The 72,089-nt window shown below is 35.2% G+C and overlaps 1 protein-coding gene across 3 annotated transcripts; it reads left to right on the forward strand.

Annotated features, from left to right (window-relative positions):
• Positions 1-12,850: 12,850 nt before the first annotated feature.
• Positions 12,851-23,582, forward strand: LOC131150782 (vacuole membrane protein KMS1). 3 transcript variants are annotated; one of them, XM_058101738.1, is made up of 8 exons: positions 12,851-13,285; positions 15,036-15,247; positions 15,521-15,599; positions 18,859-19,158; positions 19,908-20,065; positions 21,670-21,786; positions 22,749-22,928; positions 23,061-23,582. In XM_058101738.1, exons 1-8 carry the CDS (start codon positions 13,273-13,275, stop codon positions 23,250-23,252), a joined length of 1,251 nt encoding a protein of 416 aa, XP_057957721.1. In that variant the 5' UTR covers positions 12,851-13,272; the 3' UTR covers positions 23,253-23,582. The 3 variants fall into 3 exon arrangements, with proteins under 3 accessions (XP_057957721.1, XP_057957722.1, XP_057957723.1); XM_058101739.1 differs by having other exon boundaries at positions 12,857-13,285; positions 23,064-23,582; XM_058101740.1 differs by lacking the exon at positions 12,851-13,285 and adding an exon at positions 13,420-13,521.
• Positions 23,583-72,089: the final 48,507 nt, after the last annotated feature.

Here is a 72,089-nt window from a genome sequence, read left to right on the forward strand (position 1 = left end):
GGTGGTTCCGGATGGTCAAACCGGGTCAAATCCAGCCCGAAATCGAAGAGAGAAGGCTGGAGGTCCATTTTTTAGAGAGAGAGAAAGAAGAATTCCGAATTTTCTCATTGGAATGAAAGAAACCCCTATTTATAGGTAGGCCTTCATCGATGAGACACGTGGGTTTGTCGACGAACCACTAAAGAAACTTCGTTGATGAAAAGATACATTCGTCGACGAAATTCAGAGTTTGAAATTACTCTCCCGGGATTCCTTCGTCGACGAGGAATTAGAGTTCGTCCATGATCTCTAGAAGGACACTCGTTGACGAAGACAGAGTATTCGTAGACGAGGCCTGCTACTTCTTCTTCTAAAATATTTCCTTTTTCCTTATTATCCGTTAATCCATTTCGTTTATTATATTTCCTAATTATTTAATAGTTTTTTAATTTTCAGGTCATTACACTTGCAATGTACTTTTAATAAACACAAATGCTTATTTATGAATATTCACTTAAAAATTGTCACTTATATACCCGAGTAGACTCAAACTTTCAAGATTTTGGGAGGTTAATATGTTATTCTCCTCCCTACTACCTAGAATGACCTTCTTTATATAGACATTTTAATGGTGTAGACTCATGGAGAGATTTATGCTAGAGATAAGACTTGTGTTAGAGTTTTCTTTGAGAAAATAAAGGTTACAAATAGAGCATGTTGATGCGTTGTGTGGTTGCTTTTGTTTAAAGCCGGTTACTTCACATGGACTCATTATATGTTGAATAAAATTGTAATTGTCTATTACATTACTTGAAATGATCCATCCCTTTATCATGTAACTTTCATATTTAGTCTATTGCACTTTGAATGATATCAATCATCCTTTGAACGTAGTTTTGGGGGCTCCAAACATTTCAAAATTTAGCGTTAGCTTCAACATTCATATCATTTGATGCTAATCTTCAATTAGATTATTAGTAATAATTACATGAGTTACTTTTATTTAACTGTTCTTGTGATCGATCAAGTTTGAGTCAGGGTTGAAACTTAACATTTTCAAGACAAGTCAAGTTCGAATATCTTATTTTGCCAATTCAACTCAACTCGAATACGGATCTAATTACAATTAAGAGGAAAAAAAGAACTCGGGAGATCCTCATGGCCTCTAGGATGAGGGTGAATTTTGTCCCCAACAATAATTAGTAACCTACTTGCTTAACATTAATGGTGTTTAATTGTGGGATTGACATCAAGTTGATGAAGGCAAGCACATTATTAGCATCATACAATTATAGTTAGCAATATTTTGTGATGTATTACTTATCGAGGGTCTTTCTAACATTGTATTGCATCACTTTAATGAGTTCAAATATTAATACAATATCTTATAATTGGAGAGTTTAAGATCTTACGTTACGAGATTGCCTCGAACGATTTTTTTCCCCTTATCTTGTGATCCGAAGGACATTCGAATGGTTCAAATTTGGAATTTTCAAATTGAAGGTCTTAGTTTTCGAATAGAAAATGGGTTATCTCCCATTATATAGTTCAAATCTATATAGGCTTCCCATTTTATTTTATTTTTTTAAACTCATGTACATTGTATATGATCAAAATTTCAAAGTAAAGTATATTAATATAAAAACAATATATGAAACTTATTAACTAAAATTTATAAAAATTGAATAAAATAAATATACTGATGGAAATCATACATTGAGACTTTTAAAAAATAATAAAATACATGTATTTATTAACTTTATAAGTATATAATGTAATATTTCAAATAATTTTAATTAGCGTATTTCAATTATATCATATCCTATATTTTTAAAGATTTTTCTTATTTCTTTATTCAGTTTCTTAATAGTATCTCATATCTATGTTGGTATTTTATAGTTAGAAAAAAATTATAATTTTATAAAAAAAACTATGAATACTTATATTTTAATATTTAAAAATTTAATTATGAGAGCATATTAGTATATTATTTTAAAAATATATCTAAAACTTATTAAAATTATAAATATTATTCCCATACAATGCACTTGATGTATTTATTAGTATGTATGTGTGCATTATATATAATTAAGTAATTACAAAATATTTTTAACTTTGATGATATGTTTAAATTTTCCTTCTTGAATTGAAAAACTACAAAAAAAAAGAAAAGAAATCTTACTAAGAATGCATTTGCAAACTCATTTTTTAAAAATTTTTGGCCAAGTTGAATAATTCATAAAAGGATTTTATTTTTTCATAATAGCAATAAAAAAAACATGCTTAATTAAAGCTACACACAATACAAATTAAAATAGCAAGGTACTTATAAATATGTATCTTTCTTACAATCTCTTTGGGTTGATATCAAATGAAATCATTGCCAAAAATAGGATTATATTAATATTTATTTAAAACACATTAGCTTATTTAAGAATGTTTACTTAGAAATAATCACTTCGACTCTCGACATTATTAAGAGTTTGATCAATTCTTACCGTTTGTGACACTTATAATGACCTTCCTCATATTGACATTTTAGTGTGCAGGTTTTTAAAGTGATTTATGCTACGAATAAGACTAGTGAGAAGATTTTCTATAGGAAAATAAAGGTTACAAATAAGGTAGTGTTAGGACTCTATGAGCAACCAGAAAATTAGAACACCAGAAATTTACGTGGTTCGGTCAAGATCGACTTACGTACACGGAGCACACCACAAATTCACTAAAACCGCTGGAAAAATACAACTCTCTTTTTCCTCTCACTCTCTTTCTCCTCTCTTTCTTCTCTCTGCTCTTTGTGTTCTGTGCATCTTACAACTCTCTTCAGCTCCTTTATTTATATGGCTGATAATCAATTACAATTTATTAAAATAAATCAAAAAATTGAGAGGTTACCATCATGGAGATAAATGACACAGCTTGCAAACCGCGTTTCCAACTCAACATCTCCAGCTCCTGGCTCTAGCTACAACAATCTTCCACTTGGAGACGAAGACGCCTTCTCAACTAGTATCATGAATAAATGATGTGCTCAAAATATGTCTTCGGGCATGAAGACCAACTGAAGTTGAACACTACTTCAACTTCTCTATAGTCACCACCTTAGTTAACATATTTTCCGGATTTCTGCTACCTTGAATTTTTTCAAGTGTCAACACACCGTCTTCTATCAGAGATTTGACGAAGTGATAACGCAATCTAATATGCTTAGTTTTGGAATGAAATGCTGAGTTCTTTGCCAGATGTATTGCACTTTGACTATTACTGTAAAAACATTCCTCTCCTACTTTAATCCAAGTTCTGTTAACAAACCCTGAAGCCAAATAATCTCTTTACTGACTTCTATCACTACTACATACTCAGCTTCTGTAGTGGATAGAACAACAATCTTTTGTATCTGTGACATCCAACTAACAACTGTTGTGCCAACAATGAATATATATCCGGTGGTGTTTCTGCGATGATCAATTTCACCTGCAAAATCAGCATCTACAAATCCTTGGATTTTCAAACTGCTTTTGCCGAAACATAGGCACTTATCAATAGTTCCACGTAGATATCTAAAAATCCACTTCACTGCTTCTTAGTGTGTCTTCCTTGGATTTGACATATACCTGCTGATAGTTCCCACTATTTGACCAATATCCGGTCTGGTACCAACCACATCATACATTAGACTTCCAACGGCTAAGGCATATGGTACCTTAGCCATGAAATCTTTTTCTTCATCTGTCTAGAGAGATTGATCCTTAAGAGACGGAAGTGACCTGTCAATGGTGTATTTACTGCCTTGGCATTGCTCATGTTGAACCTCTGTAAAACACAGCTGATGTACTCTGACTGAGATAATTGCAATGTTCCTTGTTGCTTATCTCTAGAGATCTACATCCCAAGAATCTGCTTTGCAGAACCCAAGTCTTTCATATCAAATTCCTCTAACAATTGCAGCTTTAATTTTCTGATTTCACAATTGCAGCTTTAATTTTCTGATTTCTTCTATATCTGATCTTGCAACTAGCATATCATTAACATATAACAGTAGGATAATATAGTTAGTATGATACCTTTTGAAGTAGCAACAATGGTCGGCATTGCACTTTTGAAAATTGTTCCTTTGCATACAACTGTCAAATTTCTTGTACCACTGTCTAGGAGCTTGTTTGAGACCATACAAATTCTTCTTCAATTTGCACATAAGATTCTCTTTACCTTTAACTGAGAAACCTTTTGGCCGTTGCATATAAATTTCCTCATCAAGATCACCGTGAAGAAATGTCGTCTTCACGTCCAACTGTTCAAGATGTAAACCCTCTGAGGCAACAATACTCAAAACAGGTCTGATGGTTATCAGCTTGACAATTGGTGCAAAAATATCAGCATAGTCAATTCCTTCCTTCTGTTCGAAACCTTTGACTACTAAGCGAGCTTTATACATCTTGGATCCATCATGCTCTTCTTTGATCCTGTACACCCATTTGTTGTGAAGAACCTTCTTACTATTGGGCAATTTAGCTAGTTCCCATGTTTTGTTGGAGCTAAGAGACTTCATTTCCTATTTCATTGCAAGCTCCCACTTGCTCAAATCTCCTGCCTAAGATGCTTCAACATAACATTCAGGTTCTCCTCCATCTGTAAGAAGTAAATGATTCACATACCTCCTGTTTGGTACATGTTGTCGAGAAGATCTCCTAAGCTCCAATGCTGGAGTAGGAGGTGGTGGTGCAACAATTTGCTCCACATGTTCCTCTACCTAAGGAATCTTGGTATTCTGCTGAGGATTCTTAGTGTTCAGCTGACGTGTCCTTACACCTTCTAAAACATCATCCATATCTACAAAGATTGTTTTAGACTCTGTAGATTCTGTTATGTGTTTATCTTTGTACATCACATTTTCATCAAAAATCACATCTCTGTTTCTGATCACCTTTTTTGTTTTCATCATCCCAAATGTGATATCCATATTCATCTCCACCATAACTGATGAAAGTGCATTTTACGGGATTTTAGATCTAACTTATTCCTGACATGATCATTGATATGTACATATACAATACAACCAAAAACTTTCAAATGTGAAAGTCTTACCTCTTTGTTACTCCAAACTTCTTCTAGTAGACTATAGTCCAATGGTACTGATGGACTCTTGTTAATCAAATAAGTTGCTGTGTTGATTGCTTCTGCCCAAAACATCTTTGGTAAGCCTAACTGTATACGCATGCTTCTAGATTTTTTTTTCAACGTTCTGTTCATCTACTCGGCTACACCGTTGTGTTGAGGCATACCTGGCACAGTTCTTTCCATTTTGATACCATGCTCATAGCAGAATTTCTTGAACATGGTGTCAACATACTCACCACCATTATCTATTCTCAGCTTCTTGATTTTCAAACTAGTTTTGTTTTCTACCATTGCTTTCCAAATTTTAAAAGCATAAAAAATATGAGATTTATACTTCAGGAAGTAAACCCATACCTTTCGTGAATGATCATCGATAAATGTGACGAAATAATACTTCCCACCTGCGGATGAAATGGTTGTTGGTCCCCATACATCTGAATGGACTAGCTCAAGTCTCTCCTTTTTTGGGGTACTGATGTTTGTCTAGAAACTAACTCTCTTCTGTCTCTCAAAAATGCAATTCTCACATGTGTCAATCTTCTTCGACTATAAATCACTCAACCTACTCTTTGAGTGCATCACCCTGAGTCCCTTCTCACTTAGGTGTCCGAGTCGTTGATGCTATAAGTTGCTATCATCATTTTCTGTAGTAATTATAATAGACATGCATGCATCATGAGTTACATAAAAAGTACCACTTTTTTTACCTCGAGCAATTGTCAATGCACCCTTCAAAATCTTCCATTCATCACCAATGAAAGATTTGTTATATCCTTCATCTTCCAGTTGACCGACTGAGATCAAATTTTTCCTCAAGACTGGAATATACTTGACATCTCTCAGTTTCCATATCGACCCATTCATTTTCATCTTCACTGTCCCCTTACCGGCAATGTCACAAGGTTGATCGTTGCCTACATATACTTTATCGAAATTACCCGATGTATATTCCTCTAGGCAATCTCTACTGCAAGTGGCATGGAATGAAGCTTCAGAGTCTAACACCTAAGACTCTTTTTTGCTCTCCAAAGAGCAGATCAAAAAATCATAATTTTCTAAAGCAACATTGACTTTTGTCTTTGCCTTCGTCTCGTATTCTTTCTTCAGACTTCTGCACTGGTTCTTGTAATGACTAATTTTTCCACAGTTCCAGCACTCAATAATTTTTGTGCCCTGGAAACCTGTGTCCTAAGAACCTATGAGATTTCTAGATTTAGACTGCTTGGGCTTAGATATGCTGCTATTGTTTGATCATCTATGCCTGTTTCCTCTGCCTCACCTTTCCATGTTTAAGGCTGAACTCGAAGTGGAGCCATGATTTGACTGCATTCTGATTTCTTCCGACAAAATCATGTTGATGACCTCATCATATACAAGCTTTGATTTCTCTGCGGAGCTACTGATTGCAGTAACAACACCATTCCAACTTTCGAGAAACTGACTGAGAATTAGTAGGGCACAAATCTCATTATCAAATGTTATTCCGACTGAGAAGAGTTGATTCGAAAAATCGTTGAAATTATTCAAATGCCTGCTAAAACTTTCACCTACAGACATGCTCATAGTAAATAATCTTTTCATAAGATGTACCTTGTTAGTAGTTGACGACTGCTCGTACATATTAGAAAACGCATCCATCAGAGACTTGGTAGATGATAAATGCTTGATATTGAATGCCATAGACTTTATCAACGTCATTCTGATGGCTCTGAGAGCTTTTCGATCAAGCAACTCCCACTCTTCCTCATTCATAGATGTTGGCTTACCTTTCAATGGTAAGTGCAACTTCTTCCCAAACAAATAATCTTTAATCTGCATTTTCCATAAACCGAAATTGTTGCCATTAAACATTTCAATTTTTGAGTTCTTTTCATTCGATATCTCGATTCACTGATCTAGAGATGGAATTGGCTCAAATTAATAGCATGGTTGGATCTAGAACGGTCAAAAACCTTTAAAATGGTTCAAGTCGTTCAAAAAACGGACCTAAAACGACTTCGAAAAGCTTAGTCAAAGATAAGGTCAAATTGGTCAAACCTGGTCAATGCTGATGTGGCAGGAATGTTGACGTGGCATTGGGCTGCTGATGTGTCATTGGGGCCCACTTGTTGACGTGGTAGGTGTCATGCGTTGACTCAGCGCTGACGCGTCGCTACTGATGTCGTCGAGTCTGGAGCAGGTCAGGCCGAATACAGATTATGGGTCGGGTGCAGACTGGGTCTCGAGTTAATCTGGTTTGTGTAAGTCATCGGGTTGGGTCTCCAGGTCAGAGTTAGTTTTTCGGGTCGGGCTGAGGTGGTCTGGGCAAGGAAGACACGTGGCGTGCATGGGGTATGTAAGCGGTAGGTCACTAGCGCGTGACGAGGCGTCCTACTCTGGCGAAGCGCTTGTGTCTCCATCTAAACTCCTTTTGAGCTCTGGTTTGCACCGTTGGCTTCGTCTCGGGGAGGTGAACGTGATGGTGACCTCAAAATTCAATTTCGAGCCACTGGACAGAGCTCTGATTTCAGCGTATAACTCCAATTTGGTATTCTACTCCAACCGGGCTTTGATACCACTTGTTAGGACCCTGTGAGCAACCAGAAAATTAGAGCACTTGAAATTTACGTGGTTCGGTCAAGATCGACCTACGTCCACGGAGCACACCACAAATTGCCTGAAAAATACAACTCTCTTCTTCCTCTCATTCTCTTCCTCCTCTCTTTCTTCTCTCTGCTCTCTGTGCTCTGTGCACCTTACAACTCTCCTAAGCTCCTCTATTTATAGGGCTGATAATCAATTACAATTTATTACAATAAATCAAAAAATTTAGAGGTTACAATCATGGAGATAAATGACGCAGCTTGTATAGCTTGCAAACCGTGTTTCCAACTCAGCATCTCCAGCTCCTGGCTCCAGCTATGTCTCCTGGTTCCAGCTACAACAGGTAGTTCAATAATGGTGCCTATAAGATTAATGCATTAAATGATTACTTTTGTTCAAAGCAGATTCTTTCATATGGACTTATCTTGTGTGCTGGGTAAAATTATAATTGTTCATTACTTGAAAATGTAGATCCTATTGTTTTGTAGTTTTCATATTTAGTTTACCATGCTTTGTAAATGCTAGCCATCATCCTTACAATGTATTTTCAATAAACACAAATGATTATTTACGAATAGCCACTTAAAAATAACCACTTAGATACTGATGTAGAATTAAACCATCAAAATTCTTGGGAGGTTGAGTTATTATTCTTGTCCCTATTACTTTCAATGACCTTCTTTATATAGACATTTTGAAGGTGCAAAATTATAAAGTGATTTACACTTCAATAGGACTTATGGTAGGGTTTTCTATGAGAAAATAAAGGTTACAGATAAAGTATGTTGATGCATTGTAAGCCTAGTTTTGATTAAAGTCGATTCATTCATGTGTTGGATAAATTTATAATTATTTATTGCTTTAACCTTTTATCCTTAATTTTCATATTTAGTTTATTGCAATAGCTATCTTCCTTTCAATGCAGTTTTAATACTATGCTATGTAGGAGAACTCAAACATTTCAAAATTTGATACTCTAAACAATCATCTATTAAGAATAATCTTCAATTAGACCATTATTAAAATAATAAATAAGACTTTTTAGCATGCCAATGACTAATTAATATTCTTTCATTTTTTTTATCATTCACTTCTAGTTATATTTTTAGGATCACTTATGAAAGTGCGGTGGTATGCTCAGATACCACTTGTCAGCTCGGGAGTATATAGAGTCAGAGGGGGGGGTGAATGGACTCTTTCGCGTATTATGAGCTTTCTCTACAAAATAAAATTCTTGATAAGATTCAAACAATTATATCACAATATATCAAGTGTAAATCATGCACAAGACAAATAATAAAGAGTAGAAAGAGAGAAAACTTAGCATCGGTACTTTAACGTGGTTTGACACCAAGCCTACGTCCACGCCTTGAGACCAACTCAAGGATTTCATAATCCTCTAAGGAACTCTTTCACTAGTGGAGAAACCTTACAACTTAGGAACAAATCCCTACCGTGCTCACCAAGAGCCACAAGGATCACCAAGATGCCTTGCAAGTCGGTTCACCAAGAACCTTCACCAAATGGTTCACAATGAACCTTTACAACAAGAAAATGATTTACAAAATGATGCTCCTCAAATGAGCTGATTGCAAATACATCAGGCCCGTTAGTTGTACGCACTGAGGATATTTCAAACAAAAAACTATATATTAAGGATTGCTGGCTGAATAACAACTGGAACTCTGATTTATTAATGGAATTGGTTAGGGCCAACAGAACAAAGGAAATCTTGCATAATGTTCCAGTTGATAAAAGTGGTTAGGATATATTCATTTGGAAGCCTGCCTTTGACGGCAAGTTCTTTACAAAAATGGCATGGGAGGTAGTGAGGAGCAGAAATGATAATTTTGAGTGGAATGACTGGTTTTGACATTCTTTATTGCATAGAAGAATCTCAATGTGTTTATGGAAAACCTGCTTTAGATGCTTAGTAGTAGATGATAGAATTTAGGCCAAATAAATATCGATGGTTTCGGCTTGTGATTGTTGCATGCAGAGAAGTCAGAAAAACATTGATCACATTCTTTCTTTAGGCGAGGTGACTTTAGAGGTTTGGCATCAGGTAAGTGTGGTGTTGGGGATTCCTTTCCAACGATTCTTTCCCTAGAAAAACAGAATTGCAAACTAGTTCCACTATATTCGAAAATCATCTATTAAAGGTATTTTAATCGGTATGATTCCGTGTTTGATTATGTGGTGCCTCTAAAATCGAAGATGCAAAGCAAGAATGGAAGGAGTTTATCAAAGTGCGGATCAGACGTGGAGAAGTGTTCAATATTAGGTTAGTTCTTTAGCTGAGAGTTCTAATTCTTTTCTAAAATTGAAGATATTAGACATTACGGTTTTGAAAGAGTTTCAAATTCAGCATTAAGGAGTTTGCACCACGCTTGAAAAAAATTTTTCATGGGTTAACCAACAAGGTGGATAAAACTTAATTGGGATGAGAGCTGTAGGAGTAATCCAAGTACTTCAGGAGGTGGAGGAATTATTCGAAACTGTCATGGCATGGTGAAAGCGATTTTTTCAAGTTATTTTGGCAATGATACGAACAATAGTGCTGAATTATAAGTAATTATGGAAGAAATTCGTTTATGTAAACAACTTCATTATTTTAATATGATTATTGAAAGTGACTCGCGAATTGTTGTTGATTGGCTTCAGAAAGGTAGATGTACCTTGTGGTATCTTTGAGATTTTTGGGAAGACCTCGTGGCGGAGTTAGAAGGAGTGGACTTCATGGTGATCCATCAATATAGGGAAGGCAATAGGGCAGCTGATTTTCTCGCTAGAGAAGGAGAAATGAGAAACAATGTCATCTATGAACAACAACATCTTTTATCACGTTCTCTGAAAGGTATCCTTTGGATGGATAGATTGGGTCTCACTTTCTTTCGTCATTAGTTCAACCTCTCGATTTTTGTTTGGTAGGTTAGATTTTTTGATTTGATTTGATTTGATTATTTTTGTTTTTGACAGGTCTGTTTAGATTTGTTTCTTATTTAATTTTGTTTAGATTTGTAGTCCTATTTTGGTTGGTTGTTGGTGTTGTTTTTGGGAGGCCTTTAATTTTTTCATTTGTAATCTCCAAATGTTTGTCTTGTAACCACGGTATTCCTCCACCAAAAGTGAGGACATATCAATAAATAAGTGGAGGTGCCACCCTCCTTATTTTTTTTTTTAAAAAAAAAACCTCACACTTAATCTCTCAAGTAATGATTTACACAAGATTAAAAGTAAGAGAGAATTTAAGCACTTGTGAATATGAACTAAAATGTAAAGTGCTTAAGTTTTGTATAAAAAGTTGTTTATCACTAAAATGATCAAAAACCCATGCTAAACAAGTCTAAGAACTTGTATTTATGGCCAAAATACCAAGCTAGCCGTTTAGGTCCTAATACAAATGTTTGACGAGTCTATCCCAATCGTCGATGAGTGACCTTCAGTCGTCGACGAGTAATGCCTTTTAATCAACGAGTCACCTGGGCTGAAAAACATATTTTGGCTATTGGAAAAATTCGTCAACGAGTCCTTGCCATTTGTCGACGATTCAATGCCATTCGTTGACGATTGACCTGGGTAGAAACTCAATAAGGCTATTGGTTTTATTAGTTGACGAATGGACTATATTAGTCGACGATTGCTTTGTTTTTCCATGCCAATATGCCTTTTTATGACTTAGACAAATCTTGGACAAAAGTATATTAAAGATATTTAGTCTAATAAAGGTTAATACTTGTCCAAATGAGTTTCCCCTTGAATATAAGATATCTTGTTTATGAAAACACATTTGAAAGCTTATTTAGATATCTTATATGCTTCCATGTCCTTTATAAAAATATACTTTTGACTTTCTTGAGGCTTTAGGACAAAAAGCTCATTTTAACAAAACTGGGACTAAGTATGTAAGAGTTTAAATACTAAGATGTTTGAAAACTTGTCCCTTATGAAAAACTTATTTGAGTATAAGATATTTTTGACAAACTCTTGTTTTAACTTTGAAAACCATGTATGTTGAGTTTGTGATTTTATGAAATCCTATAAGCTCGTGTGTCCTAGTATGATCATGCATTTTGCTTAACTCTTGCTAAAAAAATCATGCGTGAAACAAAACCGCAAGAGTTACAGAATATATTACCTCAAACACACCTCATTACATAAAATTATACAGTAAGCTTCCTTTGGTTGTGCTTGGGTCCTTTCCGAGTGAGTGTTCATCTGATCTTTCCTACTTGACGTCTACTCGATTCGATTTTTACCTTTGATCCAATACTTCTTGATATGTCACTTGTATCTGTACTTAACATGATCTACAAAGATAGAAAAACACTAGAAACAATATACATGTTAATATCATCAAAACACATTAAACATGATTATGTAGCCACCCAAGCTAACAACTTAACATAATTCACATTTTAAACATCATAAGTTTTTTTATGACTTTTTGACAGCTTATAAATGATTGATTTGATTAATCATAGGAAATCTTTATATGTCGAGACATCAAGTGAATGAAAGAATAAATGCCCATACTAGACCCCATTCCGTTACTTCCAAATTCCATTTATCAAACTATAAATTATTGAACCTAAACTTTTTAATGTATTTTATAGACTAATTTTATAGGAAATTCCTCAAGGATTTGTTTAAATATTCTTCTATACCTTTTTTTTTTTTTATTTTTAAAATTAGTATATTATGGTATATCCCAAAGCTTCAGATTTATGATGTACAAGTGCCTTGGAGGTGGAGGTTTGCTATTGGTTGGGAGCAAAAATGGTATTGTAGTATGAGATTATACTAAATCTACTTTTAATCACTTAAAATTTTTAAAAATTATCTTGATAATTATAATTTTTTTTTATAACAATCAATGTACATCTAATTCTCAAATAAATAGATATTTATTTGATTATAAACTATACGCTCACATTGCATATTTAAAAATTATTCTTATCCAAAAAATGATATCACATTGGAGGAGAATTTATCTGATTCTCAATTTAAAATTTAAAATTTAAAATTTAAAATAATACTCAGTTAGAATAATCAAAATATAAAAACAAAAAATTGAATGATAAAAAGGGCATTTTAGGGTTTATATCTTTAATTTGGAGGCATCTCCAACATGGTCCGTGAGGTCTACTACTAATCACGCCATGTGTTGGAAGCTCTTTTAAAGGCGGGCGCACACAAACGAAATCAACGAAAGTGAACCAACGAATTGGGTCGTCTCGCCTACGCCCTGCCCCTCTGCGAGGCCTGCATATGTGAGCGACGAGAGGGATCTCCGAGGGATACTCGTTCCCTGCATCCTTTGGATCTGAGATTGAATCGTTTCGCTTTGAAACTATTTTTGATATTCTGTTTTTGACATCGAATCTAAGGGCGTTGATTTCTTCGTGTTCGTCTCGTGTGATGTCTTTTTTGTGGAATCATCATCGAATCGCATCATAGAAATCGCATTTCCGCGTTTAGAAGAGAGTTTTTGGACTCGTCGAATGGTGTAATAGCATTCTAATTTTATAGTATGGGAGCGTAACGGGGCGGAGGAAAGCTGGGACTTCGTCTTCACGAGATATTGACATGTCGATCTCAGGCAAGTGCTTCGATTTTTTACTTGGTATTTGTTATTTTTATGTGATGTTTGTGGGATTTGCTTTCTGCAATTTGGAAACCTGATGTTGGATTTAATAGGAAGCCTTTTCTTTAAATTTCAGTGGTTCTGGTTGGTTTTGTAGAATAGAATCTGGGTGGGGGAACTTGGGACGAAAAATTTGACCTTCTGTTTGGTTGCTGAGAAAAGCGGGACAAATAAGCAGGAAAAATCGTGATGTACGTTTTCTCCGATATGGAATTATGAGCTAGTCACAGCTCAACAGTTCTAAGTTGACTTCAGCTATTTTGAGGGTTACTGCGGTCTTGAATAAAAAATTTAAGTATATTAAAAATATTAAATTTGTTCAATTCCCTCCATTTTCTGACCAACCAATCGCACCATACTCAGGTTTACTGAGCTCTTTAAGAGGTTTCATTTCTCCTTGGGCACTTAGGTCCCCAGGAAAAACAAACGCATTAAGAATTTGTGAGAAATAGAATTATTAGATGGCTACTTGATTGGGGGAGTGGATTTTCATGTATTTTCCTTTTCCTGGATAAAGATTAGAGAATGTAGATGGCAAGGGGTTCCAATTGATGAAATGTGCAAGACTACATAATGGATATTGTTTAGCTTAAGGTTTATATCATTCTACAGCTAGAGCCCCTTTATAACATTTAACATGAACACTTCTCTTTGCTTATTAGAAAAAATTCTGACAGTAGGTGAGTGTTTTGTTAGGTTTGGTGTTAAGAGTTGTGGTGTTATGTTTATCCTGAGTGTTAATTGAATAGGGTATTTGCTGAAATTGTGCTTGCAAATATTCTATAACTAGATACTGCTGCTATTGTGTGCTATTCATAAGTTCACCTGTGGATGATGTTTTAAGAGTAGGTAACAATCTAGATGTTAGTGTAGTATTTTCATTGCACTGAAAATTTATATCTATAACACAAAATTAGCATTCCATTGATCCTCATGCTTACAAATATTGTTTATAACTGGAGTCTGTTGTTATGTGTTAATGGTAAGTTCACAAATGGATGAAATTTTAAAAGTATGTAGTTTATTCATTGTACTTTATTGTGGTGGTTTTGACTACTATTTTTATCTATCTATAGTGCAAAATTGACCATTGGGGTGTAGAAGATGTTATGTGGGCTTGTTTGCTTTGCAAGGGTGTGGCAACACTTTGTCAACAAAATCAGTAGATAAAGCAATGCTGTGGCAGTTCCTTGTGAAATTTTAATCATGGAAAATTTATCTCTAATAATTGTTCTAGCCTTCATAGGCGCGTACTTTTCTATGTGAAGGTGGCTAGGAGTTGATTCATCAACTGCTTTCTGATGCCATTTTAATTCTGGTTGGATTTGGTCTTTGATGGGCGAATGTTAGCAAATAAAAAGTAGTTTTTGCGATAGTCTTTTCTGTCATGGCAAAGCCTTTTACAATTTAGATGGCCTGTGGCATAAGAAAGTGAAAGGGACATGTGAGTTTTTATCCGTGATTTTTGCTTTCTTTTGTATTTGAGTGTAGAATATTTTAATGCCAGTCATTTGCATAAGTATTATGCTTTTCTGTATTTTTTTTGTTAAATTATTTTTAATATAGCTTACCTTGATAGCAATGCTTGCGATGCTCTTGCTTTACTTCTAAGTGAAAATGAAAAAAACTGGCATCAAGCCCTTAAGGAAAGATTGTTATGGCTGAATCAAATTTTATCTACTGATGGAATTGATATTTCTTGCAGGACTCCGTGAAAAGCATCAACGGGATCTAGAAAATTTGACATTAACAACACAGCCATTCAGAACTATGAAATTTTTTACTTTGGCTGTTATTCAATATCTTAAGCGATCAATATTATATCTTTTGGCTAAAGGTGGATGGATTTTGCTTTTGAGTACTGTGATAGTCGCTGTTGGAATTTTTTTTATGACCGATGATGGTCCTCATGAAAAGGTATTTTCCTTAATCTCTAGCATGCTTGTGGACAGATGGTGATCTCAGTGTCATGAGTGCATTAATGTGAACAAGTTAAGTTGTTCATCGCCATTTTGCTGAAACCTTTGCATTCATAACATTTTGAATTGATCCTTACCATCAATTTACAATGTTGTGAAAGTTTTTTTGTGATTTGCAATCTTCATTAGTTCATTCTGCTTTTGGTATTAATCTTGTCATTTCTAGTTAGATGGTTCATGTGAATAATGAAAACATTGCTGACATCTGCAGCATTTTGAGGAGATCCTTCAATATTTCCAGTTTGGATTGTGGTGGACAGCTCTCGGTGTTGCATCTTCTATTGGTCTTGGTAAGAAAAATTTAGTTGGATTTTTTTGGGAGTAGAAGAAATTTATTAAGCACAGATAAAAGGAATTACAAAGAGAAGGACAATACATCCACTGACAATCACATCATAAGAAATAAAAAAAAAAAAAAAAAGCTTCCAACCAACAAAGATTTCCGATCATGGTGAAACATCATAAAAGCACATCCATTCAAGGGGCCAGAAGCACAAAGCCACTAGGAAGTAAGGAAAACAATCCTCTTCCACAGCAATTGTTGAGTCATGAGCTGCCCCTTGAAAATTCTCTCATTCCTCTCCTGTCAAATACCTGATAATAGAAAAAAAATGCACTAAATCAAACGAAGTGCATAATTCAGATACTTCATTATTGTGCCTTAGAAAATTTGTTGATGTCTGTTATTTTGACGGTGAAGATACTTTCTGAAATTGCCATATCTGTCATGGTTTTAATCTGGAATTTTTTCTTTAAGAGTCATGATAGGTTAATATTATGCTGATTTTGGATCAAAATAATATTTCCTGCATCAACATGTTAACATAGTTGTTGAACCTAGTCTGACTACTGGAGCTGTTTAAGGAAATTGGTTCGTTGTCATGTTGATCGTTTAACAACTGAAAATTTTCTTAGAAGGTGTTTGTTTGCACTTAGGGGTGTTCATGTCAGTGGCCAATACAGGACTAAATTGGACTAATTATGATAGCTACATTGTTCCATGTTTGGATTTTCCATCTTTAAAGGACAAGCTAATCATTCAAAAGGCCAAAATACTCTCAATAAAACAATGAGCTTTAAAAAATAAAAAAACAAAAAAACAAAGAGCAAACCAGTCCTTTTGGTTACTGAGTTTGCTTAGTCAAGGCTGGCTGGTGGAGGGGGGCAGGCCATGTTTATGGGCCATTGTTTTTTGCTCTTTTATCCTCTATTTGTTCAAACACGTGCTTTACTTTGGGTGTTGAGATGATGAAGAGTTAGATGTCCTGAAGTTTGTTCCTAATTTAAGAAAATCTAGTGGTAAGTTTCTAGTGGCTACTATTGCTTTTTCTTATTTTAAATCTAGTGGCTACTACTGTTGTATTCTTATGTTGAAGGCATATTTTTCATTCAGGATTTGATCAAGCATTACTTTATAGGAAATGAACTATGGAACAATGATTTTGAGTTGTGCCATGTAAATGTTTGCCTTGCACATAATGTGTCTTACCTGTCAAAAAAAAAAGAAAAAAAAAAAAAAACACCTGTAATGTAACCATGAAGACAAACATAAATGTCAGTGCTTGATACAAATGACAGAGAAATCTTGTGCAGCTGCCAATAGTGCTTATGTTGAATTGATAGCATAGAGAAGGCCATCAACCGGGGCACCTTGTTTTAAACAAGACACTCCTTTTCTCGAGCAAAGGATCAAAATCCAGCCAAAAAACCCCCCCCCTCCCCCCCCAAGAAATCACCATTTATTGGAGAGAACTAAACATGATTCATCACATTATGCAAGGGATGATATTTTCCTTCCCAATTCCTTATTTGGGAGGATTGATCTCGTCTATAAACTAGGGTGTTGTCCACATCAGAAGCCTGCTTAAATTCTGAGATAAATGGTGGTCTCAATTTCTTTGCCTTTAAGAATTGTGGCTCTTGTCATATGAGCATTTCTCAAAGCACAGAGAGGGTCCACATTTTTTGGATGTATTTCTCTTACGTGCTTCGTCCATGATTATTGGTATCGAAGGAATGCTTCATGATAAGAAAGTAGTGGTGAAGAACTACAATGAGGGAAGAAAGTGAGAGGAGAGAAAAATAAAAGAAGATATGAGATAAGATAGAAGGCGGGGAAAGGGGGAACTGTAGGAGACAGATACTGGGAAAAAAGAGGTTGGTCCATTGGAATTAATATGAACAAACTCACTCAGTTGCAGTCTAAAGCTCCATATCTAACTGCAGTAAGGCATTTATTATTGTGGTTTTGTTTCCTTTTCCCTTAAAAATGGAATGAGGGAAGAAAATGGGAGTGAGCATAATAAAAGAAGATATAGGATAAAGGCAATAACATTGTGCTTAGTTGTCTGTTTTATGCAGGGGAAGGGGAAACTGGACGAGAAAGTAACAGGGAAAAAAGAGGTAGGAGCTACAAATGCAATAATCAATTGCAGTCTAAACTCCACATCTAATTGCCGAAGGCATTTATATACGCAACCCAAAGTAAACCTAATTCTGGAAGGAAAAATAACTCCCAAATAATCCGAATTCTACTAGGACAAGAAGCTCTAGATTAAAAGAAAAAGGAAACAAAACCATGATAATGAAACCCTGAAAAATAACAACTTATTAACATAAAAAACTCTAAATAGAATTTCCTAAAGCTATTTAATCTTGAGTTAATATCACATATTGAAATCCTATATTAATAAAATTAAAATTACATTGAATTCTCTTTTTCCCATGACTCAAGAAAATGGAAGGACTATGACCACAAACACACATACACATGTATATGTATATGCATTTATATGGATGAAATATTTTCTTGAGGTTCTTACTATCACAGAAAAATGTTTGGTGCATACAAAATTTCCATTCTACTTATTGGAAACATAAATAAATGGAAATTGGTTGGTTCTTTTAAGGTTACATTTGGTTCATGGAATGTTTATAGTTAAGAATAGCAGGGAATGGCATAGGAATGTATAAAAATTGTATAGGAATATAATAATTTAGAAAAATGTTACTCATGCAAAAACCTGTACTATTCCATCCAACATGAAGTAAGATATGAAATGACAATTAGACCTACCTAGGAAAATTTGGGAATAATCATTTGTCTATTTCATGTTACCAATTCTTCAAAAAAATTACATTATCATTTGCTATAAAAAAAAAATGGCAGCCCGGTGCACAAAGCTCCCACGTATGCGGGGTTTTGGGAAGGCATTTCGTTAACTGTCATTGAAGTCCATTATGCTGCCTCCACCTGTGAAGTTTGGCAGAGACTTGGAGATCATAATGTTACATGACATTATTAATCTATTTTGGGAGCTTTATTCATCTCATAAGATATTTTAAATTAATTATCATTTGGAAAGCATGTATTTGTTATCCATCTAGTGCCTAGTGGTAATGTGATTGAATATATACACTGAATACCTGATTTCTGTTTTGCCTTTCTGGTAGTGTTTTAAATTTTATAGAATGTTTATAGAACTTTTCAATTTTTTTTCTTGGGAAATACTCCTATATGCATTCACCATTTGTCATGATGCTTTTCAGGATCTGGTTTGCACACTTTTGTCCTTTATCTGGGCCCTCATATCGCCCTTTTCACAATAAAAGCAATGCAATGTGGACGAATTGATTTAAAAAGTGCTCCATATGATACAATCCAATTGAAAAGAGGTCCATCGTGGCTTGACAAGGATTGTTCTGAATTTGGTCCGCCTTTGTTTCCATCAGCACATGGTTTGCAGGTCCCACTTAGCAGCATATTGCCACAGGTCCAGGTAGAGGCTATCCTGTGGGGTGTTGGGACTGCCCTTGGAGAGCTGCCTCCATATTTTATATCCAGAGCAGGTACTTGTTTTGAAGAAATGCTGATATATTGTGAGGTGCATAAAATTGTGATTCAAAAAATTTTCTAATAGTAGAGACATCTGAAAAGAAATCTTGGATTTTTGGGGACTAATTTTTTTTTTGTGTCAAGATTGCAGTAATTTGTGAAGTAGATTTGTGAGTACTGCAGCTACTGCCATATTAATAAATGTTTATTTTGGTGTCTGAACCTAGTTTGCATCATGGAGTTTATTCATAAGTAGCTTGGTCAACTCACTGATGTTTGACTTTATATATGGAAATCAATCGCAAAAGTTGATGCAGCATCTTGTGGTTTGTGGAAAGTGTTCTTGTTGTGTATCTGAATGCAATGATCTTACTGTATCAGCAACCTTGTGTCCTATCTTCATGTGCTTGTATTGGCTTTTTTTTGAGGGCTGGAAAACTTTTCATTTGGATAATTTTGCAAATGGCAGTTCTATTGGAAATTATGCCATTTGGAATAGAGGACTAGCTTAGAGATTGGGATGCATGGTCAAGAGTGTTTAATGCATTAGAGCTGTTTTAAACTAGTGTTTCTTCTTAAGCAATGCTGGTGAATTCAATTTGTGAATGTTACGCATTTTAGTAGTTATCTTAAACATAAAATAGCTATATTGATGGATTTGATGACTCAGCAGTTTTTTCACTCTCTATTAATGTTATGATTACTATTGTATAATGTTTTCATACATCAAAAGATCTTATGATTCATAAATTACTCCATACAGCGCACATATCTGGTAGCAAAGTAGATGCAATGGAAGAATTGGATGTTTCTTCAAACGAAGATAATGGGATCATAGCTACAAGACTTAAACAAATCAAACGCTGGTTCTTATCCCATGCACAATATTTGAACTTCTTTACAATTTTAGTGCTTGCTTCGGTTAGTATTGATTATTCTTACTCCATTTCTTGCATAACTTAGGCAGGGAGTACTTGTGTCTTTTTTTGGCTATGATTAATATTTGTTGAACGTGACTTCTCCCATGCTTCTTTTGGAGTGAAGAAAAGTTTTAGAGATTTTCTTAGGAGATAATTTATGCTAATTCATCATTACTGGTTTATGGCATGAAAGACAGAAATAGAAGTGCTGCCTAAGCACAAACAGGAGAAAATGGGGCTAAAAAATAGAAAAAGTGAGGAATGTAGGTTAAGCAACAATCTCTATTAGTTTATGACTTACTGGATGTAATGTTGTGCCAAAGTGCATAGTCTGTTCTGTGGTTAAGCAACAATCCCTATTTGTGTGGACTTACAGCCTGAATGGCATGTTGCGCCAATTTTATGGGCTGTGATAGGGAGCATATAACAATTGAGCTTCATGAGGCCTACCTTGAGACAGGGCATGTGTGAAATGCCCCGAGGCATTATTTGAATTACTTGACAAATGCCCCGAGGCATTATTTGAATTACTTGACTTGTCAAAGGTATACACAAATTGTAGCAAGACATGCACTTCAGAAAGAGGTATGCCTTTTGTTCTTTTTGGTTGAGGCTTGAACATTCTGGGTTTGTGAATTTTGAAGTTTGGTTAGTAAATTAGGACTAGCAAAATTAAATGAGACGTATATATGGAAGGATTAATGGACTGATATGAATGAATCTCTAAAACTCCTCACTTCATTAGGGTTAAATTGCCCCCCATTATGCCTTTGCTGAAACGTTTTGTAGAAGCATTGATTGAAAACTATGATAAAACTATCAAGAAACATAAAATTAGCTTGAGATGTAACTTTGTTGTCATATCAACAGTTGCAATGCGGTTACGTTTTTCATCAGAAATTGAGGATGCCAGACAATTCTTTTACTCACAGAAGGCAATTCTGATTGTCCCTTGTTTCTAAGAGAAAAGGGGGAATATAGACCTTCTTGAGAAGTTGTGTGAGATGACTAGGCAGGAAACATATGGGGCTGAATATATCCTTGTATGAAAATTTATGTTGACACAAATTTGGTGGCTGTTGGCCCTTTTTAGGGGAAATTGGGAACTAGAGTAGTTGTTTATTATCATTCTGTTTCTTATTCTTATTAAGTAGTTCCTTTCTATTTTATAATAATATCTTTTAGGACAAAAGATACTAACCTCTCCTGAGGTTTGACAAAAAGATAGGGATCTCTCTTGAGGTTTAAAAAATCTCGTACCTCTCCCGAGGTTTCAAAAATGCCACAGACTTTTCCTGAGATTTACCAAAAAGATATAAACCTCCTTTCAAAAGACTCGTCTTTTTGCAAAATACAAGGGGAGGTTTGTGTCTTTTTGACAAACCTCAAGGGAGGTCCGTGCCTTTTTGTCAAACTTTAGGGAAGGTCAGTGTTTTTTATCAAATCCTTTTAATTTATATTTTTTGGCGCAATTTTTTATCATCCTAATCATATTTTAGTCATTCCATGGTTTAAATTTATTTCTAATGTTTGTTCATGTAGAGGTACAACTTTTTTACCACAGCATTTCCTTTTACTCTGCTGGCTAATTGAAGTGTTTTCTAGGTGCCAAATCCTCTTTTTGACCTTGCTGGCATCATGTGTGGGCAATTTGGTATTCCGTTTTGGAAGTTTTTTATTGCAACATTGCTTGGAAAGGCAATTATCAAGACTCACATACAGGTTTGTGAAGTTCTTATTCTCGTAAATGTTTAGCACATTTTAATAAGTGTGCTTTAATCAAAGTCCTTTTCTAGTTTTTGTGATTTGACCCTGGTTTGGTGCTTGGCATTACCAGGTGCTTTATTTCCTAATTGACAGTGTACAAACGATCAAACTCACCATCAAGGTTCATTTGTTTTGTAGGCTAAGATTTTGCAGGATTTGATTGGCTGAATGTATCATATTTGGAGTGGATTGGCTGTGATATTATGCTATCCTGTGTTTGACTAGATACGAGGGATTGGATTAGACATTGATTTTTCTTCTTTTTTTTTGGTTTGAATTTTTTATGCCTTTTTGTCTATTTAGCCTAAACTGGCCAGTTGAGGGGATAGTCAACAGATAAAATGAGGGACTGGCCAACTCTAGCACATATTGGCTATGAAGCCCTCCCTCCCCCTCAACCTATCTGTACTTTTACAGCATCAAATGTGGGCTGAGAGTGGCTTAGCCAAACCTAGCTCTTAGCCATGATATAGATGCACCCGTAAAGCCTGTTTGGAACATGGAAAATATAAGGGAAAGCAAAATAAAATATATACGAATCCACTTTTTTATATTTGATTATTGATGAAAGTAAGAAGGAAAATAAAATATATTTATAAACCAATGGATAAAATTTTGATTTTACACAAATAACATTTCATTTTTCTTAATTAATCATATTAAGTTCTAATTTTCATTTTTAATACTATTTGATGTAGACATAAAATACAATGGAGAACACATTTCCTTTTTATTTCCTTTCTTTTTCCTTTCCCTTTCCCTAAAGAAAACCCTTGATTCAAACAGGGCCTAAGGAATATAGAGCAAGTAAAGTTTCTGCTGTCTTTGTGAAATAAAAAAAAAAAAACTGACCTCCGGTTCCCTTAAAAGCACTGTATTTACTTGCTTCTGATTAGAGTCTTTCAACTGTCCTGCAGACTGTTTTCATAATATCAGTTTGCAATAATCAACTTCTTGATTGGGTGGAAAATAAATTGATCCGTATACTTGGTCTTATACCTGGTTTGGCTTCTGTCCTGCCCAATCTTATTGCCAAACTGCACACCATCAAAGACAAGTATATGGCTACAACGCCCCCTATGCCCTCAAATGCCAAGGTACTCCCTTGTACATCATTGTAGATGGCTCTATTCTGAAAGACTTAAATTTAAGTTTATTTTTCTGTTGATTTTTCTACTACCGTAACTCGTTTCATTTCCTTGCTTCTCCCACATCCTTCTCTGATAAAGAAGTGGGATTTCTCATTTGCTTCCATCTGGAATACTGTCGTGTGGCTCATGCTCATGAACTTCTTCGTCAAGATTGTGACTGCTGCTGCTCAGAGGTTTCTTAAGAAACAGCAGGAAATGGAGTTAGCTGCATTGACAAACGAACTTGCAGCAACGAAAGGCTCAAACAATGAGTCTGATTCTGTTTCTTGATAAATTTCACAGAACCATTTAATACCCATTTTTTGTTTTGCCTAAATCATCACTTCCTGTTACAAGTAGGACTAATGAAAATTTATCAGCCCTTTTTTACAAGCTGCCGTTGAAGACACCACCCGTAAGTCACTGCATCAGAAGTTCCTGTTATTGCTTGTATAAAGACACACACAGAGGACAGGAGAAGTTGCAGGGTTTATTTATCCAGTGTAACGTTTGGAAAGCATTGTATTGGGTGGTATTTAGTGCCATTATCATTTACTGTTAAAATTGGATTATGGGGATTTTAACTATTCTTTGGCAATGCATGACATTTGCTTAATTCCATCTTTGGCTTTGCGTTCTGATTCTACTGCAGTGATGATGTTGATTGCTATTATCATTTTACTATATGTGTGGTTGCAGAGTTTCATTCATTGAACAAAAGAGATGTAATTAAGCATTTTTTTGTTTTGAAAAAAAAAAAAAACCCTGAGACATGATTCAAAAGACTAATTCCCATTTTAGTCACGTGGATCGTAAAACGGACACGTGGAAATTCGGTGCGTAATTCAAAAGATAAAAATAAAAGTAAGAGACTAATTCTCATTGCCCAATGCGAAGCAGAGAGAGAATTAAAAAAGGGCAAAAATTTAAGACAAAACTATCCCATGCTTACAGCCAACGTTTCTACTTAGATTTTTTCATTCATTTGCATATCCAAGAAATTAAACAAAATGAAATTTAAAACTATGCTGAGTTTTGTTTAAAAGGGAAAAGACATTCCCCTCTTTTATTTGACGAAAAATAAGATCTTTTCTTCAAAAATCCTAAGATCACTTCTAAGATTTCTAAATTCTCAGGCTTTGCTTAGATTTTCAAAACATTAGGTCAATCATTGCACCATAAATCTCTTTTTTTCCTTCTCTCAATACAAAAATGATGTTGCTGCAATATTTTATGATAAACATTATTCTATTCCTTTTCAATTTTTATATGTTATGTTCCTTTTGAACTTTTATATGTTATGTGTTGTGATCTTAATGACTTGATAGAATGATCAAAATCATGTATTCTAAATGATTAAAGTCTTTTAAAATATATTAAATTATTAATCTATTTAATTAATATATTAATATTAAAGAATGCACTAAATTAAATTAAAGAAATTATACATTCACCGGAGGCCGAGGAAGCAAAAGGTATTATACATACTTTTGACTCTTTGATAGATTGAGTCATTAATGTAACCATATAAAGTGGCATGCTCTCTCGAAATGGGAGTAAGCATCAATCCACCGAATAAGAGGCAATAAAAATGATTTAAGATGGCCAATTAAACATAATTGGTCTCTTTCCATTATGTGAACCAGTTTTATTTAGGGCTCATTTAGTGCAAACAAACACCCTCTTAGCCAAACAAAAGAGTTAGTGAAGGAAGAAAAAGATCAAGTAAATTTTCAATAATTGAAACTTGATAATAAGTAATGAAAGGAAAGAAGAGATATTTGCATCAAAGCTTAATTGTTTTGATGGAAATGGTGTTAGGTATATAGCTATGTTTGGTTTAAGGAATGTTTGTTCCTAGAAATATGATAAAATAGAGTATGAATGTTAACAAGAATTGTACAAAGGTATAATAACTCAGGAAAGGATACTTATACAAAAGTTTGTGTTATTCCATTCAAGGGCAGGAATAGACAATCCCATATGGTGAAATTTGAGAATAAATATTTCCTATTTACTCCGTTTCATGAATTCATAATTATTTTAGGATTGCAATATATATATATATATATATATATATATATATATAATGTTACGATTCAGTTCTATTTTTTGTCTATTTCACGAACCAAATGTAATTTAAAGATGACATATAATCAAGTATTTTTTTTAATACACTCAATTAAAGACAGACAAAAATGAAATTAAACAAAAGATATGGGCAAATAAAAAAAGAAGAAAACTACGAAAAAAAAAAAGAAGAAGAAGAAGAAGAAGAAGAAGAAAAAGAAATGAAAGTAAAGGGGAGATGGAGTACATTTTTGTGATAAAATAAAACATGGGTTTTTGATACAATGAATCAAGCATAATTTAATGCAAACCATTGGGTAGGAATCTGCAGAGATTTGAAATAGAAAATGGCTCACAACGTCCTCATTAGAGCCATTCTTTAATTCCTTTCTTTATTAATTAAATGATTTTCATAATATTTATGAACTTTTAATCTTTATTTAAATATCTTAAAAACATTATTAGATAATCAAAAGCCATAGAACGTGCAAGCGAACAGTCTAAGCAACGAATGAAAATTCCTTGTCCACTGATAACTGTTGCACCAAAGATGGAGAAGCATGACAAAAATAGATGGTATGGCCATTGCTGGGACTAGCTAGAATGTCACCGACAGCAGAACAAAAGTAAATCCATCCCATGCAAGAGCAAACGCTGGAAAGGAAACACACGAAAATCACATCCTCAAAGGCATGGATCACACCTTCACTACCCCCCTTAATAGGCTTATTATCTCTAGTGATAAACCCTAATAATTGGTATCCAATCCTGCATTGAATATTCACCTCTATTCAAACACAACCATCCGTCATCTTAGTTTCAATCCATTCTCTTCTTTATTTAAGCCTTTTATTAACTTAAAATATCAGAAAGTTTTCGTAGAGTCTTGCCTACACCACTCTTCTTTCTTATATTTTGTAAGCTTTAACCTTTAAATTAACATTACCTTGTTCAAAAACCAGACCAGAAACTACGTTGGTAGATAAAATTGTCTGCGGGACTGCACGCAAATGAAATTTGTGGTTTGTTTGCACCAACATGACACTCACAATGGTCAAGCTCTTTTACGTGGTAAGCGTGACTGCAATTCGATCTTCTCTCACCTAACAGAGCCTCACAATCCACCACCAAACTTAGTTACTACTTAGATCTGTTGGTCCTCCCTCTTGGATATGTATTGTTCTAACAAAAAGGTTCTAGGTTGTGTAGGAGGCCTAGAATGCTGAAATACATTGGCTCTCATTTTCCTAGGTTGAGAGCCATTATTAAAAAAGGGGGAGGGGAGGGGGTAGGCCAGCTCAATCTCCCCTTGAGATGCCCATCCAAAAGTTAGCGTAGGAAAGAACTTGAGATCAAGCCAACCATCAATAAGAAAATGTTTCAAGTAGGAAAGACAAGTAGAAAGATTTTTCTAAAAAATGACTTCAACCATCTCAAGGGTGGATCACCATTTAGATCATTGAGACGCAATTATTGCTTAGCTTTGGAATGTCTTTAATAGTCTTATTATAGTAACACTCATCGCAAGACTACCAAGAGACATTCAAGGTTCAAGGCACTTGTTGGGTTTGTGGCTGATATTTTGAGTGGAATGCATGCATCGGGAAAGTATTGTGAAGCAAACAAGGGAGAAGTTTGTAGGAAGAAACCTTCGTCGGTTTGCTTAGCGGTTTCAACATTTACGGATAACAGTTGATGGTTTCATTGTAACCGTCAACGAATTTAGATAGTCTACAGAAGGAATGCTCTTGGCTTCAAACTGTCGACGGTTTGGCTGAAATTATCAACGGTTTCATTTGGCACAGGTTGCGAAATTTGAATCGGGAGATGAGTAGATTGGAGGTTTTGGAGGACTTTCCTCTAGGGATTGCTACAAGGATGATTTAGATAGGTTCTAAGATTCTTGTACACTTAGGGTTTGTATTTAATCAATATTTGTAACCCTAATTGTAGGTTTGACATTGATGAGGGTGAAAATTCAGTTGCTGCTCTTGTGGATGTAGGCAAATTGCCAACCCACGCAAATCTTGCGCCTTTGATCATTGCTTTCATTTATTCTCATTATTGAGTGATTACTTGTTTCGTATTGTTCATCATTGAGTGCATGCATTACTTGTTTCCGTGATTGATTTGAGTTTGCGTGAGGTTTCCGCTGCGCATTCACATCAACAATTGGTATTAGAGCTATTGATTCACAATGGCTGGGATATCTTTGGTGAAGTTTGATGTTAACAAGTTCGATGGAATGAGAAATTTTGGGCTTTGGTAGAGAAGGGTGAAGGACTTGCTAGTGTAGCAAGGTATGGTGAAGACCCTATACGAAAATAAGTCGAAAGACATGGATGACATGAGTTGGAAGAAGCTGGAAGCAAAAGCTGTGTCTACTATGTGGCATTGTTTGGACGATGACGTGATGTATCACGTCATGGATAAGGAATCACCGGCAGTGGTTTGGTTGAAACTGGAAAGCCGGTACATGTCTAAGTCATTGACGAACAAGTTGTATCTTAAGAAAAAACTATATTGGCTTAAGATGATAAATCGAGGCTTTAGACCCGATTCAACACATCAACACATTCAATCAGATCATTAGTGATATGAAGTGAGTTGATGTGAAGTTTTGGGGCCGGTGAGAGTGGCATCACGAGGGGAACATGTGTATTTCGTGAGTTTCATCGATGATTACTCACGGAAGATGAGGGTTTACTTCATGCGACACAAGTCAAAGACATTTTCCAAGTTTAAACTGTGGAAAGCTAAGGTGGAAAATCAGACCGGGAGAAAGATCAAGTTTCTTGGGACAGATAATGGAACTGAGTACACAAACTTGAGTTTTAGAGAGTACTGTGAGCAACATGGCATAAGGAGACATTTTATAGTCTGTCGAACAACACAAAAAAATGGTGTGGTGGAAAGGATGAACTGAACCCTAATTGATAGGGCTCGGTGTCTCAAGTTGAATGCTGGGCTCGCTATGAATTGTGGTTAGCATGACTTATTTATTGGTAAATAAATCACCAAGGACATCACAAGATGAGAAAGTTTCTAAGGAGGTGTGGACTGGTAACGAGGTAGACTACTACGGATTGAGATTATTTGGATGTCTAGCCTATGTGCACATTCCTGGTGAGGAGAGATTAAAGCTTGAAGTGAAGTCTAGATGGTGCATCTTTCTCAGATATCCTAAAGATGTGAAAGAGTTCAAACTGTGGGATCTAGTGGCAAACAAGGTGGTGATCAGTAGAGACATGGTTTTTGATGAGAAATCCATGGTGCGGCATACTCCAGAAGAAGAAGAGAAACATGGGCTAGAAAATCGTAGCAGCAATGAGCATGCAATTCAGGTGGAGTTGGAGACTTATGACAAAAATGCTGGGAGTTCTAGCTCAAGAGATCAGCCAGTGGTTCAACTGGAGTCAGAAACTCAGGGTGGAGATGGCGATGTTCAGAACACAGAGAGTTCTAGCTTAAATGACCAGAAGCCGCATCGTAGTATAGTTGTAGACAGACCTAGATGCATCGTCAGGCCACCCCCAGGTACAGTTTTGACAATCTGGTGTCTTATGCACTTATCACTAGCAGTAGGGATCCTACTACCTTTCAAGAGGCAGTGCATGGCTAGGAGAAGGGTAGTTGGATAGTAACTATGGTGGAGGAGATGGAATCATTGCATAAGAACCAGACGTGGGACTTGGTGAAGCTTCTAGCTATGAAGTGGGCGATTGGATGCAAGTGGATATACAGGAAGAAAAAAAATAGTTTCAGAAAATGAAAGAGAGAAGTACAAGGCTCGCTTGGTAGCAAAGGGAAACTCACAGAGGAATGGAGTTGATTATGATGAAATCTTCTCCTCTGTGGTCAGATACACTTCCATTAGGGTAGTGTTGGGACTGTTGGCGCAACATGATATGCATCTAGAGCAGATGAACGTAAAGATGAAGTTCTTCCATGGTGATTCAGAGGAGCTGATTTATATGACACATTCAGAAGGGTTTTTCCAATATGAGTAGGAGCTCTTAGTCTAAAAAACTGAAGAAGCCACTTTATGGATTGAAGCAGTCTTTGAGGCAGTGGTACAAAAGGTTTGACACCTATATGATCCGTATTGGCTACAAGAGGTGTGAGTACAATTGCTGTGTCTATGTGAGGAGTCTTGAGGACTAGTCTCTCATATTTTTGTTGTTGTATGTTAATGATATGCTGATTGTTACTAAAGATATGACTGAGGTAAATCAGTTGAAGACTCTGTTGGGAGCCTCAAATGCCATTATGTGCAATTTCCTTAATGAAAATTTTTTTCAAGATTGGGTACTCTAGTTAAAAGCCATCTATTGTCTGTTCCTTTAGTCAATTTATGGTTTGTTTGGCTAATAAATTTGTTAGATATTGGAAGTTGCATAAGATATTCACTAGCCTAATGGAAATAAGGCAAAGAATCCCTAAGGAAAAATGTTAAGTGTATGAAGGTCAAATCCCTAGAAGTCAAAAACCTAGACCAAAAAGTAGTTGTTGCAACTCTACTACCTCTAGTTATAGTTTCTTGCTCCCTCTCCAAGAAGCTTCCAACGTTGTTAGTGAAGCTCTTGGAGGACACGAAGAAGTACCTAGAAGGACACAAATAGAAGGAGGTTATAAACATAGGTTATGCCAGCACATGCCCAATGTAGTAACCCGATCCCAGAAAATAAAAGAAAAATAAATAAAATAAAAGGGAAATAAATAAAGGAAAGGAAAAATAATAAAAAGGAAGGAAAAGGGTTTGGACAGGACCAAACCGTTGACGGTTTCGTGTGACTTAGAAAAAATGTCGACAGTTTTCCTACAAGGCAAACTACCGAGAGCCTTTAGGGGCCAAACCGTCTATGGTTTTCTACGGGGCTAAGAACCTATAAATAGGCATTAGGTCATTTTTTTTAGAAAATTCACTCCTCTCTCTCTCTCTCTCTCTCTCTCTCTCTCTCTCTCTCTCTCTCTCTCTCATCCAGCACGTGATTTTATCTCACTTCTACACTCACCCAAAGCTACTTTCGTTCTCTGGGTCATCTGTCTCTCATCTCACTAGTTGCCAGATCAGTTTTGGCAGTGCTTTTGTAAAGCTAGGGTTTTCATCTCCCATTCATTTTGGGTCGTTTTCAGAAAAAAAACAAGTAAGAGGAATAAATTGTACCAGTTTTTTATTAATTTTAAATCAGTTAAATTCGAGTATAAGAGCCTGTGTATATATGTATGATTTTCTGAATGGGTTAGGCATTTGAAAATGATGGTTTTTGATTATAATTCATATTTGGGGAAAAATCAATGTGAGTGGGGTATAGTATTTATTTACAGTATATAAAAATATGATATGATATGACATTCAAACCGTGTGGCATGAGAATAACTCTTCATAATAAACTGGTCATGAGTCATTGTGGTATTTAAGTTTGTGTATATGGGTGATTGTGTGGTTATTCATGTAATTCTCAATATAATGTTGGTAGGCAATGAGGAGGTCGTTATATTGCCCACGATATAAATCACAATATAACCTTGGCAGGACTTAAGGAGGTCGTTATATTGTCATTTATATAAATAGGGTAAAACGTGGCAAGACAGGAGGTCGTTTTATTGATTTGCCATGAATAGGTCATTGTGAAAGTGTAGCATGTTTGAAGTGAAGTACGTGCTGAGAACGATGGGGATGGATGCTCAGTATGTAGAGGGAACGATGGGGAGGGATGCCCTGAGAACCATTGAAAGTGAAATGCAGACGTGAAGTACTTGTGTATACTCTGGGGGTGAGTATGCGTATGTGAATTGAATGTGTTGTGAATATTGATGTGTTCTGGTATGATATATGATACGTGTATATGTGGATCTTTAGTGGTATGATTGATGTTGAATGTGTATGAGTACCTGTATGTGAATTAAATTGCATGAATATTTATGGCAAAGTAAAACTCTCTGCCTGAGGGCTTATTGAGTAAGGTGAGTGCCCTGATAAGTATCAGTTGTAGCTACACACAAGTTAAAAAGGGCAAAGTTACAGATGGTATCAGAGCAAAGGGGCGTTACATATATGGGCATGTAATCTCCCCAATCCTTGGGAACTTTTGCTATAAATATTGGTTATGTATATGTGAGTACAGTCTGTTTGTGTCTTGTCAGTTGATGTTGATTAACAAATAGCTATATTTTGTATACACTAAAACTCATTTGCCACACACTGTTATAATGTATTCCATCCTTACTGAGAAGTGTCTCACCTCAGCGAATTATTAATTTTTCAGGTCCTTCAGGTGATCGAGCTTAGCAAGCTCCACGGCAGGGTTTAGTTTTTAGGTAATTATAGGTGGGTTAAGGTATGACGTATTTAAAAGTTGTGTTTAAATTCCTTGTTATGTAATATGAAGTGAATGGATACACTTTTTGGGATGTATAATATAGAACTCTAGTATTTTATTTGAGAATGTTTAATTATTTTCGTTGCGTGTATGTTAAGTGTGGTAACATAGATGTATGGATGGAGCACATAACACCCCGGGCCCCACTTGACGGGTCCGAGGTGTTACAAGTGGTATTAGAGTTTTAGGTTGTTAGGTTGTACATACTCTAGGGCGGATTAATACCCAGAGTATAGTTTCGAGTTTGGATGAGGATAGGAATGGGTAAATTAAGATACTATAGGAATTTTGAGTTGTGTTTCGTAGCTTGGAGGCAAAAATCCCTTGATGGACTTTTGTGACTTTCTGAATTAGTTGACGATTTCAGAAAATCATAGCAAATCCATTGACGATGATGTTTCCGAGCAGAGAGAGACTGGAACTTGAAATTAGAACTTGAAGGTTAGGATGGTTGATTTATGGGGATAAGCCTCTGAAAGAGAATTTTGGTAATTTAGGTGTTGTGATTTGATGATTGAGGTCAAATGGGTGTTTGATGTTTAAAATGAGGATTTAAATGTTAAATTGGTTTATTTTCTTTGTAACTGTACCAGTTATGTTATGATATGGGAATTCTAAACTCGCCTCTATCTTATCTTCAGTATGGATCTCAGAAGTAAAGACGTGGACGCTAGGGAGGATAATGATTTAAGGAATTCCAGTGAGGATGAGATTGAAATCTCCAGACTGTTGCGAGGTTTAGCTCGGTAGGTCAAGGAAGAGATTAGGTGGGACCCCAAGGGACCGAACTGCCCACCTATGAACCAGGGTTGTTCGATTGACCAATTCACTTGCCTAAAACCCTTTACTTTTTCGGGAGGCACTAACCCAATTATGGCTGAAAGTTGGGTGCAGGAGATGAAGAAAATACTGACAGTGCTGAGTTGCATTGAGGAGTAAAAGGTTCTTTTCGTCACCTTCAAGTTGGCAGAAGAGGCCGAGCAGTGGTGGCTAGCGGTGAAGCTATTGGAGAAGAAGCAGGCAGTACCTACGGTTATGACTTGGAGTCATTTCAAAGAGGTCTTCTATGACCGGTACTTCCCCGCCACCACCAGAGATGCGAAGGCGGAGGAATTTTTCAACCTGACTTAGGGGCACCTCACCATTCAGCAGTACGCTACTAGGTTCGTGGAGCTTTCTCGCTTCGCCCCCTTTATGGTCCCAAATGATTACCAGAAGATGAGAAGGTTTGAAAGAGGCCTGAAACAGAGGATCTGCGAGCAGGTGGTAGTCTTGCAAGTACATAAATTCTCAGAGCTGGTGGATAAAGCCACCGTAGTAGAGATAAGCCTACAAAGAGGTGCAGAGATGTCAGAGCAGAGGAAAAACCCCATGCCTCCCAGCTTCCATGTAGATGCCAGATAGGGTCCATGGAGAGGAGATGGAGATACTGTGGGCTCGAGGCCAACTAGGGACGATCGAGGTTACTGAGGTAATTCGTCACACCCCTATTGTGTTTGATGTAATCAGAGGCATTGGGGAGAATGTTAGGGCAAGGGTGTTGTGTGCTATAGGTGCAGTAAGTACAACCATATAGCCCGAGATTGTCGGGGGCCACCGAACAACGCACCCACTTCTGATCAGAACTGGAGGAACAATCCGGTGCCTCGCGGCGGCCCAGCGCATGCCTACACACTTATCCCGAATGAGGCGGATATTTCTAAAGGCGCAGGTAATGTGTTTATGTTTGGGATAAGTGATAGTTTCATTTGATTTTAAGTGATGCAATTGTTCATATGTTAGGGAATATTGAAATGTGTGAAATGTGGTTAATTAATAACTCATAAGTTCGTAAAAAATGATGGGTTAGCAAAATTTTGAGGACAAAATTTTTGTAAAGAGGGGAGAAAGTAGTAACCCAAACCCAGAAAAAAAAAAGAAAAATAAATAAAAGAAAAGGGAAATAAATAAAGGAAAGGAAAAATAAGAAAAATGAAAGAAAAGGATTTGGCCAGGACCAAACCATCGATAGTTTCGCGGGACTCAGAAAAACCGTCGACGGTTTTCCTACAGGGCAAACTATCGAGAGTGTTTAAGGGCCAAAGCGTCAATGGTTTTTTCAAGCACAAAAAAATCGTTGACAGTTTTATGCGGGGCTGAGAAGCTATAAATAGGCATTAGGTCATTTTTCTTTAGAAAATTCACTCCTCTCTCTCTCTCTCTCTCATCCCTCAGGCAATTTTCTTTCACTTATACGCTCACCTAAAGCTACTCTCGTTCTCCGGATCATCTCTCTCTCATCTCACGGGTTGCCGGATCAATTTCGAGGGCGGTTTCGTAAAGTTAGAATTTTCATCTCCCGTTCATTTTGGGTCGTTTTTTTGGAAAAAAAGAAAGTAAGGGGAATAAAGTATACCAGTTTTTTATTAATTTTAAACCAGTTAAATTCGATTATAAGAGCCTGTGTATATATGTATGATTTTCTGAACGAGTTAGGCATTTGAAAATGACGATTTTTGAATTATAATTCATATTTGGGGAAAAACCAATGTGAGTGGGGTATAGTATTTATTTACAGTATATAAAAATATGATATCAAATAACCTTCAAACCATGTGGCATGAGAATAACTCTTCATAATAAACTGGTTGTGAGTCACTGTGGTATCTAAGCTTGTGCATATGGGTGATTGTGTGGTTATTCGTATAATTCACAATATCATGTTGGTAGGCAATAAGGAGGTCGTTATATTGCCTATGATATAAATCACAATATAACCTTGGCAGGACTTGAGGAGGACGTTATATTGTTATTCATATAAATGGGGTAAAATGTGGCAAGGCAGGAGGTTGTTTTACTGATTTGCCATGAATAGGTCATTGTGAAAGTGTAACATGTTTAAAGTGAAGTACGTGCTGAGAACGATGGGGAGGGATGCTCAGTACATAGAGGGAACGATGGGGAGGGATGCCTTGAGAACCACCGAAAATGAAATGCAGAAGTGAAGTATTTGTGTATTGTTTGCTGTGGGCATGCGTACGCGCATAGGAATTGAATGTGTTGTGAATATTGAGGTGTTCCGGTATGATGTATGATATGTGTATATGTGGATCTTCAGTGGTATGATTGATGTTGAATGTGTATGAGTACCTGTATGTGAATTAAATTGCATGGATATTTATGGCAAAGTAAAACTCTCCGCCCGAGGGCTTATTGAGTAAGGTGAGTGCCCTGATAAGTATCAGTTGTAGCCACATCCAACTTAAAAAAGGCAAAGTTACAAACGGTATCAGAGTAAATGGGCGTTACATGTATGAGCGTGTAATCTCCCAAATCCTCGGGAACTTTCGCTATAAATATTGGTTATGTATATGTGAGTACAGTCCGCATGTGTCTTGTCAATTGATGTTGATTAACAAATAGCTATATTTTGTATACACTAAAACTCATTTGCCACACACCGTTATAATTTATTCCATCCTTATGGAGAAGTGTCTCACCCCAACGAATTATTAATTTTTCAGGTCCTTCAGGTGATCGAGCTTAGCAAGCTCCAGGCTAGGGTTTAGTTTTTGGGTAATTATAAGTGGTTGTAAGATATGACGTATTTAAAAGTTATGTTTAAATTCATGGTTACGTAATATGAAGTGAATGGATACACTTTTTGGGATGTATAGTATAAAACTCTAGTATTTTATTTGAGAATGTTTAATTATTTCTGATGTGTGCATGCTAAGTGTGGTATCAGAGACGTTTAGAAGGAGCACATAACACCCCAGGCCCCACTTGGCGGGTCCGGGGTGTTACATCCAAGCCTTAGGAAGGAAAGTAGAATGACGAGAAGAAAGTGATAGAAAAACATTTTCTATCTTTCAACTCTTGCACTAATGCCCATTACTATCTTATGGTTGTTATCTTATTATGGGGCTTCTAAATGTCAATTGGGCAAAAGAAGTTTGTGGCAGTGGTGATTGATTATTTCATTAGCTAGATTGGTGGAGGTAGTGTTGTTAACCTAAATCATGAAGCCACCTACTAGCTTTTCATTTGGACGTTAATGATTTTCCCTTTTGTCCTTTCTTTAGCAACCCTAATATAATGGAAACCCACAAACATTTTGATTACCCCTACAATAAAGAAATTTTGCTTAGAGGAGTTTTGTACATTAAAATTGATAATACCTTAGTAAACTACATACCCATAATTGAATGTGTTAGTTGAGAACAGAGGTAACCGATATAATGATCTTATACAAACTAAAAACCAAACATAAAGATGCAATAAATTGATAAGTAAAGAATAGTTAATGATATTGTGGTCTTATTTGATTCAACCACAATCGAGGATGCACCATTTTAACATAGCCTCTAAAACAAAAGTAGGATTGCTATAGAGATTGGCCTACCATCTTATAAATTTGTATGCATAATCTAAAGAAGATAAAGATGACAACTTTCTTGCCAATATAAAGATATTGGACGAGACAAGGAAGCGTTCAATAATATGTACTATCGTAGATTGCTAGTGAATAAAGGTCAGTAAAAAATTTTCTTGGGTGGGGGCTTAAGCAAAGGAGGGACCTTATGAATATCAAGAATTTGTCTAACCAAAAATGTATTGACTTCAAGAACTATGGAGCAGAGCCATCCCTTATACTTGAAAATTGAAAAAAAAAAAAAAAACCTATTATTGTTACCAATAGTTATAGTTCATGCATATGTGATTAGTGCATGTAGGTAATTTAGGGCATAACTTTCAATTCAATTACATAAATTACAATTGATTAGTTGTTTGATTCCTACTTAAGGAGTTGCAAGGAAGAGAAGAATCAACAATAATGGTAGTCTTTGCACTTAACAAGGACTTTAGTAGACTATGGAAGCTAAATGTCAAATGAAGGAATAGCCTTAGTAGTGCATACTTTGACGAATTGATGACATTGCTAGAATCTTCGAGCAGTATAAACTAGAGCTCAAAATCTCCTAACTCCTAGCCTCTAAACCAAATAAGGAATTATGGGACATCACTATAGGAAATTTCAACTAGCAAGTAGAAATTGCGTGACTCAATGAAAGTTGGGAGTTGTAACCCCAACAACCTAGACATAGGGAAACTACACCCTCAATTGTAGAGAGTGGTCCACTCCAAAGGCATGACTCACACCTCCATGCCCCCTCAATAGGCCTACTTTATATCTCTTGCGATTAATCCTATTAACTCGTAATTTTTCCATGGCATCACCTTTGTTTAATAAAACAATGACCATAAGGAAAAGTAGGTCATCTTGGACCTAATTTTTTCATTCCTTTTTCTTGGGCCCTTATAGATAGCTCAAACCCTTTAACATCAAAGAATACTCGCGTGTCATCTTTGTTTATTCTTCCTTATTCTATTTTTTAGATTCATAAACCCTCAAATCCCCTTGGCTTCGTTTAGCAAGAAACATCAAAATCCATGCTAACACAAACATTTGTACATATTCTATTTGGTTATTTCTTCAATTTCATCCATATATAGTTTTATCAACTTAGAGTGAATGGTGGATAATGAACTTATTGTTGACTTTATGAGTCCTATCTCGTTTTGATTATGACAAATCCAAGTTATCTCACTTGTGCATATAGTGCTTGAATAGATATCTCTTTTAGATGACAAGAAAAGACGAGGTACTTTCAATACCACGAGGAGCCCAAAGATTACGCCACCAAGGTCATGGATTGGAATCAAGAGAAGCAAAGCATGAAGACAATTCATTTTTGTTTGTAATTGCATCTATTTTTGGGTCTATAATAATTAATGCATTCATACATGATGAGAATGACAACTCAACAATGACATTAGACTGAGCTTAGGTCCCCTACACTAAAAAGTCATACTTATACAAATAGGGATATGTCTTTTTAAGGTCAAAATTTAGGTCATACCCTGTTTTTTTAAAGGACCTCGGTTGGTCGACCATAGGGCATTATAAATGCCTCAATCGATCGACTATTCATAACTAGGCTGTTTGCAAAGCCTCGGCCGACTGACCAAAAATGAACACATCTTCCTCAATCGACCGACCACTAGACTTTTCCTTTTCAGTGTACTTGGCCGACCGGCCAAAATGACCTAAAGATAGCCCCGGTCAACCTAACCTTCGTAAGTTTGGAAATCGCTCTTAACACAACAGACCGGCACTGTGCTCAGCCAATCGAGCCTCGAATATTTTTGAAAAACATAGAGAGCTTAGCTAACTGGCATTATGCTCGGCTAATCGAACCCCTAGATGAATTCAAATTCTTTGTGTGAGGTCAGCCGACCGGCGCTGGCACTACTCAACAGAACCTCTCAGGTTCTCAAATTTGTACTATGCTAATTTGGGTTAATTTTTTAATTAAACAATTTCTAAAATTTCCACCGTGTCCCTAATAGTCATAATTCTTAGGAATTCTGTAGCGACCTGCTTAATTTCTATTTTTTTTTACTATGACATTTAATATGCTCTGATACCATACTGGATTAAACCCAACCATCAACCTAAGTAGCGAGAAGTAGAAATCAAATAAACATAACCACATATAATTAGATTCAATACTAGAGTGCTAAATTGTTTCCCTATAATATACATGTACAACTGTATTCCCAAAATACCCTTATCTGGTGAGGGCTATACAAAAATATTCCCAAAAATATACTCACTCTCTACTGACAGGGCAGTATTATGGCCCCTTTATCTGCGAGCCTGGTCTGCTCGCCTACCTGGATCACCTGAAAAATGATTCAACACTAGGGTGAGCCAATGCTCAGTAAGACGAAATATGCTTTTGCTAGTGTGTGGAAAATGAGCTACAATATTATGAAAATCTATTTCTATATAATCATGTATAACTGGATACATAAGTACAGTACAAGTAATGAAATACACCACCCTTTCCATGTTGTTTAACATAACAATATTGTAGGTTACTATTCAAAATACTTCTACTGTACATAAGTATGTTCCCTGTTTCTGTAAAGCTGTACATACGTAATAATAACTGAAAACTTTCCCTATGGATAACTGTGTGTCATGATTTAACCCCTCATGATAGGGTTGTGCGGCCCGTAGGCAAGATTTACCCTGACTGGTCAACCAGGGTAAATCACTATACTCCATCGGTCTGATCTGTCCACCTAAACCCATATCTGATGGGGAGTCTGTCCACATCAAGGGCATAAGTGATCGACCTACTACCACATATTATCTAAATAGGTGGTTGCACTCATAACATAAATATCTGTATCAACGGTACCGTGCTTTGTAACTGCATAGTCCAACAGGGTCTAATACCATATAATATATCTCTATATACCACTATCTGATTTACCATGATTCTGAAATAACTGTAATAACCATGATACTGAATAATTGTAACTATTATACATACGTCATGGTACTGATAACTATATAATCATAACACTGATAACTGCATAATCATAGTACTGAAATTCGTATAATCATGGTACTGAGATTCATATAAGCATGGTACTAGAATTCGTATAACCATGAAACTGAAATTCGTAAAATCATGGTACTGAAATTCGTAAAACATATCTTCGTACTATATTTATATTCTCAAGCCACACCATACTTTAATACATAATATTCATAATTTAATAAACTGTATAATATTTTAAAATTACCCAATGTAGTATATTTCCCTTACCTGACTACTGAAAAGCCCCTATGGTATATTGGCCTAACACCCACAGGGCCTCCTACATAGCACCCTGAAAACAACATTTTTCAGAATAAAATATCAGTATTTCTTTGCCTACATCATTTCCTATAACTGTTAGAAGACCAAAAATGGACTAAAAGGCCTTATCCTGAATTTGGGATAAAATCCAACTTCGTTTCACCAACGATCTGCTCCGGCAGACTTGCAGAGAACTTCGTCAGGAATGTCATGGTGGCTTCAGATCATCGATTCGGCGACTAGCAAGGCCGAAATCGAAGAGAGAAGTGAGAGGGGCTGTAGAAGAGAGAGAGGAGCACTGAAAGTGAATAAAAATCCGAATTTTCATTATTTATAGGGCCAGATTCGTCGATGAGACATGTCACCTCGTCGGCGAGTCTTTCAGTAAATTCATCGATGAACCTTACCCTTCGTCGACGAAATTCAGAGTAGCCTAAATCCTTCTCTTGGTATTTTCTCATCGAGAAGACGTAGCTTCGTCGACGAATTTCCTTATGCACTCATCGACGAACCCTTGTATTCGTCGACGAGTCCTGGAAATTCCTTGAAATTATTATTATTATTATTATTATCTCCAAAATGCGATGTTGTCTACGAACACTCCGCGTTCATCGATGAAGTCTACTGCCTCCTTCTATTCCTGTTTCCATTTTCCTCCCTATTTATTATTAAAATAATATTATTCTTCGGGTCACTACAAATTCTATATACCCCATCATAACTCTTGATAGTAGTGGATCAGCAAAAATTCTCTCTAGAATTTTTTTGTGCTATTATTGCATATACACTTTCAAAACCCAGCATACTCTCTCTCTCTCTCTCTCTCTCTCTCTCTCTCTCTCTCTCTCTCTCTCTCTCTCTCTCTCTCTCTCATTATCCATACAATAATCATTCTAAGAGGAGAGCTTTAACTTCATACGTTTCATTTGCAAAATCATTGCAACTTGAAGGGTGTTTAATTTTCATTCTCGTGGGCTTCTCATTATATCATTTTAAAGCTAATACTCTCTTATACTCATTTGTATTTGAAAAATATTTTAGAGAGTTTGCTTTGAGTGTTTCCATTGTATTTCATACATAAATATTTCTTGGGAAAAACTCTCCATTACTTGTGAATCTTTGCATCCTTATTGCAAGATTCAAAAACTTGTTTTGTACTTCTGATAAATATTTTTGGCAAGCTTAAGCCCTAATATCTCCTCTACTTCATATTTGAAAAACATCTTTTGAGATATTAGCTCAAAGTTTTTGTTAAAGATCTTTTGATAATACTTTAAGAAAATACTTTATCTTGAATCAAAGATCTTACTCTCATATATTTTTATACACACACATTTTTGAGAGTTGACATATAGATTAACAAAATCTCCATTGAGCCTAATTTCACATCATTTGTGAGTGTATTTGTACTTATTGTTGTACATCATCTGCTAAGTATAGAAGCATTCTCTTTGTACACAAAATCTTTATTATTATATTCCCGGCGTGTGGTGGGAAAATGATTGTATTGGCCAGTAACGTGCATTGGACTAGTTCAGAACCGGTTAGGAGAATTATGAGCACCATTTTGTAAGGTATAGTTGTTGGTTGTGGCTCAACCCCGAAATTTGAGCTGTGGTTTTTCTCGCCCCGTAAGGAGAGGTTGTAACGATGTCGCTCCACCCAGTAAGTAAGCAAAGGTAGTGGAATCCTGTAAGGAGGTTTGGCTTGAGGCAGAGACATAGGCACTATTAACCAAACCTCAATAACAAACCTTGTGTCACTCTTCCCTTATACTTTTTATATTCCTGCACTTGCATGCTTATTTTACATGTTGATTATTTCTACTTGTGTATTGAACTGTTTAATTGCATTTGATTGGAATATACTAATACTGGCATATTTGCTTAGATTATTTTGTGCATTCATATAACTACTAGTTTTGTAATTGAATTAGAAAGACTCTAGGTTGGAAAATACTGATCTTGATTTTAATTTGACCTAGAATTTATAAAATTTTCAATTCACCCCCCTTGGAATTATACTAAAAATTACATCCATAACTTTGATCCTCCCCTAAAAGTAACAATTTTAGGGTCATCGATCATAAACATGGCATGTACCCATAACCTTTTTTATTTTGTGTGTGTGTGTGTGTGTGGCATATATACATAAAAGATTGAAAAAGTAAAAATAAAAATTGAAGAGAAAAAGCTAGAAAATGCCCAATAAGAAAATAGTATATGCATAAAGATGCTCACTGACTCTAAATATTTTGAGTGAACAATCTTCTTTTATTATATCCATGTCCTCAAATTTTTTTATTTACTCATTTGGGTAGGGAGGGGTGGATGGTGGTGGTTAAGGAGGGCCTTTTTTGTGTATGTGTGCATGTCCCTTTCTTTAAATTTTTAGTTTCTTGTGCCGTGTTTGGTGAGGCCCTTTGACTTCTCATCTTTCTGGTTTCACTGTTTCAGTGGGCATTTGGTCAAATGAGAATTGAGAAATCAACTACTACCCTCAACCTGAAATCCCCAGTTGACCTCATGCCATCCTGCTGCACTATGCTTTTTGTCTTCTCTTATTTCCATCTACATCTTCTCTGTTAAATCTTTTCCCATCTTTTCTTTTAAAGACAAGGGCATAAAAACTAAAAGGAAGACTTGGGAATTCTTCATTGTGAGAAAAAAATAGTTAAAAGAAAATTGTGTGGTATGAGAGATGTGAATTTTGAAATAGTGGCTTTTGAGAATGGGCTTGGTCAAGGATTCCCCCACTTGTTAGTGGATGCATAATGGGCATATACATACAGATGAACAATTGGAGCTTATCACTACCCAAATCCTATCTTCTTTCATTTAAAAAGTGTTATTCTGATTATTTGGTCTCTGTTTGATTTTGGATTATGTGTCAGTTATTAGTCATGCATGTATATCCTCATTAGTAAGATATTTAACTAGGAGTAATGCAAGTTTAACTAGGAGTTTCGAAAATAATTTTTTTTTCTTTTTTGTCTTGTTTGCGAGTTTGAAATTTGGATCTTAAAATTATATATAATTGTATTTAGTTTCATTCAAATTCACCTAAATTCAAACTTAATGCCTGAAAATTACGCTTACAAATTCATTCTTTCCTTGTACTTATGGGTATGAATTTTAGAATTTAGATTTGTGTTTGTATGGATTTAGACAAAACGTAATATAAATTTTATCAAGTTCTCTTTTGAATTCACACAAATTTAAGTTTAAGGCATGAAGTTCATACTTGACACACTATATTGTATGCTTTAAAAAAAAAAAAAATTATATAAAAATATTAAATTTATACTACAGAGTGAGAGAAAAACATTTTCTATTTTATTACTCTTTTTACCCAATTTTTTTTTTATATTATTATTAAGGGGTAAATTGTATTGATCAAAATGTGTTTATATACAAAGTATACTGGGCATGCCTAGTAGGGGAATCAAACCCCATCACAATTGCATAGCAATGAATCTACAAAATAACAATCCCTCATAATCTATACTCATTTTAATGGTTTAACAACACTATTACATCAGAATAGAGTATAGGTCAAATCTGTCAAAAACAACTCTTAAAATGTGCCTTTGGATTACCACAATCAGCTCCTCGGGAGTAATAGCCTTTCCATCAAACCTTCTCTTGTTCCTAAAGTGTCATAAGAAATAAACTGTAGTGGTAAGATCAACTCGCTTTCCAACTACAGGAAGATCAGTCCCTCTAACCTCTTTGTGGATCCACTTCAGCGCAGATTTCATTATATTCATAGCCCTTCGAATTCCCAACCAACTCCTAGTACGATCCCAAACTTGTGAGGAGAACCTACATTTGAAAAAGAGGTGATCCACATTTTCTTCCTCTTCTATGCAATAAAGACATCTATGGTCCCCATCATCCCAGCATAACTTGTCACTCATTAGTATCTTTCCTTTGATTCCAAGCCAAAGCATAAAAGCATGCTTTGGAGTACATCCATTTTTCCACACTTCTTTGAAACTTTGCCTTCCTTATATCTCCAAAATTCATAGCATTGTGAGGAGGTTTTATGGTCCAAATCCCACCCATTCAATAGACTCACTGCAGCTTCTATTTGATTGTCACATCTCTAAAGTATCTGGTTCTTTATATCAATCATATTCTTAAAAAGTGGGGAGTCCTTATGTTTTGAGGTCGGCTCCCAAAGATTTGAGCCTTTAAAATAATATTTGTGAACCCATTTCGACCATAATGAGTCCTTCTTTGCTTGGATACTCCATAATGCTTTGGTGAGGGGAGTGTTGTTCCACACTTTTAGATCAAAGACACCTAAATCTCCTTTAGACTTTGGGAAACAAACTTCCCTCTAGACCACAAGAGGCTTCTTTTCTTCACCCATTCTTGAAGAGATGTAAGATGAAAGTTTCAGGTTATGACCATTCAAAGTGATGTCCTATAACAAAATGAACTTTTTGGATGTTTAAATATTGAATTGATGCGAATTAATAATGGGGAATGGGGATGGGCAGGGTGTAGGTCCCTTATAGGGTAGGGTAGGCCGTAGGTGTGGATTATATTTTAGGGCAAATATTTGTGGTATTATATTTGGCACAAAGAGCAAACAAGATTGCTCCTTTTCCATATAAAAAAAGAAGAAGATGATGATGAAAGAGGCAAATGGGGGTGTTCCCCATTTTCATTTAAAAGATTAGCCTTTGATTCTCAACTTGTCGGTATATTTTATTGGTTGAGCACTTTCAAATTTCCTTTCTAAACGTGTGCCCTTTTTAATAATCAATATATATATATATATATATATATATATTAGAGAGAGAGGGAGAGAGAGTATATCATATTATATAAGCACATTTACCCTTTTTTTTATTTATAAATTAATGAACTGTTTTGACATGAAAGTGTTTGTCTTAAGTTCATTAATTTATATATATAAAAAATGTGAATGCGCTAGTATAATATGATATACATGGTCTCTCTCTCTCTCTCTCTCTCTCTCTCTCTCTCTCTCTCACACACACACACACACACACACAAATAAAAAATATTTTAAAATAATAAACCAAGAACGTGGGGTATTATTAATAATTTTTATACTATGCATCAATGGAATAAAGAAAAATGTAGGATAATTTCTTAATATATACTTAATTTTTATATCTATGGTATGTAGGAATTTGAATTAATAACTCTTAGGAATTAAAATGCAAGAAAAGCATAATAGATTTAAAGGTGTATGACTTGTTTGATTGCCATCTGGGATCTTTGGACTTGGAGGTAATTAGAAAATTGCTTGCTTTTAACTCAACAAAAGTTGTTAGATAGAGTGGGGGAGAGAATTTGTCTCAAAGAATGAAAAGAGCTAATAATGATAATGAATGAAAATTATTTAGTTTAATTTGTTAACTTGAATGCATTTGGTAGCGTTTGAAACCATAAATTTCAAATCCACCCAACTTCAAATATTAAACTCGAAACGCATTCTTTCAAATGTAGAAGAAGAGTATTTTACCTATATAAAAAAGAAAGTGGTTAGAACCCTTAAAATTGAAAGTTTAAATATACTACAAAAGCCATTGAAACTCGAACAAAGACCCTTTATTCTTCCACCACAAAGACCAAAAAATGATAAATAGGATTTCGCTCCCTCTCTAGCATGATGGCCTATCAATGGGGTTTAATTTTTTGTCTCTATAGAATTATATACAAGAGTGAAAGAGAAAAATAGACTTTTATAGTGCTAGTGTCATACCTCTGTAAATAGTTATTTTTTTTACCAAACACATAATAACTAAGCTTAAGTAATTGAAGTTTTCAAGATAAATAGGAGAAATGAAAATATTCCACGAGTAGTTGACCAACCCCTTTTTCACATGTTCGTAGTTGATCAGTTTGAGTGTTTCATATATTTCCCACTATCCATTTGTGTAATTAGCTGCAGATCAGTCCTATATCATTATCATTTAAGTTTCATGTATTTTCATTTAAACTTTGTTATGAACATGCTTGTTATATTTGAATTGTGTGTATGTGCATCTTTCTTGTATGTTAAATTAATAAAATGATGTGTCGGCATGAAGAGTTTTAGGTGTTACAGCACACATTTGCATAATTTAGAGTACATTTTGAAAAGGAATGTGTATTCCCAAGAGAGGGAAGACGTGAATTGGGATTTGAAAAATTGTTTTTACCCTCTTTAATTAATTCTTTCTTAACTCTTTTTTATTTTAGCAAACACACATACAAAGTTGGTTTACAATCACAAGTTCGGCGAAAACTTGATTTAGTTATAAACCTTTATGAATTACAGTTCTAATTTGATTACTTCTTTCAGCAATTTAATTCAACCAACCAAAATATCCAAGACAAGATTCTTAATATAGAATAATTTCAGCAAAACTTGATTTCTCAATATGAAGCACTATATAAATTTCCAATCACTTTTCCAGAACTCAGAATTTAAACAAACTTTCAATTAATGAGTCTTGGATATTAATCAATCAACGTACTCCCTTATGGTTTCCGCATTAAACATTGATCAATCAACGTATTCCCTTTTGGTTTCCTCATTCCTAAAGTCAAATTAATTTTTACTTTATTTAATATCCAATCCACATAGTTTATATGAGCAGAAAATTAAATATCTAATCACGCAATTTATATGAGTAGAAAATTAAATGAGAATAAGGAAGAGAGTGACACCGTGAGTTTTACGAGGTTTGGCTATCCCCGCCTACGTCCTTGCCTTAGGCAACACACCTAAGGATTCTACTATACCACTCCTTTACGGGTAGGAGCAACCTTTTGCAATTCCTCCTTCAATAGGCTAGAGTTCGCCTCTCCAAACCCACACGCTTGGTCCAACAACGATTCAAAAACCTGAACCGTCTACAATAACAAGAACAAATTTGGTGTACCTTATACTCTCTACAAAAGCTAATTCGTACAACTATATACTTCAATTCAAAATAATAATAGAGAGAATTTGAAGCTTTAGAAGTATATCACCGTGAGCTTTCTTTCTTGATGGAAAAAATTCAGTATACGCTCAGAAATTTGTGAGAGTTTCACAGCACTACTCAGTAGAGAATTTCAGAAAGTATGTGAGCAAGAGAGCTTTTGAGAGTATTGTACGCAAGGAAGCTTTGATTGCTGTGTATTGCTTGGTGTCCTGAATCCTTTGTCTGGTGGGGTATTTATAGATGTTTAGAAAAGAGTATTTTGTGTTCCCCAAGTGACTTGGAGTGTTTCCCAAACTTTCGTAACGTTTAAAATTCAAAAACTCAATTTTGGAAACTTCTTGTTATATTTAAAATTTGAATTTTCGAAAATTCAGTCGACTGGATCACGAAGGGTCGGTCACCTAGATCATTAAAAATACTGAAAATTCAAAGGCAGTAAGGTGTCAGTCGACTGGGTTCTTACAAGTCAGTCGCCTGGGTCCTCTCGGGTTTTCCCAAATTCCTTCTGTCTACTTGTCAGGCACTTGGGCCAACCTTGTCAGTCGCCTAGACAATCAGTTTTTCTGATTTTCAAGTTTTTTTCCAAAATCTGTTTGCTCTTTTGTATTCCCCAAAGTAATTTAAGACTTTTTTAAAATATTTTTTGGGATTTTTCAAAATATGGTCTCTAAGTCAATGATTTTCTTGATAAGCTTCAAATCCATTCATATTTTCATTTGAATGAAGTACTTTACATAGAGACTCTCTTAAGACTTAAACATATTCTAAGCTTGGAGTCTTCATGTTTGTCATTTGCTGAGTCCATCTTGCCTTTGAGTTTCAATTCTCTAAGCTTTCATCAATTTATCTTTGGAATTTATGCTTTCATTTCCTTTCCATGTAGTCTTGCAAGGAGCATCATGACTACTTGAACTTGAGTTAAAAACCTGATTCCTATCATCACTTTCACCAAAACATGTTGAATTACCTTTGATTTGTTACTATCAAAATAAGATTAGTAAGCTATGTTAGGCCAACACATTTGTGTATTGCAAATGACTTAGCATGCTTTATAAAATAAAGTTGGCATGTTTTTCAAAGCATTTTTATGTTTGCATGTCTATATTTCTTATTTTCATGTCATCTAGGAGTGTATAAGAGTGTGTGCATTCTAGAGTCCAAGTTTACATGCAATTTTTTTTATTTTAACAAAGTTCACTGAAGGTGGTCTACTGTACATGAGGTGGCCAAATGATATAAATTGAAAAGTTTTCTAAGACACTTTTAAGATTTTAAGTTTGTTTTTTCAGTGATTTTTATATGATTGAATCGAGTCCTCTGAATCCTATGTTGTGCTAGTTTTATGATTTTTATTCCTAAAAGATCAAATCATTTTCTTTTTTTTATTAGAAAACATAATTTTTAAACACTATTTATGATGTGGCTTTTAAATAAATTCCTTCAATAGCTTTATATATATAAATCAAAATTTCCAAGGAAATTGAATTTTGCTGGTTTTGTGATTTTTATTCCCAAAAAAATGGATAATTTCTTTTCAGAAAAAACTGATTTTAAAATACTATTTATCATGTGACTTTTAAATAGGTTCGTATAATTACTTTTTTCAAAATCAGAGTTTTCAATAAAATTGAATTTTGTTAGTTTTGTGATTTTTATTCCTAAAAAATCAAACTATTTTGTGGGACTGTTTGGAACCACCTATAGAAAAGTATTTTTTTTGAAAAAAAATACTTATCTAGAAGCAGTCTGAATTACTTATTATGAGTATTTTTTTTAGAAAGAATATTTTTATAAAAATACTTATTTGATTTTTGTTTCCTAGAAAAAAAACCAAAATCTTTTTTTAGAAAATTTATTTTTTTTCAAAACACAATATATGAAGCGGCTCTTTAATGGGTTTTTCAAAATCAATTTTTTCTATTTCTATGGATTTTTCTTTCTTTAAAAATCAAAAGTCAAGAGAGCTTTCCTAAAATTTGGTTTTCTAAAATTTAAGGTTTTTATTTAAAAGAATTCCAAATAAAGTTTTTGTCTACTAAAAATATTTTTTTACAACTACATAAAGCACGATTCTTATCAGGGTATTAAGGCAGCCTATGGCTTGAGAAAAGTATAATTTCAGCCTAATTTTTAAAATAGAAAAAATTTTCCATTGTTTGTGTGTTTTTTATTTGTTTTTTTGTGATTGTGTTTGTTTTAATAAAGAAAATGAAAAGATAACTGAGTAGTGGGGTGTGAGGTTTACACCTTAGTATAGATCCCAAGAAATATCCTTAATGGGTTGGTAGATTTTTTGAAAAGATAATAAATTATGCAAATTTGCTATAGACGGTCGACCGCGCTTTATGGGCTAGTCGATTGGGTTTTCCTTACAACATTAACGGTTAATCAGATCTTGTAGGTGATCAATCGCTTCTTATTTCTCCTTCATTTTTGCACACTTTCCAAAGAAATTACTTTTGAAAAAATATTTTCTTGAAGAGGCATATGCACATACAAGCATAATTGCGGTTAGAGTTCATGGAACAGGAGCTAGAAGGGTGCATAATTGGTTAGTTCTCTACTTTAGGGAATTAACTTATTACCTTTCCTATTCACAAACATACTCCCAACTCAAAATTTTTAAAGAATATATATTTTTTTTATCTTCTAGAAAAGTAAATAAAGTGACAACTTCATTTTAAATAAAATAGGTGGGCGAGTAAACTAGTTGATTGGTTTTCCTTGCTCAGCTTCTTTGTTCAAATCTAGTTATCAAAACTACTGGCTAATTGGCTGCTAGGATCCGATGCTGATAACCTCAATTAGGGAGCATTTGTTTGCGCTTACCTTTAAATAGTGGTTGAATTCTTAATTGTTCAAAATTCAGTGACCCGAATTGTTTATGTTAGCTTTGCTATAATCCTAAGAGAGGGGGTAAATTTGTATTTTAAAAAACAATCCCCTAGGTCAGATATCTAGCAGCAGTATTATTTAACCCTAGAGTCAATCTAGTGTAGATAAAATAAATCAATATATTTAGCGAAAATTACACTTCACAAGTAAACTAATAAGCCATGCACAATAAAGCAGTAAAGAGAGATAACGTCAGATATGTTATCGAGGTTTGGCAACAGTGTCTACGTCCCCAACTTGGCTCATAAGCATAAGGATTACACTAGGGCTCACTTCACGGGTGGAGTGACACCATAATACAACTATGTCAATTAATAGGGCTGATCTCAACTTATACAATCATTCCGGGCTAGATTATCACCCCTTCAGGCCACGCCTGAAATACAACAGATTCACAATACAATTTGTGTACAAAGTATATGCTTCTTAAGCAAGAAAATTTGTACCTAGATAGTCAACACACTACAGTATGATAGGATATGTTAAGCTCAATGTAGTCTTAATATCTACTCTCAAATATAATGCAAATACACCAATCAAAATGTGAGAGTGTATATGTTAGGATCTTTGTGTCAAAATAATAATATCAAACATAAGATGTAGCAACAAAGATCTTCAGTACTTATGCAAATGTCTCAAAAATATTTTTTCTCAAAAATAAGTACAAGAGATATTTGAAATCGATTTGTAAAAATTTATTTCACAAAAAAAATGCAATACAAGCTCTTGAGTATTGTAATGATGATGAAAAACTCACAAGCTCTAAGGAGTTTTTCTAAGGAAGACTTATTGATAAAGTCTCCAAGTTAAACTCTAAGTTTAATCTCAAATGAAAATAAATCCCAATCAAGTGGAGCAAAGAGAGTGTAAGCTTAATGAGACAATCACAAGACCACTATTACTAAATGATTTTTGCAATATTAGTGAGTAAGAATGTGAGTAGGAAGCTTGAATATGAGAAATAGGGTTTTTGAAGCTCAGTGAGAATTTGTTAATTGTATTTGTTAATTCGTTGCTAATCCATGCAAATGAGGGGATATATATAGACACCCCAAGAATTTTAACCATTTAGGACCTATCTGGTATTTTTGGAAAAGTTAAAATAGGGTTAATAAAAATTAACCTCTTTTTAACCTCGGTAAAATTCGAGCAACCCGAGAGGACCGATCAACCATTTTTAGGGTTCGGTCGACCGAGTTGCTTAGTTCGGTCGACTAGGGTGTATTTGAACTGAGAATATGGCTGACCAAGCTTGAGGCTATTTCAGAACCTCCGAGGTTCGGTTGACTAGGCTAAGCTCGGTTGACCGAAGTTTGAACGTTCGGTCGATCGGGCCATTTTACAACTTGGAGTTCGATTGACCAGGGCGTTGGGATTTTCCACGTGCCAATTCGGTCAACCAGGGCATTGCAGTTCATTTTATAAATGGTCGACCAACTGGTCAAACCATTGACCCTAGGGAGGTTTGGTTGACCGAAGTGCTTTGTGTGTTGGGGTTCGGTTGACCGAACACACCAACTTTGTGCAATTCAGTCCTATTCTTCTTATGAAATCACCCCTATTTCCATGATAATTAATTCTAAGATTGTAGGGGACTTTTCATGTAATATTTTGGGTCCTATGGTCAGTCTAAGGTCTTTGAACTTATCTACCCTACCATGCATGCAATGCATTAATTATTACATCTCTTTCCTATTTTACTATTACAGACCTAAATTGAACATAATATAAATTACAATGAATGAATCTTCTGGGTCTTTATCCTTTAAGTCTTCATATGCCATCAAATGATCATACTAATATAAACCTGCACACAAGCTTAATAGACATTAAATATCCGAGTATTTTTCATAATCAAAACCGGGTATGACCTGTTAGGTCAACATTCTTGTCCTTTTTTATGATGTCAAATACATCTTGAAAAAGTAGGTACAACCTTAAAAGGCTCCCCCTTTCAATATGCATAATAAGAAGTTTAAAGAGTTAAAGTTCAAACATTTTTCAAAAAGGTACCCAATTACCCAATTTTGCCACTTTCTCTCCTTTTTGGCAATAGCAAAAAGGGCTACTGTAAATATAAGACAAGTATGCAAGGCATTGAGTATGAATCATTTATATGCAAGATATGATTGGGAAAATTTTTGGAAATTTTGGCAGCATGCCATTTAAAATTAGAGCATTTTTCCAAAAATACCTGTATAGAAATGACCTAATTGGGTTTGAAATTAACAATTTATCCACGACTACCAACTCAAACAGTTCAGTATGATCAAGAAGGAAAACATAAATATAACTATTAACATGCCACAGATATGACAGTCATGCATTCCAAAAATACATACAAACTTATAAAGTATAAAGCAATTATAGAATTACAATTTAGAGTCGTATGTTTCTATGTTTAAGTAGCTCCCCCTAAGTTTGTGCATTCTATCAAATTTTTCGGAGGCATCTCTACTATGCATTAAACCTAGCTCACATCTAATATGCATGAACCTATCTTCTCGAAAGGGTTTGGTAAAAATATCATCCCACTACTCATTTGTGCACACAAACTCAAGTGCCACATCCCTTTTCTATACATAATCATGAATGAAATGATGTCTAATCTCAATATGTTTGGTTCGTGAATGTGAGATAGGATTTTTAGATATGTTGATTACACTAGTATTATTACATTTAATTGGAATCGTATCATAGTGCAATCCAAAATCCATAAGTTGTTATTTCATATAGAGTATTTGAGCACAACAAATCCCAGTCATAATATATTCTGCTTCGGCTGTGGATAAGGCAACCGAGTTCTATTTCTTGGAAAATCAAGAAATCAGAGATTGTCCTGAATAGTGACAAGTGCAGCTAGTACTCTTCCTATCAACCTTACTACTGGCAAAGTCAACATCAGTATAACTTACAATCTCAAATGTCGTATGCTTAGGGTACCATAAGCCAAATTCTATAGTTCCAACTAGGTACCTAAGAATTCTTTTGACTGCTAATAGATGAGACTCCTTAGGAGCAGGCTGAAACCTAGCACACATACATACACTAAACATGATATCAGGACAACTAGCTGTAAGGTGTAGGAGGCTACCAATCATGCCATGATATAGTTTCACATTAACAGGGATGTCTTGCTCATCTTTATCAAGTTTTGTGGAAGAACTCATAGAAGTACTAAAAATTTTACTATCTTCCATATTAAGTTTCTTGAGCAAGTCCCTAACATATTTAGATTGACATATAAATATTTCATGTTTAGTCTATTTAATTTGAAGTCCTAAGAAAAAACTCAGTTCGCCCATCATGCTCATTTCAAATTCACTTTGCATGCATTTGGCGAACTTATTACTCAAATCATCATTAGTTGCTCCAAAAATAATATCATCAACATAAATTTGAATAAAGAGCATATCATCATTTTTAAATTTGATGAAAAGTTTAGTGTCAATATTGCCCCGGGTAAACCCATTTGCAAATGGAAAATCATTAAACCTCTCATATCAAGCTCTAGGAGCTTATTTCAATCTGTACAAGGTTTTGGACAACCGGTACACATGATCAAGATATTTATGATTTTAAAAATCAGGAGGTATTTCTATATACACTTCTTCATTTATATAGTCATTTAAAAACCAGGAGGTATTTATATCGCTGCTCTTGCTATTTTCCTTCTTAGTGCATCAGCCACCACGTTTACTTTCCCTGGATGGTAGCTGATAGTACAATCATAATCCTTGATGAGCTCCAACCATCTTCTCTGCCGCATAATCAAATCATTCTGAGTGAAGAAATACTTTAAGCTTTTATGATCAGTGAAAATCTCGCATTTCCCACCATAAAGATAGTGCCTCCATATTTTCAAAGCATACACCATTGCAGCTAACTCTAAATCATGCACAGGGTAGTGCTTTTCATACTCCATAAGCTGTCATGGTGCATAAGCAATAACTCTTCCATGTTGCATTAACATACATCTGAGTCCCTTCTAGGACGCGTTATTGTATATCACAAAATCGTCTTCCCCTGATGGGATAGACAATACCTGTGCAGTGACCAACCACTGCTTCAACTCCTAGAAGCTCTGCTCACACTCATCAGTCCAATCAAATTTCATGTTCTTTCTCCTAAGTTGAATCAATGGACCTGATATTATGGAAAAAACCATCTACAAAGCGTCAGTAATAACCTTTTAGACCCAGCAAACTTTTGACCTCTTGAACATTTCCTAGTCTAACCCAATTCACTACTACCTTTATTTTACTAGGATTAACTGATATACTGTTCCCGGAGATCAAATGACTGAGGAAAGTAACCAGCCTCAACCATAATTCACATTTCTTGAATTTAGCATACTATTTCTTTTCTCTCATCACCTGAAAAACTAGTCTCAATTGACCCTCATGCTCCTCAAGACTCTTCGAGTAGACCAGTATATCATCAATGGACACCACAACAAACTAGTCTAAGTACTGATGGAACACCTGATTCATTAAATCTATGAACACTGCCGGTGTGTTTTTCAATCTAAACGGCATTAACAGGAACTCGTAGTGCCCGTACCCAGTTCGAAATGCTGTCTTTGATGCATCCTCTACCTTAACTTTCACCTAGTGATAGCCTAACCGAAGGTCAATTTTAGAGTAGACTTGGGTGCCCTAGAGTTGGTCAAATAAATCTTTAATTATGGGAAGAGGATATTTATTCTTAACTGTCAGTTTATTTATTTCCCTATAATCTATGCACATCCTCATGGTCCTATCTTTCTGTTTCACAAATAGAACTGGGGCTCCCCAAGGTGACACACTGGGCTTGATAAATCATATATCCAACAACTCCTGCAATTGATCTTTCAATTCCTTTAGTTCGGCTGGAGCCATTCTGTACGGAGCTTTAGATATTAGTGCCGACCCTGGTAACAGATCCACAGTGAATTCAATCTCTCGATCTGGTGGTAAATCAGGTAATTCTTTTGAAAAAATATCTGGAAATTCTCTGACCACTAGAATATTAACTTGTTTCAATTTTTCTTTCAGCAGCTCTTTTATGTAAGTCACATATCCCTAGCATCCACCCTAAATAAGTCTCCTCGCCTATATAGCCAACACTAGCTATGGCGAGGCACGCACACATGAACCCACAAATGTGTATTCTTGCTCACTTGAGGGTCTGAAAATCACTTCTTTTTTATAGTAATTTATGCTGGCGTGATTGGCTGTCAGCCAATCCATACCTAATATTACATCAAACCCCTGCATATTTAATATCTTGAGATAAGATGGTAGTACTTTCTCCTGAATGCCTACTGGAAAGTTCCTAAGTACCCAAGGTTGGTCTAACAATTAGGCGGCTGAGGTGTTCGCCTTTTGGGGCCCCCAAATTTTTTTTAATATAATAATATATTTTTGAAGCCCCAATTTTTTTTAATTAAATAATGTTAACATTATTTATTATCCTTTCTTCCCATATATCGACCTCCCAACTAACAAATAAATGAAAATTTATTTTAAAATGTAAAATAAATGCAATTTAATTCCTTTTTCTTTTTCAAGTCTCATTGACTTCCCAACTAACAACTTTATTATATTTCTAACTATCTATTACTCTCATCTCTTTCTTTTAGTCTCTCTAAAAAAATCTTTTCATATTTCAAACTCTCTCACTCTCATCTCTCGGTCTCTATATGATTTTTGCTCTGGCTCTTGTGTTTATCATCTTCGGGCCTCCAATTCTCTGTAATTTTCATCAACCCTAATTTTGATTTCAATGTTTGTGCATAATTTTTCTATTATTTTCACTCTGAATTTTTTTTTTCTTTCTATTTTTTCTTAGAATTTGGAAGCTTTGAGGTTAGAGTGTTGTATTCGACAAGAATCCGATATCTCTAAAGCCTCGCTCGCCGATCGATTTGCAATAATAATAATAATAATCAGGTTATATTTTTTCAATCTATTATTTTTATAAATTTATTAAATTTATTTTTATTTGTTTACATAATTTGTCAATTTATAGTTAGTGTTAATTTTAAAATTTAATTATGGCTCTTGATAAATTTATTTTTAGTTCTAAACAAAATATAAATGAGCAAGATGAAAATCCTTCAAGAAACGAGCAATCAATTCTAGAGATGGAATTAGAATATAATAATAATAATAATAATAATAATAATAATAATAATAATAATAATAATAATAATAATAGTGATAAAGATAACATTGATCAGTGATTTTGCATCTCAAAAAGTTAGAAAAATTAATTTTAAATAAAAATAAAAACTAAACAAAATATTAAGGATCCTTGTTTAAATCATTCGCCTAGGGCCCCATATTGTGAAGAGCCGGCCCTATAAATACCTTCCTACACCTCACAGTAGATTCTGTCAGCGTGGCTACAGACAACTCAACATCTAACAACTGTGCATCTACCCTAGTTACTTTAACATACCCCGTTGATACAAAGGAATGAGTGGCACCTGTATCAAATAAAACAACAACTTTATATGGTAAAATAGTAAGGATACCTGTCGCGACGTCTCCAATAGTCTCAGTATCTCTCGGCATCAATGCATAAACCCCCGCCGGTGTTGTGTTCCTCTTATGGCTCCCACGGGGCACTTGATAACCACTGCGAAGTGGTTTATGAGTTGGTGCATGGATCGACAGTCCCCGACATGATTGTGCCATATGGCCAAATCTCCCACACCGATAGTAGATATTCTCTCCTAATCAACATTCACATGGGTGCCTTCGGCCACATCTAGGACAGATAGGAATAATCTGCCCACCTTGGACACCACTATGCCCCATCATCTGTCTCTGACATCCTCCATATCGGTCTCCTTTCCATGGGCCCCGGTTGGGACCTACCAGGAAACCCGGTGGCGTGGACCTCTTCCTTTGGCTCGGTACTCCTATATCTATCTACTCACTCTTCTCTGCTACTATAGCTTTGTCAACTAGCTCAGAGAAATCCTACATCTTCAGTACTGTCACCTGCTTATATATATATCTCATTTCAAACCCCGCTTGAATATTATAGCTTTCTTAATTTCATCTGGTACTATATATGGAGCAAATTGTGACAGTTCGATGAATTTCGCCGCATACTACTAAACTGTCAACGATCCCTGGGTCAAACTCAGAAACTCCTGGACTTTAGCCTCTCTGACCGTGGCAGTATAGTTTATGTCAAAGAATATGTCTCTAAATTGGGCCCAGGTCATCGACACAGGAATGGGTCTCTCCTCCTCTAGCAATTTTGTGGTTGTTGGCCTTACAAGGTTTAAAATTTTGTTATCTTGTTTTGATGCTAACAAACAAGTGAAATTTAATGTATTTGTATGAGTAATGATATTTCAGGGTTCATATATGTGAAAGTAAGGTCAAAGTGTTCACAAGGATCAAATGAAGCTTAAATGAGCCAAGGCATGAATTACTTGTTGAAGAATATGAGGACATGAATGAGTTGTTGAAAGCCAAGGCATATTAAAGTCAAAAGAGCCAAAGAAAGGCAAAGTAAGAAAGCTCAAAGAATATGGAAGCTTGAAGAAAAGATGGATTCAATCCAAGGACAAAGTATGAAGACTCAAGAACTTAGAATGTTAATATTTTAGAAGTCTCATGTAAGTGCTTTAATGTTTAAAATATCGTTTGAAATATTTTGAAACTCTTAGGTTAACTTCTTAGACCTAGATACTTTTTAAAATACCTAAATAATATTTTTATAAGGTCAAAAATTATTTTAAAAAGGTTAGAATCATTTGTGAAATAAAGAGCACCAAAAAAGAATTTTTCCCAAATGCTGTCAGTTTTTATACAGCAGCATTGAGGTGAATTTTTATCTATCCAAAACTCATTATTTTAAATAGTGTAAACATGAAAGTTGTAGGATTTTATCTTAGCTTTCTTTTGACACAAATAACACCTAATTTGGAGTTATACAGAAAAATTTATGATCAAAACACTGAAACGGGGTCACTGCTGTCAGACATTTAAAAATTGTTCAATGGACAAATTTTTAAAATTCTAATATTTTAAATTATAGCTGTTTGAACCTTAAATATTCTAATAAATATGGAAATTCTTTAAGGAAACTTTTGCAAGTTTGAAAGCCTATAAATACATGGTTTTGCAAAACAACAAAAAAAAAAATCCAAGAATTGAAAAATCTGTTTTGAGAAGCTAAAAGTACTCTTATTCTTCCTAAGTTCTCTTGCTCACTCATTGAAAAATTATTTTGCTGAGATTGTTGAAGTGCTGATCCTTCTTCCTTTGAATTCCTACTGCTAATCCTCTTCTAAGAAGGATATTGGTGAATTCTATACTTAAGAGAGTATACTTGTACGCAGATTTTATCTTGTATTTCTTATAGTTCATTGACGTTTCAAGGTGTTTGGATCGTTGGCTAAGCAAGGGGATATTGCTTAGAGAGGAGGACTCTAGCCTATGTAAGGAGTGACCAAACGAGGGAATATCGTTTGGAGAAGGTAGGCTCTAGCCTTAACCAAGGAATGTTGTAATCGATTTTGTTCCACCCGTCAACGGAACAGGTTTAGTGAATCCTTTGGTGGTTTGCCAAAGGCGAAGACATAGGATGGGTATAGGCCGAACCTCGTAAAAATCTCCGTCTCACTCTCTCTTTCTTTATTTTTATTTTCAGTACATATTTAAAATTGCGTGGATGATTTAAATTGAAAATCAAATATACTATGCATATTTGGAAATCAAGTAAACTTAAAGATTAATTTTGATTTGGGTTGCGGAAACCGAAAGGGAGTACGTTGGTGAAACCATATCTTGCGGAAACCATACGGGAATACGTTTCTTGGTTAAACATTCAAAGATAAATTAACTGAAAGTTTATTTGAGTTTTGAATATTTGGAAAGAGTGATTGAATGTTGTATTGAACATCATATTAAGCAAATCCATATATACAGGGCTTGATTAAAATTTATATCTAGGGCTGACTACAAAAGCTTTATTGTGTTTGTGAGAAGATTGTTGAATATTAAATTACATTGTTCACAAGGTTTTTAAATTCATAATCACGGGGCTTATATAAACAAACAAACAATCTCAAGATCTTATATTACCAAAGTGTTGAATACCTTATATCTTGGTTTGGTTGTTTGATGTTTAACTTGTACTTGGAAAATAAATTGATTGTTTGGTTTGAAGATTGTGTTTAATTGATTGGATAAAAGAACTAAGTTCTTGATTGATTAAGGAATTAAAAAAACAAGTCAAGAATTGGTTAAAAGAAATAAAAGAAGTTTAAGGTATTTTAAAAGGAATCAAAAGAAATTTTTAGAATCAAATTCACCCCCCCTCTTGGGAACCTATTCCTAATTTCAGTGGTCGTCCACCATCTTTTGGTCTCTCCTTCAACTTATACTTGCATAAAGGACCCTTTGATCGTCGATGTAGTGGAACATCGTTAGTATCTTTTCTATCTCCTGCATCCAATTCTCAGCAATTGCAGGATCAACTGCTCCTGAAAATGTTGGAGGATTCATTTTTGTGAACTTCTTTATCGTGCACCCATGCACTGTAGATGGACCTCCCTGCTCCCTAAAGCTCCGTGCAATGTCAGTCATGACCTGTTGAGCTACATTGCGTAATACCACATCTAAGTCCCCGCCTCCTGCACCAAAAGGCCCTGCTCCATCGTCACCACTAGCATGTGCGCTACTTCCTCTAGGGTCCATCCTATAAGACACCAAATTATTTTGAGATTCCAAACCTCGTAATTCTATTCTAACTAAAATATTCCCCATACATCCTATCACTAATATAAGGTCTAGTCCTACCTTATAGAAAAAGAAACTGACAATAGTTTACTATGGTTTTCGTGAAATCGTCACCCAAGGAAAAACACAGAAATCACCCCAAAGTTCCTGCTTCCAGACTGTAGAATAGAACCCCAAATTCTCATCCTAATTTCCAACATTAACTCACTGATATTCTGTTGTATCCTAATTCTTATCCTTCCTCAAAATTCATTCCTATATTTTAGTATTGTTTTCCGTTGTACTCTAGAGTCTGCAGAACCTAACAACTTAGGCTTTGATACCAAACTGTAATGACCCAAAAATCTATACCATTTTTTTTTCAAATAAATAAACTTTACTATATACTTTATTTTACTCTAATACCCTTGGATTATCTACTATAATATCTCAAGCCCCAAATGAGCACTAAGGAAACCCTGTTCATTTTTTACAGCTACACAGCGGAAAACATAAAACTGTACATCTATATTTACAATACCAGAATTCCATAATTCCTTAAAATATACATACACAAAAACACTTCTCCTAATAACATCCACCAAGACACTAGAAAACTACCCAATAACACATCTCACTAATTACCCCTCAACCAAGGTAGTGCAATAACCGCTTTATCAGCAAGCCTGATTTGCTCGTCTAACAAGATCACCTGAAAAATGTTAAATCATCAGGATGAGACAATGCTCAGTAGAGGAAGTATGCTATTACTAGTGTGTGGCGACTGAATTCCATAAACACTATACTGATAAATACCTCAAACTGTATAAGTTGGTAATACAACATACAGTACAACTTGCATCTATCATAATTTAAAATACAACTGTCATATATGAGTTTTTTACTTTTTCATACTTCTAGTATTATACTATATCTGCTGATATTTTATAAAAATGTATACATATACATAACTGTGATATTTACCCTAAAAAACTGTACGTCATGATTTAATCCCTCATAACAGGATTGTGTGGCTCGTAGGCGGGACTTAACTTTGGTTGGCCTACTAGGATAAGTCAACTGTAACTCTACCAATCCTCAGCTCGACCATCTACAATCCCTCCAATGCACGGTATTGGTATCTACCTCATCAAACTAGCCACCTCAACCCAGTCTTTGGGGAGTCTGCAATCTCTCTAGGCACGGTTGACGAAAATCTTCCACACTCTATCTAAGATATGTGGTTTCACTTTGATCTATAATAGCAACAGTACATGCTCTGCTGATATTTGAATTGATTCATCAAGGTCTGATACTACATAATACTATTTTCTATATATACAACATACTGTTTTATCATGATTCCAAAATAACCATAACACCATAAATTATTCTGTAAATACTATAATATTTTAACTGTGATAACTGTAATAACTGATCTGTAATATTTGAATTGTATAAACTATATATCATAGTGTTATGGCTTTAACATTTTCGAAAACATGGTAATCTGTAAATGCTATAAAATATCTGTCTGTAAAATATATCTGTCTGTATATATCTGTTTGTAACATATATCTGTCTGTATAAACACTGTAATTCATAATTCTATATAATCTGATATAACATATCTCTACATGAATACTGTAAATCATAGTAATATGAAAACTATAGAATTTATGTACTAATCTGATAATATCTCATGCCACACAACTAAATAAATAAATATTTTATATTCTGAAAACTGTAACTTCTAATATACAAATAATTTGCATACTGGATAATAATATGTAAAAACATGTAATTTACTAATAAACATTCTAAAATTCCTAGCATAACATATTTCCCTTACCTATCTGACTAGGAGGCTTGCCCCCAATTCAACCCTCACGCCCTCAGCGTTTCAACTTCAAAATCCTGTAATTACATATATACAAATCCCTAGTAAAACACCAAATTTCCCATAAGATCATCATATTCACATTTCCTAAATTATAATTTACCTGGGTTTCTGAAAAAATAACCATTGAGATCCTCAACCCATGCTTGTAGGGTTCCAAAAACACCATAACCTTGAAATCATAACACCTTAATTTTACTCAACAAAACACCAATATATTCTCATACAACACAAAATTTGGGCTCAGATGAACCTGATAATACTGGAAATACCAAAATAATCTACTTACTTTGAAATTGGGATCGTGCCCAAACTTCTTAAATCAACATTCTATTTTAGTTAGGCTGTAGAGAATCACCATGATAGCTTCTGATAATCAAACTGAGGAGAAACAGAGTCGAAAATCTAGAGAGAAGGCAGAGAAATCGAGTTCTAGAGAGAGAAAAAAGAGAAACTGATTTTTCCGTCAAAAATCTGATTTTTGTGCTTATATAGATGGCTGACCATGTGGCTTCGTCGATGAGTCACGTCATCTCATCTACGAGACTAAGAAGGGAGTTCGTCAACAAACACATAACTCTCGTCAACTAATTTCAGGTCCTAAAATCAGCCCTCTCGATAAGTTTTCATTGACGAGACACGTGTCCGCATCGATGAGCCTAAGAAGATTGTTCATCGACGAATGCAGAGACCCTATTGAGTCCCCATTTGAAATTTCTTTCTCTTTCCTTCCCTTTTATTATTTAATTACTATAATTCCCCTGGTCTCTACAATGGTTGTGAGAGATGTTGTCAAATTGGCATCAAACTAGGCCCTTGCTGACCTAAACCCAAATTGTGCTAACTTTTTAGTAACCAGACCCATAATTGGCCTTTTAAACAATTAAAATAAGCCCAAGGGCTACCATTTTTAAAATTAGGCCTAAGGTGGATCCACACTAAATTTAAAACACAAAATTGGCTCGAAAAGGGCCCAATTGGCTTTGATTGTGATACTAACATTGGAATTCTTTTGTGCACGCAAGTGGTGAATATGGTCGAATGCAAACAGCCCAAGAATGAAGACCCGATTCCAACCTGTATTTTCCTTTTAAAAAATTGTACTTGTCGAGAGAATTAATTAGGTAAATAACTTAAATGATACACCCAATTAAATGGCTAAAAAAAGGTCAAAATTAAAACGCCCGCGAGTTTTACTATATAGTGATTGGATAAAATGGGAAGTCCACAGCTAATCATAAACATAGGGTTTAATGAATATACATCGACAAATATGCTCTTTTTTTTTTTTGTAGAATTTTTCAAATGATGAAGATGATTTGGACTAATCACTTCTTTTGTTTAATACCTTTAATTAAGTTGTTAGGCTTTTAACTTGATGTTAGAGGAATATATCATAGATAACTAGTGTGGTCCCTACTCCTAATTAAGTAATCATTTTATACTATGATGTTTAATTCCTCCAATAATATAAATATTACAAAGTTACCCAACATGGTATAAACATATAAAGAAGAGTGGAGCCTATAACAATATAATATAATTGTATATGTGTATATATAGATTTATATACACATGATTACACTTGGTTTTATATAAACAAAAACCTTGTTTGACTTTTCACAACATACATAGAATGTGGCTGTTATTTTTATTTAATTAGAAATTCATGTTAGTGCTTGAGCGAAAAAGTATCGAAATTTGAACATGAGATTTACAACGTTAAAGTTTTAAAGTTTAACCACTAGAATCTTATTTATGGGTATGAGTTTCACTTATCTTATAGTAAGAATAATCAAAGCTACTTATAAAATTTTTAATATTATATTTTTATTATTTTTAAAACAAATTACCTTCACTTGATTTTAACATTTTTTTCTCATCTAAGAATCACCGGAAGCTACAAGAAATAAAGATATAAAATTGTAAATTTATTTAATGCTTATAATATAAACTTTGCAATTGTTTATGCATTTGAATTTTTAATAACTTTTTAATTATTCATAAAATTTATGTTGAAGCAAAATTCATAAATTAAAAATATTAAATATTTATAAAAGTTTTAATTAATAAATATAAAATAGGTATCCTATGCATTTTAGGGTTCTCTATTTGTAGTATTTAAAAATTGTAAGCATCCCGTAGGGAACAAGCCCAATTAAGGTTTCTTGTTCCCCACCCAAGTCTAAAATTAAGGAAAAGAAAAAGACAAACTAAAATAAAATAAAAAACAAGTCTAAAATTAAGGAAAAGAAAAAGACAAAATAAAATAAAATAAAAAACATACACATTGAATGACGATAAATTTGCACACCGAACTCCAGCGACAAGTGGTCGGTCAAAGACTGGTCAAGTGACGGGCAGTGAGAATAGCTCGGCCCCGCGACGGGAACCCAACCCCTGGGAGAATGTAAGCAAGTAAATTACGAAGCGTGGAGCCCACCACCGAAATCTCTCTCCCCTGCGTTGTCGACAGGTGGCGGGCCCCGCACCTTAAAAATGGTGGGGGCGGCGCAGCATTGAATACCGGCCCTCGGTAGATTTTTATAGAAACCGAGGGAAGGACCACGCGCGCAGGTGGGCACGCGCGCAGATCCGACCCGTGCGATATGGCTCGTGGAATTTTGGACTGGCTGACAAGTGTGTCAGAGAGTGGGGCCCACGATTTTCCCCGGATTTTGTGGTCGTTATCTAATTCGTGACATTGCCGACTTTGCTCCGCTGACAGCAGAGCGCACGGTTCGAGGGTCCAACTATCCCTGCCCCACTGGGCCCCACGCCGCACCTTCCTTTCCTTTTCTGCCGTTCTACACGTGGGGCCCACCCGACTTTGTCCCTCACTCACAAACTATGGCGTTGCTGCGGCATCCACCTTCAATTTGGCTTTCGCACTTGGGAATGTTCCTTCTCACAAATTTGGAGTATTTCTTTCGAATTTTATATTTTAATTTAAAATTTTAAAAAATTAAAATATATTTATTAAAAAAAAAAAAAACATCACTATCAAAAATGGCCATCTTATGATTTATTTTAAAAATTGCCTATGAAGTTGGTGATTTATTTTTCATACTGTTGTTGTTGGAAGATGATAAATTTACTAAATAATTATTGGGACAAATATTTTCGAATAGATGGAATATTCATTTGAAGCTTTTGGGCGGGATTAAGGATATTGTTTGAATACAATGATACGAATATTATATTTTTTTTATATTAAGTGCTATCGAAAATTTTTTGTTATGCTATAATTAAATATTAATAAAAATAAATTTTTAAAATTAGATGTTCTTTTATTGATCTATGATGCATTAAAAGTGAATATTTCATTGTTTTCTTATTAAAAATTTTTTTTAAAAAATTTTTAAGAGGGTATCGGTATTTGGTTTCAAAAATAATAATGAAGTTCCCACAATTATGCTCAATTCAGCTAATAATCAAATTCGGAAAGTAGCATACCCCTATATTTGGGGATGATTTAAATTTGAATTTGAACAAAATATAACACAAAATTATAATAAAATTTGATCAAATCCTCCCACTTTCAAATCCAAAATTCAATATCTATACTCTCAAACGTAGCGTATATGTCTATAAAAGTTTCCTGACAAAGCAATAATTTATTTTCTAATATTAAGTATTACATTTTAGTTTTTCGAGAAAGTAATAATTTATTTTCTAATATTAAGTATTACATTTTTTTAATAAAAAAATTTGCAACTTCACCAAGAGATTTCTTGGTAATACTTTTGACATAATTATAGCATTTTGAAGACTATTATAGTCTTGGACCTAAGCACCTAACTCTCTAAGGCCATGTTTGGAAAATTTTGGAACTTGTGGCGAATACAATGAGCCTTAGTAACACATACCATATAAGGTTCTATAACTTATTTATTTTGTTAAGAATAATTAATACATTTATGTTGTATTTAGGTAAATTGAGTCTATTTAATTTTCATAAAAATTCTAAAATATTAAATTTTGTAAAATTATATATATATTTTCATTAGATTTGATCTATAATTATATGGTCGTGGAGCAAGAAACATATTATAAGTTCTTAAGAGTTCTCTCTCCACATAGGATGAAAAGTCATTTAAAAGCGTAGTTTGTGCAACATAAAGAATTGGTCAATTTGGGTGTGCTTCCATTTTTATTTTTTATTTTTTTTGCCCCAAAAGGAATAAAATAGGCCAAAAAGGAGTCTTTACTCATGTCAATAAATTTGGCCACCAAATTATTTAGTCAACCAGCTAATAATCATTTATAGGCTTATGCAATATATGAAAATTTAATTTTTTTTAAAAAAAAAAAAAAAAACAAGATCAGCGTTTAACTAGTATTGGTGAGAAAAGTGGTATATTAAAATCAAAATATAAATAACATGAAAGGAAAAAAATACAATAAGAGAAAAATATTACAATTTTTTTATTCTTCTTACAAACAAATAGCTGCAAATATGGTTTGATAAGCTTGCCCTTCACTCTAATTCTTTAAATATACATATATTATCATAACTATTGACTTCATATTGTGTTAACACGTTGATTCGTAGCATTTGCACACAAAATTGTGATTGTTCTATTAAGTGTTTTTATTCTTTCTTACCTTTTTTTCTTTTCTAGACAATAATTATACCATTTAGGTACTTAAAATATTTTATAAAATTAATATTTTTTATTTTAAAAACTAAAAAAGGTATATTAAAGGTGGGTGCAAGATTTATACCTTATACGGATGAAGTATATATCATGTACACAAAGATAAATATAAGTTATTATAAATAATCACTACAAAAAAACTGATTTTTAGTGATGAATTTATTAGTGACAGATTCAATTTCGTCACTAAAAGTGGGTATGTAACGACCTACTTATCTTATCATACATCAAACATAATCAATAACAAAGTCAACCTGAACCCGTGAGTAATGTGGACACACCTGATATTCACAGCGGAAACCTAAGCAATAGTAAATATAAATCACATTCTCAAACCATAAAATACAAAATACCAGAGTCAACTAAATCCCAAAATACTATGTTTATATACAATCTCCCAAAAATACAAAAAAAAAAAAAAAATATCTCTAGAATCCCACATCAAAATCTCCTAATCCTAGTTCAGACTTACCCTCTTAGCAGAGTAGTACCACACTATCTCAACGGCAGCCTCGATCCACCGATCTTTCTGGGTTTCCTAAAAATTATTTAAGTTCGGGGGTGAGACACTTCTCAGTAAGGGAAATAAACTAAATACAACTGTATGACAACATGAATATTTCGTACTATAATACATATACAGTACATTTCATAAGTTAAAAAACATTCATCATATCATACTGAATAATTATATACTTTCATTTTTTCTAATAAATCTTACAGTTCATAAAATGTCTGATATAACTAATAATATTGAAAATTCACTCAGGATGTATAGTTAGCTGATGTTATGCATTATCCCCTATGATGGGTTGTGCAGTGCGAAGGTGGGACCCAACAATGGCTGGCCGACCACTGTCAAGTAAAAAATGTCTGTAAGTGTGATGGACTTGCCACACCCTAGTCTAGACTACCAGGTGGACGTCTACAACTCTACATTGAAAGTCGCATCGACTATCCATCTCCTACACCCTTGTAGGGTGCTTAGCACAAGTCCAAACATAGATATCTGATATGTATAGCAACGGTACCGTACTCCTGTAACTGAACTAAACTATCAAACGAGTTCTGATAATACATAATACATGATAATATACAGTTTAATGTAAATAGATTGATAGCATATTCTGTAATAATGTAAAACATACGACCTTGCGCCGTTTACTTTTGTATCTATGGTATTGCGCCAAAATCATACATACAGCCTTACACCGAAATCATATATCATATACGGCCTTGCGCCAAAAATTTCATACATATCATTCTGAATAAATAATTCATTTATCATGTATTTTGAAACCATAATGTACTGCATTATTTCACAATTCCTGAAAACATGTTTAATTCATAAAATTGTCATATCATAATACTTTTCACGTAGAATAATATTCATACCACACATTGCTGTATAAAATCATACATTATATTCTAAAATCATAATTTCTGACATCTCATACATACATATACATTTCAACATAATAGCAGTTTTCCCTAAATATGCATTTTCTCCATAATATGCAAATATAATACATGCTTTCCTGAAAATTAATTTACTGATAAATAATAATAGTTTGCATGAAAAATAACTGTTATTCCCTTACCTGACATTGAGAAGAAACCCCCTAAAAATGTACTCGTCCTGCACCTGTAGGGTTCCCCGTTCAACACCCTAAATTCAAAAACTCTCACAACTAAATTTCAGCATTTTTTCCGTGAGTAACATTTCCTATAACTACGGTAAGACCAAATTTTGCTTAAAAAACTTTATCTAAAACTAGGGATGAATTTCAACTCTGCCCCACCAACAATCCGCTTCGGTAGATTTGGAGAGAACTTCCTTAGAAGCGTCATGGTGGTCTCAAATCATCGATCGGACGAACGATCGAGCCAAAATCAAAAAGAGAGGAGAGAGAGAGAGTATTTTTTTTTTCCTATGTAGAAATTCGGGTTTTTACTATTTATAGGGTCAGATTCGTCGATGAGTCCTTGAAGGAATTTGTCGACGATTTCAGATTACCATAAACCTCCTCGCAGTATTTTCTCGTCGATGAGCCTAGTATGCAACGTTGTCGACGAATGTTTTCTACTGCCTCCTTCTATTGCTGTTTCCATTTTCCCCTTTCTCTATTATTTAAATACCATTATTTTTCGAGTCATTACATTCTCTCCTCATAAAATTTCATCCTTGAAATTTATTATTCATATACTCATCCCTTAAGGCAAATGGTCTACTTATTTTATTACTTACCCTCACTTATGGCGGAGGAATATCGTGGTTACATTCTAAGCCCTGGGAGATTACATAACTAAAATAAAAATTCCCCCAAAACTAAAATATCATTTACTAACTAAAGTATTACATGTACCTGCAAAAGAAACATTATACAATTACTTACATTTCCTAATTACATCTGAACTTCTTGGAACAATTGCAGGTACTTCTGTCTGATCTGTTCCTCGAGCTTTCAAGAAGCCTCTTCCACTACATGATTCCTCCATAGAACCTTTACCAGAGGAATCTTCTTATTACGTAATTCCCGTTCTCTTCTATCCAGAATCTGTACCGGTACCTCCTCATAAACTAGTGAATCACTGATCTTTAATTCATCATAACTGATAATATGAGAAGGGTCTGGGACATATTTCCTCAGTATGGAAACATGGAATATGTTATGCATCCTGGATAACGCAGGTGGTAAAGCTAACCTGTAGGCAATCGGTCTCACTTTTTCTAAAATATCAAATGGACTAATAAACCTAAGGCTAAGTTTACCCTTCTTTCCAATTCGCATAACCCCTTTCAACGGAGCTATCTTCAGAAATACATGATCACCAATGTCAAACTCCAATTCCTACGGCAGGTATTAGAGTAACTTTTATGTCGGCTCTGAGCTGCACTGATTCTATCCCTGATGAGCCAAACCTTATCGTATGCCTGCTGCACAAGCTCTGGTCCCACAACTCGCCACTCACCCATCTCGTCCCAGTATAACGGAGAACAGCATCTCTAACCATATAGAGCCTCAAATGGTGTCGTGCTAATGCTGACCTGATAACCGTTATTATACGTGAACTCTACCAGCGGTATGAACTAAGTCCAACTACCCCCAAAGTCCACTACACATGCTCAAAACATATCTTATAATATTTGTATTTTCCTCTTAGTTTGTCCATCTGAATAAGGATGGAATGTCGTGCTAAACGATAGTTGAGACCTTAAAGTTTCCTGCAAGCTTTTCCAGAACTGTGACGTGAAACGTGGGTCTCGATCTGACACTATGGACACAGGCACTCCGTGAGAACGGACTATCTCCTGGATGTAAATCTCCGCCAAACGACTAATGGAGTAGTTGATCTTGATAAGAAGGAAATGGGCGGTCTTGGTCAATCGATCTACAATTACCCAAATCGCATTCTAGCCATGTAGTGCCGATGGTATCCCTGAGACAAAATCCGTAGATATATGATCTCACTTCCACTCAGGGATAAATAGCGACTACAACTGACTAGCTGGCCTCTAGTGCTCAGCTTTTACCTACTGGCATGTTAGACACTGCGTTACATACTTGACAATTTCCTTCTTTATACCACTCCACCAATAGAACTCTCGTAGATCCCAATACGTTTTCGTACTACTGGGATGAACTGCATACAAAGATCTGTGAGCCTCCTCTAAAATAGTCTTTCTGATGTAAGCATTAGAAGGAACACACAATCTAGAACGAAACCATAAAGCTCCATCATCTAAAATTCATAATTCCTCTCCCTGACCACTCTGCACTCTGTCCATCACCTTTGTTAATTCTGGGTCTTCCTTCTGAGCGGTTTTAATTCTTTCCTACCACTAAACTGGCAATACACACTGTAGGATCACCGTTTACCAACTCTATGCCAAGTCTCTCCAGATCCATCATAATTGGACATTGGATTTCCATAGCCTCTAACACTGGTTTGGCCGACTTCCTGCTCAACGCATCAGCTATCACATTTGCCTTTTTTGGGTGATAATTGATGGTACAATCAAAATCCTTAACTAACTCTAATCACCTTCTCTGTTTCATATTCAGTTCCTTATGAGTGAAGAAATATTTAAAACTCTTGTGGTCGAAGAAAATCTCACACCGCTCGCCATACAGGTAATGCCTCTAAATCTTCAATGTGTGTACCACTGCGGCCAATTCAAGATCATGGGTAGGGTAGTTCTTTTCATATTCTTTCAACTTCCTGGAAGCATACGCCACCACCTTGTCATACTGCATCAATACACAGCCAAGTCCTTTCAAGGACGCATCACTGTAAATAACGTAACCCTCACCCCTTGACGGGATGATCAGTACTGGTGTTGTGACTAGCCTCTACTTCAATTCTTGAAAACTCTGCTCACAGCTGTCATCCCATTAAAATCTGACATTCTTCCTAGTTATTCGTGTCAAAGGCCTTGATAAAGTTGAGAACCCCTTGACAAAATTACGGTAATAACCAGCTAACCCCATGAAACTCCTTATCTCCTGGACGTTCCTCGGTCTAGCCCAATTCACTACCGCATCAATTTTACTGAAATCCATAGAAATTCCGTCTCCTGAGATAACATGCCCCAAAAACACAACTTCCTCGAACTATAAGTCGCATTTACTAAACTTAGCGTACAACTTCTTCTCCTTGAGTGTCTGTAAAACCTGCCTCAAATGTATCTCATGCTCCTTATAACTCCTCGAATAGACCAGTACATCGTCAATAAAAATAACAACAAACTGATCTAAATATGGATGAAAAATCCTATTCATCAAGTCCATAAATATTTCAGGAGCATATGTAAGACCAAACGGCATAACAAAGAACACGTAATGCCCACATGTAGTCCTGAAAGCCATCTTCGATACATCTTCTGCTCTTACCTTTACTTGATGGTAGCCTGATTTGAGGTCGATCTTAGAATATACCCGTGTATCCTAGAGTTGGTCAAACAGATTATCGATACGAGGTAGAGGATATTTGTTCTTGATTGTTACTTTATTAATCTTTCTATAATCTATGCACATCCTCGTAGACCCATCACTCCTCTTCACAAATAATACTGGAGCTCCCCATGGAGATACACTAGGTCGTATAAAACCCTTATCAAGTAAATACTGCAACTGATCTTTTGATTCTGCCAAATCTGTCGGCGCCATTCGATATGATGCTTTAAAGATCGGCGTTATACCTGGAAGTAGATCAATAGGAAAATCTACCTCATGATCAGGTGGTAGACCTGGTAATTCATCTGGAAACACATCTATAAATTCTTTCACTACTGGCGTATTAATAAGCTTCACTTTATTCTCTGACATTTCTTTCACAAAAGCCACAATTCCCTGACAGCCACTTTGAAGTAGTTTCTTTGCCTGAATAGCTGAGACCATCTGGGGTAGAGATTGCACTCGCAACCATGTAAATCTGAATTCTGGTGTTTCTAGAGGTCTGAAAATCACTTCCCTCGCACAACAGTCTATAATGGCAGAGTTAGTTGCTAGCTAATCCATGTAGAAGATGATATCAAACACATGCATGTCCAGCACTACCAAATCAGCAGACAAAATCCTCCTTTGAATATTAACTGGACAACCTTGGAGCATTCTACTACACCTCACCGATAACCTGGTCGGTGTAGTCACTAATAATTCAATATCTAATAATTGTGTGTCCACCCCACATAATTTAATACATTCCACAGATACAAACAAGTGTGTGGCCCCTGAATCAAATAATGCAATAAATTTAAATGAAAACATATTAATCGTACCTTTCACCACGTCCCTAGCCGCCTTAGCATCACCCGGCGTCTGAGCAAAAACCCTGGCTGGAGCCATATTCCTCTGCTGGCCTCCACATGGTGCCTGATAACCTCCTCGAGTAGGTCTAGGAGCAGGAGCAGCACCATTCTGAGCCTAGTAATCCCTTATCATATGCCCTGGCTCCCCACACCGGTAGCAGATATCTCGCCCGGCATGAAACTCCCTCGGGTGTCTCTTCCCACAAGTCGGGCAAGCTGGAAGTGGCTGCATACCCTGAAAACCTCGAGTCCCTATCTCCTGCCTCCGATCTCTGTAATAGCCACCTCTCTTCCACAAACCATGGCCGACTCCCTATTGGGAACCAGAAGGTGTGGATTTCTTCTTCTGTCTCTGCTCCTTAGCCTCCAACTGCTCCCCAACCTTTACTATAATGGCCCTATCAACTAGCTCAGTAAAATCCTCCAATTTCATTATTGACACCTGCTTATATATTTCTCTCCTAGGCCTCTTTCAAACTGTCGTACATTTCTCGCCTCATCTGGAATAATGTACAAGGCGAAGCGAGATAGTTCGATGAACCTTGCCGCATACTACTGCACGGTTTGCTATCCCTACTTCAAATTTAGGAACTCCTCAATCTTAACTTCTTTGGACGAGGCTGGAAAATACCTGTCAAAAAATGTCTCCTTAAACCGCTCCCACATCATCTCCACAGGTACTTTCCTCTGCTGCTCTAGAAGTTTCACCGCCATCCACCATCTCTTGGCCTCTCCTGTCAATTTGTAGGTAGCAAACAGCACACTCTGCTCCTTTGAACACTGTAGCACTGCAAATACTTTTTCAATCTCCTACACCTAATTTTCAGCGACCGCAGGATCAGTTCCTCTTAAAAAAGTTGGAGGATTCATCTTAATGAATTTCTCAATCGATCTACCATGGCCTGCCGACGGACCACCCTGTTCGCTCGAGCTCCTAGCAATTTCGGCCATGACTTGCTGTGCCACGCTACGTAAAACTGCATCTGAATCACCACCCGCAGTGCTTGAGGGCCCAGCACCCTCA

Source organism: Malania oleifera, chromosome 3, assembly GCF_029873635.1.
Source record: "Malania oleifera isolate guangnan ecotype guangnan chromosome 3, ASM2987363v1, whole genome shotgun sequence".
NCBI classification, from domain to species: Eukaryota; Viridiplantae; Streptophyta; class Magnoliopsida; order Santalales; family Ximeniaceae; genus Malania; species Malania oleifera.

Excerpts from the sequence above, each read along its gene's own strand:
- LOC131150782 (XM_058101738.1), top strand. Across the intron at positions 15,600-18,858 it reads TGCATCTTCTATTGGTCTTG|GATCTGGTTTGCACACTTTT; the intron begins GTAAGAAAAATT and ends GATGCTTTTCAG. Across the intron at positions 21,787-22,748 it reads TTATCAAGACTCACATACAG|ACTGTTTTCATAATATCAGT; the intron begins GTTTGTGAAGTT and ends ACTGTCCTGCAG.